At 41.6% G+C, this 66,211-nt stretch overlaps 1 protein-coding gene, 1 long non-coding RNA gene and 1 pseudogene across 2 annotated transcripts; 1 reads left to right on the top strand and 2 right to left on the bottom strand.

The window, feature by feature from the left end:
* Window positions 1-37,433: 37,433 nt before the first annotated feature.
* Window positions 37,434-45,961, bottom strand: LOC134761679 (uncharacterized). Its single transcript, XR_010140733.1, has 3 exons — window positions 45,675-45,961; window positions 41,932-42,028; window positions 37,434-39,827 (listed from the first exon to the last, which is right to left on the bottom strand). It is a non-coding gene; the product is annotated as an uncharacterized LOC134761679 (long non-coding RNA).
* YAE1 (YAE1 maturation factor of ABCE1) lies at window positions 45,836-52,481 on the top strand. Its single transcript, XM_002818031.5, has 3 exons — window positions 45,836-46,157; window positions 50,115-50,236; window positions 51,877-52,481. Exons 1-3 carry the CDS (start codon window positions 46,029-46,031, stop codon window positions 52,304-52,306), a joined length of 681 nt encoding a protein of 226 aa, XP_002818077.1. The 5' UTR covers window positions 45,836-46,028; the 3' UTR covers window positions 52,307-52,481.
* LOC103891122 (thioredoxin-related transmembrane protein 1-like) lies at window positions 48,928-50,101 on the bottom strand (annotated as a pseudogene).
* Window positions 52,482-66,211: the final 13,730 nt, after the last annotated feature.

Below are 66,211 nucleotides of genomic sequence, written 5' to 3'. Positions count from 1 at the left end.
CTCCACATCCTCTCCAGCACCTGTTGTTTCCTGACTTTTTAATGATTGCCATTCTAACTGGTGTGAGATGGTATCTCATTGTGGTTTTGATTTGCATTTCTCTGATGGCCAGTGATGGTGAGCATTTTTTCATGTGTTTTTTGGCTGCATAAATGTCTTCTTTTGAGAAGTGTCTGTTCATGTCCTTCGCCCACTTTTTGATGGGGTTGTTTGTTTTTTTCTTGTAAATTTGTTGGAGTTCATTGTAGATTCTGGATATTAGCCCTTTGTCAGATGAGTAGGTTGCGAAAATTTTCTCCCATTTTGTAGGTTGCCTGTTCACTCTGATGGTGGTTTCTTTTGCTGTGCAGAAGCTCTTGAGTTTAATTAGATCCCATTTGTCAATTTTGGCTTTTGTTGCCATTGCTTTTGGTGTTTTAGACATGAAGTCCTTGCCCATGCCTATGTCCTGAATGGTAATGCCTAGGTTTTCTTCTAGGGTTTTTATGGTTTTAGGTCTAACATTTAAGTCTTTAATCCATCTTGAATTCATTTTTGTATAAGGTGTAAGGAAGGGATCCAGTTTCAGCTTTCTACATATGGCTAGCCAGTTTTCCCAGCACCATTTATTAAATAGGGAATCCTTTCCCCATTTCTTGTTTTTGTCAGGTTTGTCAAAGATCAGATACTTGTAGATATGTGGCATTATTTCTGACGGCTCTGTTCTGTTCCATTGATCTATATCTCTGTTTTGGTACCAGTACCATGCTGTTTTGGTTACTGTAGCCTTGTAGTATAGTTTGAAGTCAGGTAGTGTGATGCCTCCAGCTTTGTTCTTTTGGCTTAGGATTGACTTGGCGATGCGGGCTCTTTTTTGGTTCCATATGAACTTTAAAGTAGTTTTTTCCAATTCTGAGAAGAAAGTCATTGGTAGCTTGATGGGGATGGCATTGAATCTGTAAATTACCTTGGGAAGGATGGCCATTTTCATGATATTGATTCTTCCTACCCATGAGCATGGAATGTTCTTCCATTTGTTTGTATCCTCTTTTATTTCCTTGAGCAGTGGTTTGTAGTTCTCCTTGAAGAGGTCTTTCACATCCCTTGTAAGTTGGATTCCTAGGTATTTTATTCTCTTTGAAGCAATTGTGAATGGGAGTTCACTCATGATTTGGCTCTCTGTTTGTCTGTTATTGATGTATAAGAATGCTTGTGATTTTTGCACGTTGATTTTGTATCCTGAGACTTTGCTGAAGTTGCTTATCAGCTTAAGGAGATTTTGGGCTGAGACAATGGGGTTTTCTAGATATACTATCATGTCATCTGCAAACAGGGACAATTTGATTTCCTCTTTTCCTAATTGAATACCCTTGATTTCCTTCTCCTGCCTAATTGCCCTGGCCAGAACTTCCAACACTATGTTGAATAGAAGTGGTGAGAGAGGGCATCCCTGTCTTGTGCCACTTTTCAAAGGGAATGCTTCCAGTTTTTGCCCATTCAGTATGATATTGGCTGTGGGTTTGTCATAAATAGCTCTTATTATTTTGAGATACGTCCCATCAATTCCTAATTTATTGAGAGTTTTTAGCATGAAGGGTTGTTGAATTTTGTCAAAGGCCTTTTCTGCATCTATTGAGATAATCATGTGGTTTTTGTCTTTCGTTCTGTTTATATGCTGGATTACATTTATTGATTTGCGTATATTGAACCAGCCTTGCATCCCAGGGATGAAGCCCACTTGATCATGGTGGATAAGCTTTTTGATGTGCTGCTGGATTCTGTTTGCCAGTATTTTATTCAGGATTTTTGCATCAATGTTCATCAAGGATATTGGTCTAAAATTCTCTTTTTTTGTTGTGTCTCTGCCAGGCTTTGGTATCAGGATGATGCTGGCCTCATAAAATGAGTTAGGGAGGATTCCCTCTTTTTCTATTGATTGGAATAGTTTCAGAAGGAATGGTACCAGCTCCTCCTTGTACCTCTGGTAGAATTCGGCTGTGAATCCATCTGGACCTGGACTTTTTTTGATTGGTAAGCTATTGATTATTGCCACAATTTCAGCTCCTGTTATTGGTCTATTCAGAGATTCAACTTCTTCCTGGTTTAGTCTTGGGAGGGTGTATGTGTCGAGGAATTTATCCATTTCTTCTAGATTTTCTAGTTTATTTGCATAGAGGTGTTTGTAATATTCTCTGATGGTAGTTTGTATTTCTGTGGGATCGGTGGTGATATCCCCTTTATCATTTTTTATTGCATCTATTTGATTCTTCTCTCTTTTTTTCTTTATTAATCTTGCTAGCGGTCTATCAATTTTGTTGATCCTTTCAAAAAACCAGCTCCTGGATTCATTTATTTTTTGAAGGGTTTTTTGTGTCTCTATTTCCTTCAGTTCTGCTCTGATTTTAGTTATTTCTTGCCTTCTGCTAGCTTTTGAATGTGTTTGCTCTTGCTTTTCTAGTTCTTTTAATTGTGATGTTAGGGTGTCAATTTTGGATCTTTCCTGCTTTCTCTTGTGGGCATTTAGTGCTATAAATTTCCCTCTACACACTGCTTTGAATGCATCCCAGAGATTCTGGTATGTTGTGTCTTGGTTCTCATTGGTTTCAAAGAACATCTTTATTTCTGCCTTCATTTCGTTATGTACCCAGTAGTCATTCAGGAGCAGGTTGTTCAGTTTCCACGTAGTTGAGCGGTTTTGAGTGAGATTCTTAATCCTGAGTTCTAGCTTGATTGCACTGTGATCTGAGAGACAGTTTGTTACAATTTCTGTTCTTTTACATTTATTGAGGAGAGCTTTACTTCCAAGTATATGGTCAATTTTGGAATAGGTGTGGTGTGGTGCTGAAAAAAATGTATAGTCTGTTGATTTGGGGTGGAGAGTTCTGTAGATGTCTATTAGGTCCGCTTGGTGCAGAGCTGAGTTCAATTCCTGGGTATCCTTGTCGACTTTCTATCTCGTTGATCTGTCTAATGTTGATAGTGGGGTGTTAAAGTCTCCCATTATTAATGTGTGGGAGTCTAAGTCTCTTTGTAGGTCACTCAGGACTTGCTTTATGAATCTGGGTGCTCCTGTATTGGGTGCATATATATTTAGGATAGTTAGCTCTTCTTGTTGAATTAATCCCTTTACCATTATGTAATGGCCTTCTTTGTCTCTTTTGATCTTTGTTGGTTTAAAGTCTGTTTTATCAGAGACTAGGATTGCAACCCCTGCCTTTTTTTGTTTTCCATTTGCTTGGTAGATCTTCCTCCATCCTTTTATTTTGAGCCTATGTGTGTCTCTGCACGTGAGATGGGTTTCCTGAATACAGCACACTGATGGGTCTTGAGTCTTTATCCAGTTTGCCAGTCTGTGTCTTTTAATTGGAGCATTTAGTCCATTTACATTTAAAGTTAATATTGTTATGTGTGAATTTGATCCTGTCATTATGATGTTAGCTGGATATTTTGCTCGTTAGTTGATGCAGTCTCTTCCTAGTCTCGATGGTCTTTACATTTCGGTATGATTTTGCAGTGGCTGGTACCGGTTGTGCCTTTCCATGTTTAGCGCTTCCTTCAGGAGCTCTTTTAGGGCAGGCCTGGTGGTGACAAAATCTCTCAGCATTTGCTTGTCTGTAAAGTATTTTATTTCTCCTTCACTTATGAAGCTTAGTTTGGCAGGATATGAAATTCTGGGTTGAAAATTCTTTTCTTTAAGAATGTTGAATATTGGCCCCCACTCTCTTCTGGCTTGTAGGGTTTCTGCCGAGAGATCCACTGTTAGTCTGATGGGCTTCCCTTTGATGGTAACCCGACCTTTCTCTCTGGCTGCCCTTAACATTTTTTCCTTCATTTCAACTTTGGTGAATCTGACAATTATGTGTCTTGGAGTTGCTCTTCTCGAGGAGTATCTTTGTGGCGTTCTCTGTATTTCCTGAATCTGAATGTTGGCCTGCCTTGCTAGATTGGGGAAGTTCTCCTGGATAATATCCTGCAGAGTGTTTTCCAACTTGTTTCCATTCTCCCCGTCACTTTCAGGTACACCAATCAGACGTAGATTTGGTCTTTTCACATAGTCCCACATTTCTTGGAGGCTTTGCTCGTTTCTTTTTATTCTTTTTTCTCTAAACTTCCCTTCTCGCTTCATTTCATTCATTTCATCTTCCAGGGCTGATACCCTTTCTTCCATTTGATCGCATCGGCTCCTGAGGCTTCTGCATTCTTCACGTAGTTCTCGAGCCTTGGTTTTCAGCTCCATCAGCTCCTTTAAGCACTTCTCTGTATTGGTTATTCTAGTTATACATTCTTCTAAATTTTTTTCAAAGTTTTCGACTTCTTTGCCTTTGGTTTGAATATCCTCCCGTAGCTCGGAGTAATTTGATCGTCTGAAGCCTTCTTCTCTCAGCTCGTCAAAGTCATTCTCTGTCCAGCTTTGTTCCGTTGCTGGTGAGGAACTGCGTTCCTTTGGAGGAGGAGAGGTACTCTGGTTTTTAGAGTTTCCAGTTTTTCTGCTCTGTTTTTTCCCCATCTTTGTGGTTTTATCTACTTTTGGTCTTTGATGATGGTGATGTACAGATGGGTTTTTGGTGTGGATGTCCTTTCTGTTAGTTTTCCTTCTAACAGACAGAACTCTCAGCTGCAGGTCTGTTGGAGTACCTGGCCGGCCGTGTGAGGTGTCAGTCTGCCCCTGCTGGGGGGTGCCTCCCAGTTAGGCTGCTCGGGGGTCAGGGGTCAGGGACCCACTTGAGGAGGCAGTCAGCCCGTTCTCAGATCTCCAGCTGCGTGCTGGGAGAACCACTGCTCTCCTCACAGCTGTCAGACAGGGACATTTAAGTCTGCAGAGGTTACTGCTGTCTTTTTGTTTGTCTGCGTCCTGCCCCCAGAGGTGGAGCCTACAGAGGCAGGCAGGCCTCCTTGAGCTGTGGTGGGCTCCACCCAGTTCAAGCTTCCAGGCTGCTTTGTTTACCTAAGCGAGCCCGGGCAATGGCGGGCGCCCCTCCCCCAGCCTCGCTGCCGACTTGCTGTTTGATCTCAGACTGCTGTGCTAGCAATCAGCGAGACTCCGTGGGCGTAGGACCCTCTGAGCCAGGTGCGGGCTATACTCTCCTGGGGCACCGTTTCCTAAGCCCGTCGGAAAAGCACAGTATTCGGGTGGGAGTGGCCCGATTTTCCAGGTGCCGTCTGCCACCCCTGGAAGGGGAACTCCCTGACCCCTTGCGCTTCCCGAGTGAGGCAATGCCTCGCCCCTGCTTCGGCTGGCGCACGGTGCGCTCACCCACTGACCTGCGCCCACTGTCTGGCACTCCCTAGTGAGATGAACACGGTACCTCAGATGGAAATGCAGAAATCACCGGTCTTCTGCGTCGCTCGCGCTGGGAGCTGTAGACCGGAGCTGTTCCTATTCGGCCATCTTGGCTCCTCCCCGATCTGATGGTTTTATGAGGCAGTTTCCCCTGCTCTTGCTAGTACTCTCTTTCCTGCTGCATGTAAAGAAGGTCTCTGCTTTCCCTTCGCCTTCCATCATGATTGTAAGTTTCCTGAGGCCTCCTGGCCATGCAGAATTATGAGTCAATTAAACCTCTTTTCTTTATAAATTACCCAGTCTCTAACAGTTCTTTATAGCAGTGTGAAAATGAACTAATATACCTATTAAGATAGCCATTATTTAAAAAAAGAAAAAGAAAACAGCAAGTGTTGGTGAGGATGTGGAGAAATTGGAACCCTTGTACATTATGGGCAGAATATAAAATAACACAGCTCCTATAAAAAACAGTATGCAGGGTCCTCAAAAAATTGAAAATGGAACTACCATATGATCCAGCGATCCCACTTCTGGGTATTCAGCCAAGAGAACTGAAAACAGGATCTTGAAGAGATATTTGCACTTCCATGCTCACTGCAGCACTATTCACAGTAGCCAAGAGGTAGAAACAACCCAAATGTCCATTGACAGATGAATGGGTAAGCCAGATGTGGTATACACATTCAACAGAATATTATTCAGCCCTTAAAAAGAAGGAAATCCTGCCATTTTTGACAACATGGATGAACCTTGAGGACACGATACTAAGTGAAATAAGCCAGTCACAGAAGGACACATACTGCAAGACCCCACTTAAATGAGGTATCCAAAGCAGTCAAACTCATAGAAGCAGAAAGGAGAATGGTGGTTGCCAGAAGCTGGAAGAAGGGAGAAATAGAGAGTTTCTGTTCAATGGGTACAGAGTTTCAATCACTCAAGATGAAAAAGTTCTAGAGATCAGCTGTACAACAATGCACATGTATTACAGTTAACAATAGTGTACTGTACAACTTAAAAGTTTGTTAACAGGGTAGATTTCCTATTATGTGTTTTGTACTGTAATTTTCTAAAAAAGCAAAAAGAAATAGAGCTTAATCCTCAGTACCCCCCTCGAGTGCACGCCAAATTTAAAAACTCATTCTGACAAGTAGAATAGGTAAGGAGACTGTTCCACAGCTACAATCAAGACAGTGTGGATTGGGCTACATCAAAATTAGAAACATTGTTCCCGCAAACAATAAACTACCAAGAAAGTGTAAAGCCAACACAGAAATGGAATAAAATACTTGTAAATCATATATATGATAAGGAATTTGTATCCAGAATACATGAAGAACTCATACAACTCAGTAATAAAACGACAACCCAATTTTTTAATGGGCAAAGAATTAAATAAACATTTCTCAGAATATCTACAAGTGACCAGTAAGCACATTAAAAGTTGCTCAACATCATTAGTCACTAGGGAAATGCAAATCAAAACTGCAGTGAGATTCCACTTCACTAGGATGGCTATAATCAAAAAAACAGTTAACAAGTGTTGATAAAGATATGGAAAAATTGGAACCCTCATACACTACTGGTGGGAATGTAAAATGGAGCAACTCCTTTGGAAAACAGGCAGTTCCTCGAAATGTTAAACACAGAGTTACCATATGAATCAGAAATTTTACTTCTATGTATATACCCAAGAGAAATGAAAACGAATGTCCCCACAAAAACTTGTACATGAATGTTTATAAGCAGAATTATTCCTATTAGCCAAAAAGTGGAAACAACCCAAATGTCCATCAGCTGATGAATGGATAAGCAAAATGTGGTATATCTATACAATGGAATGCTGTTCAGCAACAAAAAATAAAGTCAATATATGCTACAACATGGATGACCCTTGAAAACTTTAGGCTAAGTGAAAGAAGCCAGATACAAAAGACCACATATGTGATTCCATTTATATGAAATGTCCAAAATAGGCAAATCTATAGGGACAGAAATTAGCCAGGGGGTGGAGGCAGGAGGGAATAAGGAGTGACTGCTTCGCATTTTGGAGTGACAAAAAAAATTCTGGAACTATTAATAGACAGTAGTGATGGTTGTACAACCTATGAATATACTTTTTTAAAAAAAAACACTAGATTGTATACTTTCAATGGGTGAACTACATGTCCTGTGAATCATATCTCAAAACCTGTCTGAAAAAAAACACAATGTGGTGTTTGCCTTGTTCCTCCTTTCTCCTGGATCACTTGCTCTGGGGGAAGCCAGCTGCCATGTTGGAAGAAGTCCACATGGTGAGGAACTGAGGCCTCCAGGCAAAAGCCATGTCAGGGAGCCATCTTGAAAACAGATCTGTCTTTGTCCATTTGTGTTGCTATAAAGAAATACCTGGGGAGGGAGAGCATTAGGACAAATACCTAATGCATGCGGGGTTTAAAACCTAGACAATGGGTTGAGGTGCAGCAAACCACCATGGCACATGTATACCTATGCCATATATATGCATATTCTGCATATGTATTCCAGAATGTAAAGTAAAATTAAAAAAAAAAGAAAGAAAGAAAGAAATACCTGAGACTGGGTAATTCCTAAAGAGAAGAGGCTTATTTGGCTCATGGTTCTGCAGGCTGTCCAAGGACCATGGCATCTGCATCTGCTTCTGGTGAGGACCTTGAGCTGCATCCACTCATGGCAAAAGGTGAAGGGTAGCAGGCATCACGTGGCAAGAGAGGAAGGAAAAAAGGGAAGGGAAGGAGGTGCCAAGTTCTTTTTAACAATCAGTTCTTAAGGGAACTAATAGAGTAGAATACTCACTCATTACTGCAGGCAAGGTACCAAGCCATTCATGAGGTATCCATTCCCATGACTCAAACACCTCCCATCAGGCCCTACCTCCAACAATGGAGATCAAATTTCAACATGAGATTTGGAGGGAACAAATATCGAAACTATATCAAGATCCTTCCATCCCAGCCAACGCTTCAGATGATTGCAGCCCCAGCCAACATCTTGACTATACTGCCATGAGAGACCCTAAGCCAGAACCACCAGCTAAGCTACTCTTGGGTATTCCTGACCTTTAGACTGTGTGAGATAATAAATGTTTGTTTCTCTAAATTGCTAAGATTTAGGGTAATTTGTTATACCACAATAGACATATTCTTAAGTAAAAAAGCAAGTAGCAAAAAATGATGCACACTGATTTCTTTTTTATTTAAAATATATCTGTGCATATGTAGAAAAAATCACAGATATTGCTATCTCTAGGTGGAGTAACTATTTGCTTTTTTTTAATTTTATTTTTCTAATTTTCTACAATGACTCTTTTTTGTTTCTGTATTAAAAAGCAGTTCGAGTTACTTTTAATTTTTTATAGATTAATGGTACAAGGTAGGGAAAGGTTTTGACAATAACTCAGACATGAGATGAAGCCTTGCGCCAGATGCAAGAACAGTGTGAAAAAAGAGAATATATGCTATGTTCTGAAAGAAGAGAAAAGAAGCAGGACTGATGGGTGACCTCATATAGCAGATGAAGAAACAGGAGGAAAAGCCGGGTCTACACAGCTCTCAGTGACTGCAGTTTAGTCACTCCATTCTCTGATTTAAAAGTATGGATTCTTGGGAGGCTGAGGTGAGTGTATCGTGAGGTCCAGGAGTTCAAAACCAGCCTGGCCAAGATGCTGAAACCTCTTCTTTACTAAAAATACAAAAATTAGCCAAGTGTGGTGGCAGTCGCCTGTAATCCCAGCCACTCAGGAGGCTAAGGCAGATAATTGCTTGAACCCAGGAGGCGGAGGTTGAAGTGAGCCGAGATTATACCACTGCACTCTAGCCTGGGCGACAGAGAGAGACTCTGTCTCAAAAAAATAAAATAAATAAAATAAAGCATGGATGCACCAGATGCGGTGGCTCACGCCTGTAACCCCAGCACTTTGGGAGGCCAAGGCAGGTGGATCACTTGAGGTCAGGAGTTTGAGACCAGCCTGGCCAACATAGTGAAACCCCATCTCTACTAAAAATACAAAAGTTACCCAGGTGAGGTGGCGCATGTCTGTAATCCCAGCTATTCAGGAGGCTGAGGCAGAAGAATTGCTTGAACCAGGGAGGCGGAGGTTGCAGTGAGCTGAGATCACACCATTACACTCCAGCCTGGGCAACAGAGCCAGACTCTGTCTCAAAATAAGAAGTGTGGATGCATGTGCCTACTATTCAGGCAAGAATGCCCACTCTCCTCTACTAAGATGTTTATCCAACCACCCTCAGGACCATGAAGAGCCTCTTCAGCCACTAGGCCAAACCTCAAAAGAAAGTTCTCTCATTTCTTAAGAAGGATGAAAGAGTACCATCTTAGGAACACTTGCCTTAACTCCTATTATCATAGCCCAGTGCCAGATGGAGGCTTCAAATATATTCCATCTGTTGCATAGCCACAGTTTATTACACAGTTTCTAGGCACCAGCACTGAGCTCCATACTTAAGTATGTTACCTCAGTTATTCCTTACAACTTTTTGTGTAAGTATTCCTTCTGCATTTTAGAGAAGAGAAAACTGGTCTTTAGAGAGGCTACATTACTGCCCTGAAGTGTCACAACTAGTTAATAGCTAAGCTTGGCCCTGAACCTACTTCTGACAAAAGAAACAGAAGAACCTCTCTAGCAGCTGGCTATATGAGCACCTCTCCCAGGAAAGAGTAGGGATGTAGAAGGCAACATGACACCTGCTCCCTTCCTGAGAAGGTTTGGGGGGCTGGATCCTGCCTTCAGTACTCCAGCTGCTCCTAGTGCCACGACCCTCTGGAAGGCTTTGTCTCACTGGCAGTAGCTATCATGGCATCAAACATTCAAAGCTATGAGCACTGACAGGCTGTAAATAATTTTAAAAGTATAATCCCTGTCTATCCTTACTACCGGAAACTAGCTGGACTCGAATTCCTCCTATATTCATTAAAATGAAGAAATGTGATTATTATAAAGGCTATGACACAGGAAAAAAATACCTCAGGTAAACATTTCTTCAGTTTTAAAACCAAATTTGCACTGTGGCCAGCGAGGTTCGAACCCAGCAGCAGAGGGTGGTGGGTTGGTTGTGGGTTTGTCATTCTGGTTTTTTTTCCCCCACTTTCACTAACGTGAAGGAGGTTGGCAACTGTTTGGTGACAAAAGAGGAGGAAATTGCAGCACCTCCAAACAGCAGGTGCCAAAGTTCTATCTGTGGGAATATCCCAGAGAAGAGGAGCCTCATTAAACCACAGAAAAAAATAAAAACATTAAATAAATAATGATTTCCAGAAAAAGGAAAGCTAGAAACAGATGTTTCTCAGTGCTCGCAGGGATGTTGTACTGGAATATGAGTAAAAGAGAAGTAGAAATGTGTTCTACCAAGCATCCCTCAAATGGATGAAAAGCAAAGAACAAAAGGAAGGAAGGAGAGTAGTGAGGAGGATGGAGAAGGGATGGGCAGGGAGGGAGGGACGTGGCAGGTGGGTGGAGGAGGCTAGAGAAAGCAAGAACAAAGATCAAGGAGAAAGGAAGGAGAAGAGGTGGGGAGGAAAATGCGAGAGAGCCCTTGAGTTCTTGCTGGAACTCCTGGAGAGCCCCTTCACACTGGAAGAAAGAGGGCCTTTCTCAAAGAAGCCTTTACACTTTTTCTCTTATGTCTTCGTTTCCCGCAAGCGATTTCTGAGAGGGAAAAAAGCTTCCAGTCTTCAAAGAGCACCAAAAGTTTGAGAGGGACTCTCTTAATGAGTTTCTTAACCTCTGGAGTGAGCAGTGAGTTTTATGCTATAAGCAGCCCGCTCTCTGATCCTACACACACATATGTGCACACACGTGCCACCACGCATACACAGGTATGCACACCCACACCTGCATACGAACACATGCATACGCACACTCACCCTCTACTTTGGGCAACCCTGGAACCCACCCCTTTAAGCACCCATGGCCCCCTGCTTTCTCTACAGTAGTCCGCCTGGAGCCTTATATTCCTCTGAAACTGCACCCATACATGCCCCAGGAAAATATTTTTGTGCTGTATACTCTCCCTAGAAGAGCAGTTTAAGATTCCTACCAGGAAAAAAAATCAAAATGATCAATCACTTTTCAAAAAATAAAAGGAAAGAAAGCAGTGGGGAGAGAGAGTAAAAAGGAGGGAGGGAGAGAAGCACGCAGCCCTCACAAAGAGCCTGCAACGGGCACCTGCTGTGCTCAGCGTTTCATGCAGACTCTCTCATTTTTCCTCAAAACAATATAAGGAGGTGGATTTTATTATCCTCTTTTGAAAATAAGGAAACTGAGGCCCAGAATTGTTCAATAACTTGTCCCAACGTTCACAGTTACATCAGAACCTGGATTTAAACCAGACCAACCTGCCTCTGAATATGGAGATAAGAGACTCGTGTGAGGGGAGAGGGGGCCCATAGGACCAACTGAGTTAATTTTTTCTGAATGTAGAGATTGCTGCTGAACATGGCGCTCCCTGAAAAAAGTTAGATGGGTCTGGTCTCTCTGGCACCTCGTCAAAGGGTGGCAAATTCCCAAGTCCATCCTTGCTTGTGTTTGCCTCGTTGCTGACTCCGTTTTGATCCCCTCTTTTCTTCTTTCCCATGTTCCTGTGCTGTCCAGCCAAATTCCAAGTGTTCTTTTAAGCCTCCATAAATCTCCAGTTTAAAAAGCCTCCTTAGAAAAGCTACATAGAGGCCAGGCGTGGCTCACGCCTGTAATCCCAACACTTTGGGATGCTGAGGCAGGCAGATCACTTGAAGTCAGGAGTTCGAGACCAGCCTGGCCAACATGGTGAAACCCCCATCTCTATTTTGTACTAAAATGCAAACATTAGCCAGGCGTGGTGGTGCATGCCTATAATCTCAGCTACTCGGGAGGCTGAGGCAGGAGAATCGTTTGAACCCAGGAGGCAGACATTACGGTGAGCTGAGATCATGCCCCTGCACTCCAGCCTGACAGCACAGTGAGACTTCATCCTCCCACCCCCCACCACAAAAGAAAAAAAAAAGCCACATATAAACAAGTTAGTTTTTTTTAAATGTGCCAACACAATATAGATTCCAAATCACCTAGGACCAGGGTGACCCAACTATAATGACAGTTGATTGTAATTTGGGTGTGACCTGCGAGAGGGGTCTTGAGTTCGGCTCCATTTCTTCAAATCAAACTTACTCTGCCATTGATTTTCTGAATAAGTGTGGTCAGTTGTTACTCTGTAAAGTGTGACAATGGGATTTTCCATGAGGTGTTTTAGAAAGGTTTTTGAAGTGCTTGGGTGAAGAGAACCACAATACGATCTTTTTTTTTTTTTAATGTCAATACCTCACACCCACTTTTCAGTAACCTTTTAAGAGCAGCTGAAGCGTGCTATGCTCTGAAGCTGCTGATCGCAGAAAGAGAAATCGGTCACAGCAAGTACTTCAGGCTCTTTAAAATCAGTTAACGGAGCCCATCTAAGAGCTCTCTCCTGAGTCCCAGTGAAGCCCTCAAGGCCCCAAATTTTCCTTTGCAGGATAGATTATCCTCACCCCACAACAGAAGTTTGGCCCTCAGGTCACAAACAGGCCTCCAGCCTGTTTTGAAACCTGTGTTCAAATCCTGACTTCACCACTTACTAGCTACGTGATCTTGAGCAAATTATTTCACCACTCTAATCTCTATTCCCTTGTCTGTGAAATGGAGACAATAACAGTACTCACCCCAAATTTCATCATTGTATTAAACCAGATAATGGATGTAATGTGCCCAGCAAACGTGTGCTGCAACTCTCCACATTATGAGCAGCAGCTGTGCGCTGCCCTTCGGTCATGTGCTCATCTTCTGTCTTCCACAAGCCCCTTCTTAGGGCAGACACAACAGAAGATTTGGATGAAGAGGGGGTTTATTTTGGACCTACAGAATGTGCTGGAAACTCAGTTTTACTGACAGAATAATGAAAGTCACCCCTTTTCACCTTTTCAAGTTACCCCTTTCCCTAGCCTCTACCAGAGATTGGACATTATCTTCCTCAAAGCCACTACCAATTACCCTCAATACTCGTGAGGCATCCTCCATCTTCCTGCCTGTGGGGTTCAAGCAGGTCACTGTCGCACGTGGAAACCAAGAACAAGGCTCCACTCAGCTGGAAAGTCAGGATTGTCCCATCTACGTCAAAGGCAGAGGAATTAAACACCCAGGACCTCCCCCTCTGCCTCTTGGTTCTTGCTCTTTATAGAATGTGAGTCCTTGTTATGGGGTTTGGGAGACCGGAGATTTAGAAGGAATTGTGGGGGAAGCAACTGCCATTTGCACAAGCACTTGACCAGGGCTGCTCCTAGGATGTGTGGGGCCCAGACAAATATTTTTTTGCAAAGCCCTTATCTATATAAACAATTTGAGTCACCAAATCAGCATATCCGCACCACCTGGCAGCCCAATTCCATGTGATCCTACAAAAGAAATACTAGCTGGCCAGCAGGAACTATCTGCTCTCCAGGTTGCCCCCCTGGAACTGGAGTCCTAGTCCTAGTCCAGACATGTCCATGTCAAGACAACGTGATCGACACAAGCCTCAGTGGTCCTGGGCCATCTGGTTAACCCCAGATCCAATGGTAGAGAATGGGAGAATGCCCGAAAAGGGAGAAATGGGCACCAGGAATAACATGGGCCCTGAGACAGAGCCAAGGAATCCCACCTGGTTGGTTCTGCTAACTCCTGCCTGTCCCAGGCATTAAAGGGAAGTTATTTAATAGAAAAGTTCAAGGGAGTCACTCCAAAAAGTAGAGCCCCCTGAAGTGCAGGCCCATGCCAGGAGCCCAATTTATCCAGGTCTCAGGACAGAACTCTGATTCCAAAGCCTCCATGAAATTGTGCCTCTCAGAGTCAGGCTAGAATTCTAAATTCTATGCCAGACAGTCTTTCTCTTCTTTTGTTACCCCAGCATCTCAAGGACTATAGCTACGGACTAGGAGGACAAGTCCTATCACTGTGAATGAACTATTTGCTGTGAACTATTAGTGACTTGGCAGATAGAAGTAAAAGCAATTGGGGCTGAATCTAGCAAAAGGGCAAGCCAGCTCAATCTTATTAGGAACTATTTGCAAATCCAGTGTTTTTGCTTGAAAATTTCTAAGCTTGGACTCCCATTCAGGCCTACCCCTAATATTTACAGGCCTGGGGCAGTAATACAAATGGAGGCCCCTGGCCCACAACCCACCTCTCATGCCTTTCTCTCATGCCTCTTCTAGTTCTGCCCAGAGCATAAAGACCTCTTCCATATACATGTGTATATCTCTGTCTCCCTGCAACCACGGTCCCTGCCAAACAGCCACCTGTCGGCCACCCTCTAGGCACACAGATGGCACTATTAGCCCTCAAAAGGGCAAACCTTAGTGTTTGGGCAGGGAATCCCAATGTCCCTGACACTGAAGGATGGTCTAGAACAGCAGTGTCCAATCTTTTGGCTTCCCTGGGCCACACTGGAAGAAAAAGAATTGTCTTGAGCCACACATAAAATACACTAACACTAAACATAGCTGATGAGCTAAAAAAAAAAAAAAATCAAAAAAATCTCATAATGTTTTTAGAAAGTTTACAAATTTGTATTGGACCACATTAAAAGCCATTCTGGGCCGCCTGCAGCCCACGGGTTGGTCAAGCTTTGTCTAGAAGTAGTGGAGGCATGGGCTCCAGGTGGGCACAATCCTGGTCTCCTGAACTTCTCATCCCATGGGGAAGGCACAGCCAGAAGAAAGCCAGAGCCAGGCTCTGGAAAGCACCGGCCCAGAGCAGAGGCCCCGCCAGCCCGGGTCTAAGGATGCCACGCCTCACCCGATGATTTCCAAAGTCAAGTCCTGCTTTTTGGTTTCTGCTCCCTCAGCCTACTCCCCAGCTGCCCCTTTTCTCTCAAGTATAAGAATTCCTACTTCCTGGTTTTGAGCCATCCTGAATCTGACCTTGAAGCTAGTGTTTTACAAGAAAAGAGATAACATATCTTTTTTAAAAGTCTACAGAACCTGAATATTTATGATGTGACACATCGAGATGTCCTGGTAAAGAAATGTAATTCTTGTCACCTATGGCTACTGAAAAATGACTTTCTGGATACACTGGTGGCACTTTTTATCTTTCACAGGCTGACAGATAATGGGACTGCGGGTTTTAAGCCATAATCTCCTCATCTATTGTGGTTTCTGGAAACAACAATAACAAAAAAATGGCAATGTAGCTAAGCTCTGTAGTGGACAGAACGGACAGGCAAATAAAATAACACTCTATGGCAAGAAGCCTCAGTCCTGTAAGAGTTCTGAGGTACTTTACACTCTTTCCAGGGGAATTGATTTTGCTCCATTTCATGGACTGAGGATACCGATAAAGAAGCAGAAGGGTGACTATGAGATTTGCCCCATGAGTCAAACCCAGTGTTGGCAGAGTCAAAGTTCTTTACCATCACAAGATATTGCAATATGAGGACTTAAAAAATAGATGTGATCTTTCTTCTCTTTGAAGCTATATGACACTTTCATTGCAACTTCCTTATGGTGGTTGGGGTATAATAAAAAAAATAAATATTTGATCTTTACTCCTGGTTCTTGGTACACAGCTCCTACAACCTTTGGAGTCTCCAGAGTGATAAGTGTCTTTTGTGTGCTAATGAGATGACTGGTAGCTGGGCACCCCAGATAGCTTTGGTATGTGGATTGGTTGCCAGAAAGATCAAGTCTTGATTAGAAGCTTAAAGCTTTCAGTCCTACTCCCCAACCTCAAGAAAAGGGAGAGGGTTGGAGATTGAGTTAATCACCAATGGCCAGTGATTTGATCAGTCATGCCTAGATAGTAGAACCTCCAGGGTTCAGAGAACTTCTGGATTGATAAACGCATCCATGTGCCAGGAGGGTGGTGCACTCTAACTCCATGGGACAGAATTGAGTTATTGAACTCCTAGCCAGTATCCAGAGAATTGGTTATTGGTGTTGGAAAACACCCCAGAGTGGTTACCTGGCTTTGGCCTATAGTACGTTCTTTTTCATCCTTGTTTTTTCCCTCCCACCCTCCTATTGGTTGTATTTTCATTGAGGGCAAGAACCAGGTTGTACTAATCTTTGTGTTTCTTATGACACCCAGCACAGGGCCTGGCTTATAATAAATGAGTAGTAAATGTGGCTGAACAAGTTTGTGTCCTGTTTTGACTCCTCCTTGGGTCTTCTTTATGATGGTGCATGTTTAGGAATGCTGGGCTGGGCTGCGCTCGGCTCATAGTCACGAGGCAATTAAGAATCATGGCATTCACCAAGGATATGTCTCCCAAACTTCTCACACAGAACAAGGAAGAAAGAACAAAAAGGGCTTCTGTAAGACGTAGAGGCTAAGCACCAGCTGGTGTGGTCTGGTCACTAGGTAATGGACTCTCAGGCACAACTACTCAGCAATGTTGTGATTCAAATTCATGCCTTGGCAAAGTTATGCATCTTACCTTATAGAATGGACTTCTAGTTCATGTTCAAGTGGCTGAAACTTTAAATGTTACAATCATAAATGGCCAGAGTCTACTATGTGGGAAAATTACAGCACATCCCAATCAACTGAGAAAGTGTGACATACACTCAAGTAATGATGAGAAAACTCCCCAGGAACTCACTTACGAGTTCCCCTCGGCCTCTCGACTTGCCCAGGCCTCTGTGCTTGTCTCAGACCCAGTTCTGTAACTGTATCAACAACTTGTCCCAGCTACAACTTCAGAGACTGTCCCTGAATATATTTTTAGATCAATTGCCATTAATTAGCAGAAGAAAGAAGAATGAGCAGCAGGCCTTCAATAGTTCACTCTGGAGTCTCAGAGCTGAACTTGAATGACAGATTTGGTCTGTCCTTAGGGAATTAAAACCTCCCTCCCCTCTACCACCATCAAATCCTTAACAATAGCTATAAAACAGAGAAGACCCAGAACCCCCAGCACATCTCTGGGCATCCCAGAGCAGGAGCAGGGAGGGGTTCTCCATAGCAACTCAACAGGCTTTGCAGGGCCTGTCCACTTGTGCAATGGTTGGCAGCCCTCAGCAATTCCGTGTCTCATGTTGCCTGGTGGTCTTAAAGCCATATTCTCCTTCAAATGCCAGACCACGGTGCAGTGAGCAGCAGAGAGCAGGCACTGCAACAGGAAGACCAAGGTGACTCGTTCTCTTCCTGAGGATGGGAGAGGAGGGGGAGGGGAGAGGAGGGGGAGGGAAGAGGAGGGGGGAGATTGCACCATAAACCTGTAGAATTCTGTAAGACAGATGCTACATCTGATTAGCCTCTTAGCTGGCCAGGCCACAGGGATGCAGTCCCACCAAGGCTCATACTCTAAAGTACAATTCTTCAGTTCAGCTTGGGGAAATTCATAGTGGTTGTAGCAAAGGATTCAATAAAGCAATACCTGACTGGACTCCCAGAATCATAACCACAAAAGACCGTTTTGTGGTTTTTGTGGCTATTTTAGTTCACTCCCTGGACCAGAGTACATTTGACTCCCTGCAGGATAATCTCCAGTACATCATCCAATCTGTTCTCAAATGCCTCAAGTAGTGGGATTTTCACAGCTTCCCTTGGGAAGTTATTCTTAAAGCTGAATGGCCAGCGTACTTTTCCTGATATTGAACATTCATCTTGCTTTTTCTTAGCTTCATCCCTGTTATCCTGCACAATAAACTCCTGCCCTCAGCATTGTCTTTTTTTCTCAGTGTTTACAGATGCGTTTCCTATGCACACTTACAGTACCACTTCAGCATCCATGCACTGGAGCTGCAGAGATCAAGAAATGTCTAAGAAATACAATGACAAATAAAGGCTCTGCCATCTGGCAGGCATAAACGTAAATGAGATGTGAGCCCAAAATCTCAATAAAGAAGGGATCATCATCAATCCACCCTCCCCACTGAGCCCTACAACAACGGCGGAATTACTGTGCCATGAGTGATGCTCTGCCAATGGGACCCTGTTCTCACGGTGATTCATCTTCACAACCTAATGAGTTTTCCTGCCCCAAAATGATTTTCTGAAACGCCAAATTTATTTTATCATATGTATCTTTAATTTCATTCACCCAACTTGTTGTATTTTGTATCTTATTGTGGTACTGTGCAGAAATGGGTGTCTGGTGTCTAAATTCTCATTGTACAACCTTTTAAGAGTTGAGAGCTTGCCAGCTCCTGACTTTAGGGGGAGGATTCAAATGGGGCTCTGAGAGTGGTGCTGCCCAAAAGGCATATGCTTTGTTTTTATACTGATGAATGTGGCAGATTCAGCTATCTTCTCCCTATACGTAGAACCTTCTTTCATGGCCCAGAAAAAAAAAACTCCAGTAATGAAAAATTGTGGGCCAGGCATGGTGGCTCATGCCTGTAATCTCAACACTTCGAGAGTCCAAGATGGGAGGATCACTTGGTCCTCACAGCTTAAGACCAGCCTGGGCAACATGGCAAAACCCCATCTTTACAAAATTAAAATTAAAAAATCAGCCAGGCGTGGTGGTGCACACCTGTAGTCCCAGCTACTTGGGAAGCTGAAGTGGGAGGATTGCTTGAGCCAGGAAAGTCAAGGCTCCAGTGTGCCATGATCGCACCGCCACACTCAAGCCTGGGTGAAAGAATGAGACCCCATCTCAAAAAAAAAAATTAATAAATAAATAAAAATTGCTATTGAACCAACTAGCTCCAGTCAAGCAATTTTCCCTTTGTCTACTGTCCACACGCCTCCAGCAAGAACACAGTCTGCTCACCCCTCTCTCCTTCAGACCTCCTACTTAGACCTCTAAAATGCTCTTTCTACTCCAACAAACATGGATTACAGAATTTTATAGTCTAGGCCGGGCACAGTGGCTCACATCTGTAATCCCAGCACTTTGGGAGGCCAAGGCAGGCGGATCACCTGAGGTCAGGAGTTCAAGACCAGCCTGACCAACATTGTGAAACCCCGTCTCTACTAAAAATACAAATAAATTAGCAGGGCATTGTGACGGGCGCCTGTAATCCCAGCTACTCAGGAGGCTGAGGCAGGAGAATCACTTGAACCTGGGAGGCAGAGGTTGTGGTGAGCTGAGATCACCCCACTGTACTCCAGCTTGGGTGACAGAGCAAGATTCTGTCTCAAAAAAAAAAAAAAAAAGAATTTTATAGTCTATTTAATGGGGACTTTTTATTTGCCAGATGAGATAACTAGAGACCTAGAGAAAAAAGTTGGATCTGATATTTACTTCAAGGCACGTTTTTTCATTCTTTAAAAAGTACATTTATTGAACACCTATTACATGAAATGGAGATAAAAGATACAATCTCCACTTTGGGAGGCCAAGGTGGGTGGATCACTTGAGGTCAGGAGTTCAAGACCAGCCTGGCCAACATGATGAAACCGCAACTCTACTACAAATACAAAAATTAGCCGGGCGTGGTGGCAGATGCCTGTAATCCCACCTACAGGGGAGGCTAAAGCAGGAGAATCGCTTGAACCCGGGAGGCAGAGGTTTCAGTGAGCCAAGATCATACCACTGCACTCCAGCCTGGGTGACAAAGCGAGGCTCTGTCTCAAAAAAAAAAAAGAAAAGAAAAAAAGAGGCACTATCCCCACCCTCAAGGAGCTCTCAGACTGGTGGAAGCAACAGACAAGTAAACAGAAAATTGCGACCATGATTAAAAGTGCTATGCTTAAATAAGCACTAGGTGCTTCAGGAATGTGTCTGGGGGACTCCCAAGACAGAATGAGGCACCATCATTTCTTTTCACTCTTGGCTTCCCTCCAAGACATTCTCCAAGTTGTAGCCAGAGTGGTCTTTTTAAAATGTGAAGGAAATCAAGTCATTCCTCTCCTCAGAAAGCTTCAGGGACTTCCTATGCATTCAAATAAAATCCAAACTTTGTATTGGGGCATACACAGTCACACAGGAGCTAGCCTTCTGTCCTCTGCAGCTCCACCTCCTGTCACTCTCTCCATAGCCCATCAATTCCAGCTCCACTAACCTGCATTCTGTTCCTACAATGCACCAGTGATTCTTCCCTGCTCAGGCCCTTTCTATGTGCTTAGTCCCTTGGTTCCCTCTGTCCAAAACGCTCTCCCCAGCACCATGCTCTCTGCGACTTCCCACCACATCACCTAGTTTACCTGACTAGCTATTGTCATTCTTCAGATATCTGTTTAATTGTCACCTCCTCAGCCTCCTCCTTACAGTAGACCCCTTTCCCACCCCTATCCCCCATCCCTACCCTTTAGCCGTTTTTGTTGTTCTCTGGTTTTTCCCTTCAAGGCACTTCCCACGATTTTTGCTATATATTTGTTTGGGTATTTTCATATCTAGTGTCTGTCCTTCCAAACATTAGCACTTACTACTAGACATAGGCTCCACAAGGAAAAGGATTTTATATGTTTTATACACAAAACACCTAGCTCACGGCCTGCAAAGTCTAGCTCAGCAAATATTTGTGGAAAGCTGGGCTTCCTGAGGAGGTGACCCTTGAGCTAAGTCCCAAGGGATAGGCAGCAGTTAACTAACAAAAGCAGAGGAGTGGCCATGATGCCATCTAGTGAAGCTTATGCAAACACCTGGAAGCATGACCATACGGGAGCCCTGAGTTCTTCCATATCACTTGGACGTAACACACAAAAGGACGGATGGTGGGTGATGAGGCCAGAAATGCCTGTCGAGGAGCGTGGACACTCTCCTGTACACCAGGGAGAGCTAAGGAATGGTTTTAAGGGAAGCAGCAATGTAGTCCAATTTGTATAGTCCAATTTGTATACTCCAATTCGATTTAGTGATCAATTAGATGTTGTGGGGAGTAGGGGAGAAAGAAGGAAGAATCCATGATAACACCTAGAGAAATTTCTGGCTTGGCCAGGCATGGTAGCTTACGCCTGTAATCCCAGCACTCTGGGAGGTCGAGGCGGGCAGATCACCTTAGGTCAGGAGTTCAAAACCAGCCTGGCCAACATGGTAAAACCCTGTATTCACTAAAAAAAAAAAAAAAAAAAAAAAATATATATATATATATATATATGCAAAAATTAGCCAGGAGTGGTGGCATGCGCCTGTAATCCCAGGTATTTGGGAGGCTGAGGCAGGAGAATCGCTTCAACCTGGGAGGTGAAGGTTGCAGTGAGATCATGCCACTGTACTACAGCCTGGGTGGCAAAAAAAGCCTGTCTAAAAAAAAAAAAAAGAGAGAGAGAGATTTCTGGCTGAAGCCATAGGTGGAAGAGTTACCATTAATCAGAGGCCCAATAAAAGAAATAACTTGGTTCTGTTCTATTTTCTTCAAGGTCAAAACAAAGAATCACATGTTTCCTCTTACAATGATTTTCTCCTGCTCTGAACTCCTTCAGCATTTCTTTATACAAACTACACAACACTCCCAAACAGGATGGAGCTCACTCACATCCATCAGGTCCCTGCAGAAAACAGATGGTACTTTCAAAAGGGTTGAGAAGAGTTTATTGGGGGTACTATTTACAAAGGCGTGCACAGAGTTTAGGGAACTTGACAAGGACAATGAAGCCCCACAGGGCTAGAGCTGGCAGGGAGTTGCTACGACCTACATCCGGTCTCCAACATACCCAGCCCATTCCTGCCTCAGGGTCAGTGCATGTGCTGTTTTCTCTGCTTGAACTGTTCTTTCTCCAAATATCTCTATGGCTTACTCGTTCACCTCCTTCATTATTTAATAAAATATCACCTTGGCCAGACCTTATTTAAAAATTGTTAAAAAGCAAAATGAAACAAGACTTCTCCTTCTCTCCGCTCCTTTGTCTCCTAAGCACTTATCACTGACATATTATGAATTTTACATATTCACCTTACTGTCTGTATTCCCCTCAAGAGTGTAAGTGCCATGAAATTGAGGGGTTTGATCCGTTTTGTGCAGTGCTATATATCCCAGCACCTAGTACATTGCTTCACACATAGTAGGATGCTACTAAAGATTTGCTTAATGAACAGTTTCATTATGCCCATCTCAGAAGTAAGCATGAGGTAGATTATATATTAACCTGATGCAAGGAATATTTTTTCAAAAGTCAAATTATAATACAAGCTGGAGACCAAAAAACAGTCCATATTTGCTATGTATAGCCTCATGAGTCTCTATCTACCTCCCTTGAGTTTCCATTAACTAGGTTAGCACTAGGTTGGCAAAGTTCTTGGTTCTCCAATATAGTTCAAAGACCAGCAGGGGAGCTGGGTAATCCATCAGGCTTCCAGGTTCACATGGAAATGTCATGTGAGCCCTCCAGTGCCTTTACTCTGCCTCTGCACCCGTGGAACAACACTATGACCTGTAATTTCATTTCGCCCATTCATTTAAGGAATACGTATTGGGCATCAACCATGTATCAAACAACCTAATGGCCAGAGACAGATATCCTTGGACAAAAAATATAAAGCTCCTACCCTCAATCCAAAAACAATTAATAAATCCAACGTCTGGAGATAATGAGTACTATGGAGAAAAATAAAGCAGGGTAAAATAATAGAAAGTGATGAGAGTCCTATATTACATATGACAAAAGAAAAAAGCCTTTCTGAGAAGACAGTATTTGGTGGAACCCACATCTGCCTCTCAGCCCATCCTGATGTCATGGGTGAGTTGCAGGAGGTCAGCACAGAGCTGGCCACACACCTAGAGATCCAGCAGGAGCTTCAGGAGCTGCAGGTGTGCCTAGCACAAATAAAGTGAGCTCACAGGACAGAGACAACTTGTACAAGCTGTCACAGCCCTGGTCCCTTGTACCCATCTTCAGAGAGAAAAGAAAAGCACAGCTGCTGCCCCAATTCTACCATCCAAATGCTGGGTAATATGTCCCTTGTGGCCCATATAGACCTAGAATTACATAGAGAAGGGACCCACCTTCAGCCTAGCTAAGTTGACACAATACAAAACTACCAACAACATGTCAAGTATTTAAATGGCACTTACCATGTGCCACACACTATTCTAAGCACTTTATATACATGAAACTCATTTAATTCTAGCATCTGCTTTATGAGGTGCATACTATTATTGGCCCAAGGGAAGCTAACAAACTTGGCAAAGGTCACACAGCCAGTAAGTGACAAAGGTAGAATTTGATCCCAGGCAATCTGACTCCAGAGTCATGTTCTTAACCACCACAAGAGTGTATTACACAGCTCCTGCACTCATGGAGAGACACACAAAACATAACACACATGTCAGTATATGATAAAATATCCAGTAGCAGTAAGTGCTATGAAGAGAGCAGGAGAGGGGCTAGACGATGATGGGGAGGGGCACAGTTATTTGGTAGAGAATGTAAATGAAGCCTTCTCAGGTGAAGCAATCTTGAGCAGAAACCTGAATGAGGTGAGAGGGAAGGGTGCTCTGAGCTTGGGGAACAGCACAAGCAAAGGCCCTGGGGTGGAAGTAGGTATCATATGTGCTAAAAAGCAAGGAGGTCAGCATGGGTGAGTGAGTAAGGGGAAGACTCATAGAAGCTGGGTAGTTGGAGGCCGGGGTAGATCTGGCCAGGCATTGAAAGATGTTGGCTTTTACTCAAAATTATTAGAACTCCTGGAAAGGTTGTGCACATAGGACAATTTTACATCAGGGAACCCAGTTAAGTAAGAAAGATTTGCCAGAATCAGAGCGCACATGGTGAGAGCCAGAGCGCACATGGTGAGAGCTCACACGAGGGGTGTGACAAGAGGTCGGAGATGTTTTGAAGGTAGCATTGACGACGTTTCCTAAGATTGGATGTAAAGACATCTCAGGTTTACGTAAATCACTAAGCAACAGGGGAGAGGTGTGTTGACTGTTGATCTCAGGAAGTGACCATCTATTCTGTGTGTTTTCCCATCACCCACCTCCAGAAGTATTCATGTATCCAGGCGTTCTGTTCTGTACCAGTGCTCTCCAGCAGAACTTTCTGCCATGGTGGAAAAGTTCACATCTGTGCCATTCATTGTGATAGCCACTCACCACGTGTGGCTATCAAGCATTTGCAACATGGCCAGTGCAAATGACGAATTAAATTTCTAATGTCATTTAATTTTAATTAAGTTAAAGTTAAATGTCCACATGTGACTAGTGGTTACTATTTTGGACAGTGTAAATATATATAACATCAAATGTCAAATTGTTCAATAATTGAACTAGTATTTTGAAGGTCTTTTTTGTTCTTACATAAAACCTTAAAAAATATATTTCTTTTTGCTTTCCCAAATGATCTGGGTGCTCAGATAGGATTTTTCTGGGAGACTGTTCCTGCTGAGATCTTTTCCATACTTATGCTATGACACCAACTGAACTAAAGAACTGAGATAAATACCTACCTGGTTCAAAAGGGAGAAGAAAAAACTTTCAACAGAATAATAACACGAAAGTTATGCCATGACCTAATGTATCAGTCAGGGCTCTCTAGAGGGACAGGACTAATAAAATAGATGAATATATGAAGGGGAGTTTATGAGGACTATTGATTCACAAGATCACAAGGTGAAGTCCCACAATAGACCGTCTACAAGCTGAGGGGCAAGGAAGCCAGTCCAAGTCCCAAAACCTCAAAAGTAAGGAAGCCAACAGTGCAACCTTTAGTCTGTGGCCTAAGGCCCAAGAGCCCCTGGCAAACCACTGGTGTAGGTCCAAAAGTCCAAAAGCTAAAGAACATGGAGTCTGATGTTCAAGGGCATGGGAGAAAAATGGAGGCCAGAAGACTCAGCCAGTCTAGTCCTTCCATGTTCCCCTGCCTGCTTTTATCCTAGCTGTGCTGGCAGCTGATTAGATGGTGCCCACCCAAATTAAGGGTGGGTCTGTCTCTCCCAGTCCACTGACTCAGATGTTAATCTCCTTGGCAACACTCTCACAGATACACCCAGGAACAATACTTTGCATCCTTTAATCCAATCGAGTTCACACTCAATATTAACCATCATACCTAAATTATAATCTTTTTCTTTTTCAGGTTCACAGAGCATTTTTACCCTTGCTATCTTGAAAGATCTTCCCAACAACCCTATGACGGAAGCAGATACTTCAGAGCAGAGAAAACTGGGGCAGAACTAAGGTGAGTGGACTGCCCAAAGCAAATGATGATCAGATGAGTACCAAGACCTCAGCTGCTGCCTTCTGCCTCCAGGCCTCACCCTCCCTCCCCGATGACATGTGCTGGCCCTCACTTCTCTTAGCTTGTGCTAAGACCTTTCCAAGTTAGTTCCTGTGTTCTTTCAAACCAACTTACTGGTTCAGTTTGAAAACTACACTTTCCTCAGCCTTTTTATTTGTTTAATTTATCTAAAGGTTATTTTTGATGAAACTTACATTTGGGAAGCTGTCAATTGTATTTTATGGGGTTCTATCCCTAGCTTCAGTGTGCCTTAACTAATAAAAGAGGGAAAATTAAACATTATTCCATAGGAAGCAAAGAATTGAAACATGAACTGGATAATTTTAAATATCGAACTAAATTAAGTTTAAAAATAAATAAATAAAAGTGGTCTCAAAATCAGGAGCTCAATGGAGCACATCCTTTGCTAAAAATAGATTGTTCTGCACTTCCAGGAATTGGTGATATCATTTCCATCTAAGGTTATTGTTCACACTTGGCAATATCTTCTTTAACCTTTCATCAGGATAAATGAACAAATTCATTCTAGATGATGAAAGGAAGGCATCTTTAGATCTTGAATGCATAATCTGGAAGAAAGCATTGGGGGTTAAGGTTAGAGATCCATACCTACACAAGCTCAACATCTAGTGAAGTGGGTCCCCTTCCAGTTCAAACTGGTTATAGCAGGTAGAGACATGGCCCACCTGTCGCCAATATTGGCCCACAGGTCTTCAATATTGTCTTCAATATTGGCCCACAGGTCTTCAATATTGAAATGTAAAGGTGAGGAAGCAAATGCAAAACCAGAAGGGACATTTAATTATTCATCAAAATAGTGAGGCATAATTTTCAAATTCCTTTTGAAAGCAAAATATAGCTATTTAATTTTGAAATTACTTGCCAGAACATTCTAAATAATTTAAAATAAGACCTACTTTTGTTACTTCTAAATTAAAAGTAAGCTTGTCTATCACATTTCCTCCTTCGGCAGACATCAATAATTCTGTGCCGTCAGCCTCCTTTCTTTTTGCTTTGACTCTGAGCCTGACGTTGTCTCTGTTTGAAAGTATTCCTCACCAAAGTCATACATAAATAGGCTTTTTTTTTTTTTTTTTTTTTTTTTTGAGACAAAGTCTCGTACTATCGCCTGGGCTGGAGTGCAATGGTGCAATCTCAGCTCACTGCAACCTCCACCTCCCGGGTTCACACAATTCTCCTGCCTCAGCCTCCTAAGTAGCTGGAATTACAGGTGCACACCACCACACCAGGCTAATTTTTTGTATTTTTAGTAGAGACGGGGTTTCACTATGTTGGCCAGACCAGTCTCAAACTCCTGACCTTGCGATCTGCCCGCCTCGGCCTCCCAAAGTGCTGGGATTACAGGCATGAGCCACAGTGCCCGGCCACAGATAGGCTTTTTAAAAGTACACTGAGGCCAGGCACGGTGGCTCATGCCTGTAATCCCAGCACTTTGGGAGACTGAGGCAGGTAGATCATTTGAGGTCAGGAGTTTGAGACCAGACTGGCCAACATAGCGAAACCCCGTCTCTACTAAAAATACAAAAAAATTAGCTGGGCATGGTGGTGCATCACTGTAGTCCCAGCTGCTTGGGAAGCTGAGGCAGGAGAATCACTTGAACCTGGGGGGCAGAGGTTGCAGTGAGCTGAGATCGTGCCACTATACTCCAGCCTTGGTGACAGAATGAGACTCTGTCTCAAAAAAAAAAAAAAAAATTACATTGAAAGAGTTCCCAGTCACCTAACATTTGGCATCCATATACAACAGTTGAGATGGTGTTCTTACCACACTCCATAAATCAGCAAACTAAGGCAGGAAGAGATTAAATAACTACTGAATGACAAAATCAGAATTTGAGCCACGTCTGTCTGACTCCAACTTATGTGTGTCTGTGTTTTAAATCTCTTTGGGTATAAAAGCTGGTTTCAGCATTATTTTCCCTAACTTTAAAAATATTTTCAATGTCTCAATAATGTACAATTGCCAATAAAAATCCCCCTAAGTCTCTGTTGTTCTTTGTAGGTAATTTGATTTTTCTCTCTGGTGACTTTCAGGATTTTCTCTTCATCCTTAATTCCCTGCCATCTCACCCTGCAGTTTCATTGTGATATGCCCTGTGGATTTTCAAATCCTACTCAGCACCCACAGGCCTTTTAAATACCTTGTTTTTTTTCCTTTCTTGAAAACGCTCAGTTATTATATCTGAACAGTTCTTCTGCCATTCTCTTGACAATCTCACTCTGAAACTCCTATTAGACATACGTTAGAGCTTCTTATTCTGTATGTTTTGCCTGTGAATTCATCTTCCATGAAAATGTTGATCTGCGGAAGCTTTTTTCTTGAGTGCCTTAGACTGTAGAAGCCATGAAAGAGGCAAAAGGATTCTGAGTTTCCTCTGTCTGGGCCCTAGAGAATTTTTCAGACAAGGTCTTGCTCTATTACCTAGGCTGGAGTGCATTGGCATGACCATGGCTCACTTCAGCCTTGACCTCCTAGACTCAATCAGTCCTCCCATCTCAGCCTCCCATGTAGCTGGGACTACAAGCACACACCACCATGCCTGGCTAATTTTTGTATTTTTCGTAGAGACAGGGTTTCACCATGTTGCCCAGGCTGGTCTCAAACTCCTGGGCTCAAGCAACCTACCTGCCTCAGCCTCCCAATGTGCTGGGATTACAGGCATGAACCACTGGGCCTGGCCAGATTTGGTTTTTAATCTATCCTTCAGCTTGGGATTTCCACACTGCACCAGTGAGGACTCAGGGTTCCAATCTTTCAAATGACTTTTTCCATCCGTGTCTCAAGACAGACAGCAATCTTCTGGTCATAACTCAGTGCTGGTGGGCAGGATATTCAGATGCCTTTTCACAAAAGATAACACATTTCTGCCTCCTGGTTCCATTAGGGAAATCCACTTCTGCTCATTTTGTGCAGGCCCTATATCCTCTCTTTTGATCCTCGCCTTTGTGTTGAAACTTCAACCCCTGGGGCCTACATTCAATCCAGGTCCCTGTGCACCTCACGGTTTCTTCTGCCATTTACTACTGTGGACTCCTTACCCACCTCTGAAACCTAAACACTTTCCATATTGCTTTTGCACTTCACCTTTTTTCTAGTATTTTCATTTTTTAAACATAACTCACTAATGTACCTGGAATTTATTTTAGCATATAATAGGGACTCATGATTTGTATTGATTTTTTTCCACATAGCTAGATAAATTTCCCAAAACCATTAATTAATCTTTCTCAATGATATGTGATATTTCGTTTATCATATGTTAAGTTTTAAAGTTTGCTTCTAGGAAATATATTCCTTTCCATTGATCTGTGGATCTATTCTTGAGACTCATTAACTAATTATTGTATTCTAAATATCCCATAGAATTGGCCCTTCTCCTTCCATTAATCTTCTCTTCACACTCTGCCCACTCTCTTTCCCATCTTTCTATTTTTGCAGGCAAGCTTTAGAATCAAAGGAGCAGTTCTCTACTTGCTGCCCCTTTGGGCTCTGCCTTAGTAGTAGTAGTAGTTATTTCCCCTTGACTGGAAATAAAGCCTAAACCAGGTAACCACTTGGTAGGAAGGTGGGAGTGGAGAATCACTAAAAATAATTCTGAAGTTTCCTTCAATACTAGTTGTCTATTGACTCCAAGGTTCCTTCTAACTCTACAATTAGATTCTTGGCCAGGCAAGGTGGCTCACCCCTGTAATCCCTACACTTTGGGAGGCCAAGGCAGGAGGATCACTTGAGCTCAGGAGTTCAAGACCAGCCTGCCAACACGGCAAAACTCTGTCTCTACTAAAAATACAAAAATTAGCTGGGCATGGTGGCTCATGCCTATAATCCCAGCACTTTGGGAGGCCGGGTGCCAGATCACCTGAGGTCAGGAGTTCAAGACCAGCCTGGCCAACATAGTGAAACCCTGTCTTTACTAAAGATACAAAAATTAGCCAGGCATGGTGGCACAAGCCTGTAGTCCCAGCTACTCAGGAGGCTGAGGCAGGAGAATCACTTGAACCCGAGAGGTGGAGATTGCAGTGAACCGAGTTCACACCACTGCACTCCAGCCTGAGCAACAGAGTAAGACTCCATCTCAAAAAAAAAAAAAAAAATACAAAAATTGGCCAGGCATGGTTGCTCATGCCTGTAATCCCAGCTACTCAGGTGGCTGAGGCACCCAGAAAATCACTTGAACTCAGGAGGCAGCGGTTGCAATGAGCTAAGATCGCACTGCTGCACTCCAGCCTGGGCAACAGAGTAAGTGAGACTCTATCTCAAAAAAAAAAAAAAAAAAGTGGCTGCACAGGACGATAACTTGAACCCAGGAGTTTGAGGCTACAGTGGGCTATGATGATGCCATTGCATTCTAGTCTGGGCAACAGAGTGAGACTCTGTCTCAAAATAAAATAAATAAAATCAGAGTTCCTTGAGACATTATTACACACAACTGTTTTGTTCTGTACTAGAGAGAGCAGAGGTTAGTGGTCAGATAGACTAATACACTGACCAATTAGTCAAATGACCTTAAGGAAGTAGTTTGACTTTTATGAACCTTACCTTCCTTATCTATAAAATGGAGAGGGTAAATCCAACCTCACAGGGCTGTCAGGAAAATTCAAAGAAATAATGGAGATAAAGCACCCATAATGGGGCCCATACAGTGTTCTTGTTTTTTGTTTGTTTTCTTGTTTGTTTTTTTCTGAGACAGAATCTCGCTCTGTCACCCAGGCGGGAGTGCAGTTGCGCGATCTCCTCTCACTGCAACACCTACTTGCCAGGTTCAAGTGATTCTCCTGCCTCAGCCTCCCAAGTAGCTGGGATTACAGGCGCCTACCACCACACCCAGCTAATTTTTGTATATTCAGTAGAGACAGGGTTTTACCATGTTTGCCAGACTGGTCTCAAACTCCTGACCTTAGGTGATCTGCCTGCCTCGGCCTCCCAAAGTGCTGGGATTACAGGCTTGAGCAACTGCGCCCGGCTTGTTGTTCTTTAAATGTTATCACCCAAGCCTTTTCCCTTTCAGGCAGCTTTTAGTCCTGAACTGCATCTTTGAAGGCATTAGGGTATCTTTGCAAAATCTAAGGTTAATTCCTTGGGGCTTCAAGGGATGTCTCACTGACTGGCCTCTTAGTCCTCTGTGAGAGGAAAGGAAAAGTTTAACCTTTAGTTTTGTGGAGTCCTGAATTGGCGTCTTTATTTGACTGTTGGGAGCATTCAGCTAAGTTTTTGCCTTCAAAGATTCCTCTGCCAGCAGCAAAGAGAAAAGTGTGAACATTTTAAATGATTCAAGCCAGCTTGTCAGCATATTCTTCAAATCTTCCTACACATATATTTACACTTTGACTGTTAACAAGATGGATCATCCTTGGCCAGGCAGAGAAAGCAATTACTCTAGATGATTATCCCAGAATTGCCACTAGCTTGGACCTAGCATCACTCCAACAATAGAAATTATCTGTTAAAAAGAACAAGATAGATATGTATGGTAAAGTGGTTTTCTCTCCTAACTTGCCTTCAGTTAGAGCCCAGATGCCTCTAAGCAGGGCCAATATTGTGAAGCAGTCTTCAACAAAGTCACATCAACCCTGCCCCACCTCACCATCCCTGGCCTAAGTCCTCATCCTGTTCCAGAACAGCCACCAACACATTCAACCTTGACCCAGTGTGTTATCTGTGACTACCTTACAGCTCCATGCCGCTCCCACCACCATCACCCATGCCTGTGCTCGCTGCTGTCCTCCTTGGCAAAATTGTGAAGTAAATGGTTTCTGCCTCTGTGGTATAGTAAAACATAAATACAATTGACCTTCGAACTACATGGGCCTGACCTGTGCAGGTCCACTGATACACGGATTTTCTTCCACCTCTGCCACCCCTAAGATGCAAGACCAATAAACCCCCAACCCCCGCTTCCTCCTCTTCAGCCTACTCAATGTGAAGGGGATGAGGATGAAAACCTTTATGATGATCCACTTCCACTTAATGAAGAGTAAAGTCATTTCCTCTTCCTTATGATTTTCTTAGTAACATTTTCTTTCTCTAGCTGACTTTATTGTGAGAATGAAGCACATAATACATTTAACATACAAAATATTGGCTGGGCGAGGTGGCTCACACCTGTAATCGCAGCACTTTGGGAGGCTGAGGCGGGTGGATCACCTGAGGTCAGGAGTCCGAGACCAGCCTGGCCAACATGGTGAAACCCTGTCTCTACTGAAAACACAAAAATTATCCAGGCGTGGTGGCGTGTGCCTGTAATTCCAGCTACTCAGGAGGCTGAGGCAGGAGAATCATTTGAACCCAGGAGGCCAAGGTTGCAGTAAGCTGAGATCGCACCACTGTACTCCAGCCTGAGTGACAGAGAGACACTGTGTCTCAAGAAAAGAAAGAAAGAAAGAAAGGAAGGAAGGAAGGAAGGAAGGAAGCAAGGAAGGGAGGGAAAAGAAAAGAAAGAAAGAAAAGAAAAGAAAACACACACAAAAAAACATGTTAATCAGCTATTATGTTATCAGTAAGACTTCAGGTCAATAGTCGGCTACTGATGGTTAAGTTTTGGGGGAGTTAAATGTTATACTCAGATTTTTGACTGCACAAGGGGTCAGTGCTCCTAACCCTCGCATTGTTCAAGGGTAAACTGTATTTGGTCTTTATACCCTGTTCCTGGCATAGAACTCCTAAAATCCCTGAAATTTATTGTCTTTCATATACTCATGAGCTGACTCACTGAAAGCTGGTCACCAGAATGGAGGGTTAGAAATTTCAGTCTCCCTCCCCCACCTCATTCTGGGGAGTGGAGGAAGGCTGGAGATTGAGTTCGATCACCCATGGCAAATGATTTAATCAATCATGCCTATGCATTGGCAATTAAACTTCCACAAAAACCACTAAATGACAAGATTTGAGGAGCTTCCAGGTTGGTGAGCACACGGGTGTGCTGGGAGGGTAGTACCTGGAGAGGATGTGGAAGCTCTGTACCCCCCAGCCCCAAACCTTGACTTAGGGATCTCTTCCACCTGGCCCTAAATTGTATCCTTTATAATAAACTGTAATAGTAAGTAGAGTATTTTCTTGAGTTCATTCTAACAAATTATCTAGTTACCTTGGGCCACGCTAAGGCAAGGGTGAGGGTCATAGGAATCCCCAACTTTGTTGTCAGTTAGACAGAAGTGTGGGTCACTGGGGACCACACTGGTGGCTAGCAGCTGAAGTGGGGGCAGTCTTTTGGGTCTGAGCCCTTTAACTTGTGAGATCTGACACTAACTCCAGGTAGATAGTGTCAGAATTGAACTGAACTATTGGATACCCAGTTGGTGTCAGAGAATTGGTGTGAAAAATATTTGGTGTCAATAAAAGACACACATTTGTTGTCAGAAGTGGTATCAGAAAACACTACACAGCCCCAGACTCCCTCCTCCTCCCCCTACCCACTACGCCCTGCCCCCAAAGTGCCATCTATCCTTATTGTGCTCCTTGGAGCCCCAAAAGTAGTTCATAAATCCCATAAGTCCTGGTTCCAAAATCGGCCTTAAACTACAGAATTGTCCCTTGCTCCTTCTCCCATCTCCTCCACCCACCACCACAAGAAATATAGACCTTCTTTGTCCAGTGCTTTTTCATGTTTATGTCTTTGTCCACCTGGAAAGTGTTTGCCTTCTGTTCCTATAAAGTTAAAGTTAAGCTCAAAGGCCTCCTCAAAGTCTTCTCTAATCTCTCCACCAAACCTCATTTATCCCTGTTTAGAACAGTTCATCTCTACTTCTCTTTATCTGTACGCTTTATGGCAGTTCAGTTTCTATCCATATTTTACTCACGTGTTCATAATGTATTTTCCCTACTAGACTCTAAACTCTTTGCTGGCAAGGAGGTCACAGTCAAATTAGAGAAATATGTTGTGATCCATGTTTGAATTATCTTTGTATTCACAACCTGGCATGGTATTTACAGAATGAATACATGAATGAATCAAGCAGTCCCGCTACAGTGCTATGTGAAACCTACCAGCCTCAAGAGCAAAATTAATCCCTTAAGTGAACATGTGCAGAATCTGCTCAGTAAAGCAGAGCAGCTCCATTCTTTTCTACACATGAGGTCATGGGGGAAATCGAACATATTTGACTGTGCTTACCACCCAATTTCTTGTTTTGCCCAGAATCCTTGTTTCCAGGACCACAGGAACTTTTGAATTGGAATCAACCCACAAAGAATAAAAGAAATAGCTGGGGTCTTTCCTACTAATAAGATGAATATTGTTTAGTACTACTTTCCTGCCATTTGCTCCCAAACCTCAAAAGCCTCAGGCTGCCAGGTGCAGTGGTTCATGCCTGTAATCCCAGTACTTTGGGATTCAGAAGTAGGAGGATTGCTTGAGCCCAGGAGTTCAAGACCAGCCTGGGCAACAAAGTGAGACCCTATTCTCTACAGAAAAAAAAAAATCAAACAATTAGCCGGGCATGGTGGCACATGCCTGTGGTCCCAGCTACACAGGAGGCTGAGGTGGGAAGATCACTTGGGCCTGGGAGGTCAAGGCTGCAGTGAAACGTGTTTGTTCCACTGCACTCCAGCCGGGGTGACAGAGCCAGACCCGGTCTCAAATAAATAAATAAATAAATAAATAAACAAACAAACAAACAAACAAACATAAACAGTTTCAGGCCATTCAGAATTCTGAGAGTAATCATGAAGTGTTTTCTTGTACCTGCAAACCACAAACCAACTTGTGCAATTTAACAACTTCCATTATCCAATATCTAATGATTTGGTAAGAAATAAAAACTTTGCCTTGCCAATATTTTGTGATTTATTCTCTCCAAAAGAAGTTGAAAATAGAAAAATGTAGGTGCTTTCAAACAATAAAACTCTTGACAAGTTCTGCTCACACCTATCATTCTTGAAGATTGAAGGTAACCCCTCCCTTTCCCCACATGGAGAGCTGTTACAGCTCCAGGGAAATACTTTCCCCCAAACTCAACAGCTGATGAGAAACTAGAGATGAGAAACAAGAAAGGAACCAAAAGGAAGAATTGAGCACTGATCTCCATTAAGCTGACTCAACTAAATAAATGGCGAGGCTCCACTGTTATACTTGACTTCGCTATGCAGGCGGACGCTTCCATTTTATTGCCATAGTAAATTCAGACCAGAAAGTGGCAGAACATTGGCATTTCAATCAAGGCAGCTCCAGATAGGCACGAAGCACAGACGCAGGCTCAGGCAATCACACACTCACATACACTTTCCCTGCCCGGCCCACTCAGCTCTGTATGTTGAAAGCTTTATGAAAGAAAGGCTGGAGGATATCCAGAGATCGCTGACAAAATTCAAAGGGACGGAATTTTACAAATCCTTATAAAAGAACCAGGGGCCCTTCCTTGCCAATGGGAATTTGAAATATGTCCCTCTGCTCCTCTGGCTGTATAGAAGGAAAAAAATCACAAACAACTTGCTGAGAATATACATTCCCACAGAATACATCACCCTCAAGCTAAATGCTCACTGTCCTCCCTTCTTCTTTAAGAACTAAGAATCAGTGATGTTACTGGGGTAATAGCAAGCTGTCTGGCACCTTCAATCATTTGGCAAACTATAAAACAGGGCTATGTCACTTCAGCAACTGAAATAAGGAGGCAGACCGACATTATCAAATAAGCATGTGCAGTACAGGGTATAAGAAACAGCAATATTTCAAGAGCTCAGGAAATGACAAATTTTATGTTGAGCCACATCTACTGCAAAGCACCATATGATATTTCTTCGGGTACAGACATTGCACAAGGTAACCTGTTCTGTGCACATTTGTAAAGTATTTATATTCCATCAGCTTTCTTGTCAGTAGAAAAGTAATAGTGGTTCTTTGCACATATGCCAGATGAGTTTCATAATGAAAGCCATAGCTTGCTTCTAAGTAAATTATTCAATCATCAGCTCTTTAATGAAATGGAATTGTCTGCACTCATCTTTCAGATAAAAGATGCTCTTTTGTAGAAAATGACTGTCCCTAGAATAGAAAAAATAATTTAACCACAGGCTTCAGAAGATAGTGGAAAGGGAATGAAAGCAGCATTTATTGAGAAAAGCCCCAGAAACTGAGTAGGCACTTGCTATGTGATTTCACTAAATCCTTGTATTAACTCTACAACAAAAGAACAATTATTCCCACATTAGAGATGAGCGCATTCAAAGAGGCTGGATCACTTGCCCAGCCACAAAATGCTAAGAAATGGTAAAAATAAGATTTGAAAACGTAGAGCTTACTAAAACCTGAGCTTACTCAAATATTGCATGCTAACTCTCAGTCTGGATAAAGTTGGCCTAGATAATCATGCCCTGGCTTTTCAAGCCAGAATTAAATATTCTGTTAATAAGTAAGCCAACTGGTCAATTAATATGTATTAAGATCCATATATGAGTAATTGTATGTCACTCAACTATATTTCATATATATAGACTATGTGTCCTAATATAATTGCTGTTAGCAAAAAGGATTCACTAATCACAAGCATAGTCAGAACAATTTTTTAAAAGAGTTAAGTAGAGTGAAAACTAAGTCATCTAATCCATCCATCCATTAATTCATTCAACAAATATTTATCTGAGTGCCTATGTCCCATGTATTGTTCTAGACATTGGGGATACAGCAATGAACGAAACACATAGCATCTCTCATAGATTTTACATTCTAATGATGAAGACAGACAATAAATAAGCAAATGGATAATACGTCATTAGTGCAATGACAAAAAAATAAGGCAGTATTGAAAAGGGAGAGTGATTGGGGGTTCTACTTTATATTAAAATAGGTAAAGGTCTCTCTGATAAGGCAACATTTGAACAGAGACCTGAAGGATGTGAGGGAGCAAGCCGTGGGAGGAGGGAAAAATTGTTCCACAAAGAGAGAAGTATAAAGACCCTAGGGCAAGAGTGTGCTCAATATGTTCAAAGTCAGCAAGGAGGCAAGTGTAACTGGGGAGAAGGAAGTGAGGAGGAAAGACAATAGAATAAAAGAAACGAAAAAGACACATCAGCTCCACATGTGTGGAGTGTTTAGGTTCTAATTCAGATAGAGGTAACTGAGTCAATTAAGAAATTATTGGGGTGGGCAGAAATGGAGATGTAGGGGAAGGAAAGGGATGACAAATGCTGAGGGTGAAAGGTAAAGCGGTTAAGTTATTCAGGAGTCAAAAATCTTGGAGAGGACTCTGAAAATCCTTGAAGCATCTGATCTCAGCTCAGATAAAAGAAATAAACATAATTGCTAACATTTATTGAGCACTGCTTTTGTGTGGTTATTCTTTTAATCTTCTGATATCTATATGAAGGTAGTATTAGCAATATTCAATGTTACAGATGAGGAAACTGAGGCACAGACAGATCAAGTAACACACCCAAGACTACACAGTCAGTAAGTGGCAAAATAAACGTTCAAATCTATAAATCTGACCCCAGAGCCCTTGTTCCTAACCACTGGGCTCTACTTAGAGCATTCCTTACCAGATAATAATGTTTCCAAATAAATGTGAGATGAAAATAATACTGTCCCTGACCACTAAGAGGCCATAAGTGAGTAGATTACTAGGTAGGTAAAATAGAGTTATGGGAGAATGTTAGTAAGCAGATGCAACCACAGAAGCAGGAACCCGTATGGGGGAGTAGGGAATGGTTCAGTCTCTGCAGAAAGGCAGGCAAAGGAATCCTCCTCCTCCAACAGAGGTGGGGTTTCCTTGAGGTTCCTAAGTAATGAAGAGAAGATCTGGCATGCAGCATCTGTCATGCAAGAAATGTTTATTGAGCCAACAAGTATATTTTTAAATGTTCAACATCACTAACCATCAGAGAAACGCAAAATCAAAGCCACAATGAGATGTCACTTCACCCAGTTAGAATGGCTGTTACCAAAAAGACGCAAAATAACAAATGCTGGTGAGAATTTAGAGAAAAGGGAACTCTTACATACTGTTAGTGGGAATGTAAATTAATACAGCCATTATGGAAAACAAAATAAGGGTTTCTCAAGAAAACCAAAAATAGATCTACCATATGATCCACCAATCCCACTACTGGATATTTATCCAAAGAAAAGAAGTCAGTATAATCAAAGGGATTCTTGCATTCCCATGTTTATCATAGCATTATTCACAATAGCAAAGATAATGGAATCAACCTAAATGTCCCATCAACAGACAAAGAGATAAAGAAAATGTTGTATACACAATGAAATACTATTCAGCCATTTAAAAATAATGAAATCCTTCATTTTGCAGTAACATGAGTGAGCTTGGAGGACATTATGTTAAGCAAAATAAGTCAGGCACCAAAAGATAAGAACCACATGTTTTCACTCATGTGAGAGCTAAGAAAAAAATTTTGAGCTTTTGGAAGTAGAGTGTAGGATTGTGGCTATTAGAGACTGAGAAGGGTAGGGAGGAGGGGAAGATAGGGTAAGATTAGTTAAGAGAGAAAATTACAGCTAGATAAGCAGAATGAATTCTGGTGTTCTACAGCACTGTAGAGTGAATATGGTTAGCCATAATTTATTGTACATTTTCAAAAAGGTAGAAGGGAAGCTTTTGAATGAAAAAGGTAGAAGAGAAGTTTTTGAATGTTCACAACACAAATGATAAATGCTTGAGGTGATGGATATACTAATTAACCTAAACACACATGGAAATATCACTCAATATCCCATAAATGTGTACAATTATTACATGTCAACTAAAAATAAAAGGGGCTGGGCCCAGTGGTTCATGCCTGTAATCCCAGCACTTTGGGAGACTGAGGCAGGAGGATTGCTTGAGTCCAGGAGTTTGATACCAGCCTAGGCAACATACTGAGATCTCATTATCTCATTTCAACAACAACAACAAAAATGTTTTAATTAGCTGGACATTGTGACATGCACCTGCAGTCCCAGCTACTTAGGAGGCTGAAGCAGGAGGATCATTTGAGCCTAGGAGGTCGAGGCTACAGTGAGCTATGATCATGCCACTGCACTCTGGCCTGGGCAACAGAGCGAGACCTTGTCTCAAAAAATAACAATAATAAATATAAATAAAATAAAATAAAGGGAAAAAATCACCAAAAAAAGAAATATTAATTGGGTGTTCACTATGTGGCAGGGACTATGCTGGGAACTGGGGTTACAGAAGTAAGCAAGACAGGGAGGCACACAAGCAATTTTTAAAAATATAAACAAATAGATTAGCAAGATCCTTTTGTTTGTTTGTTTGTTTTTTGAGACAGAGTCTCGCTCTGTTGCCTAGGCTGGAGTGCTGTGGCACGATGTCAGCTCACTGCAACCTCTGCCTCCCAGGTTCAAGCAATTCTCTCCTGCCTCAGCCTCCCCAAATGCTGGGATTACAGGCACCCGCCACCATGCCCAACTAATTTGTGTGTGTGTGTGTATGTGTTTGTGTGTGTGTGTGTGTGTGTGTGTGTGTGTGTGTGTTGAGATGGCATTTCACCATGTTGGCAGGTCTGGTCTCGATCTCCTGACCTCAAGCTATCCGCCTGCCTCGGCTTCCCAAAGTGTTGGGATTACAGGCATGAGCCACCATGCCTGGCCAGCAAAATCCTTTTAAATATTTCTCTAAGTATCATTATACACATAAAAAATAAAGGTACCTATGAATGGAGATGCTCCTTTAGGCTGAGTAGAAAGGGAAGCCCTCTTCAAGGAGATAGGATTTGTATTAAACGTATTAAAATCCACATGATTAAAAGGAGCCAATCACTGGGCACTGTGGCTCACACCTGTAATCCCAGCTACTTGGGAGACTGAGGCAGTAGGATCACTTGAGTCCAAGCATCTGAGGCTGCAGTGAGCTGTGATCACACCACTGTACTTCCGTCTAGGTAACACAGCGAGACAAAAAAAAAAGAGTCAATCATGCTAATATCTGGAACAAAGCATTCTTGGCAGAAGCACTTACTGCTGCAAATTGCTTTTGGGTGGGTACAACACTTATTGACCTTGTAAGGGGACACACCACCATTAACCTTGTAGAAGAAATAGTAGGCAACATACATGTGCTCCCCCAGCTTCTAGTGCAATAGCTAATGTTCAACAAATAATTGTTGAATTATGCAAGTAAAACTCCACCAAAAAAATGTTTGATCTTTGGCAAGAGTATGAAATATTCTTCAGCTAAATCAAACTTAACAATGTCAAGGAAAATTTACAAAGAATAAAAACAATTTCAAATTCTTAAATTGGCTGAGTGCAGTGGCTCACACCTGTAATCCCAACACACTGGGAGGCCAAAGTGAGAGGATCACTTGAACCCAGGAGTTCAAGACCAGCCTGGCCAACACAGTGAGACCCTTGTCTCTACAGAAAAAAAAAAAAGTGTAATTAGCCAGATGTGGTGGTGTGCTAGTTACTCAGTAGGCTAAGGTGGGAGGATCGCTTGAGTCCAGGAGGTCAAGGCTGCAGTGAGCTGTGATTGTGCCACTGTACTCCAGCCTGGGCGACAGAGTGAGACCTGTCTCAAAGAAAAAAAGAGGAAGACAGATCACCTGTCTGATATTTCTACTTCATACTTTGTAATATTCAACAAACATTCTATATTGGATCTGGGGTCATCTACAGACTTTAAAAGAAAGGAGGCAAGTCTGCTCAGAATCGACCTACTATTCTTATTCCAAGTCTGCTCAGAATCGACCTACTATTCTTATTCCAAGGTCCTCTCTTAGAAGCTGTTTTTTGAATAATTTCCCATCTATTTTCACCACCAGCAAGAATTTTATTTTTCTAATACATAGTACATAGTCTTGCAAACCTGATATAAGTAATTAAAAGACAGCAACCAAGGAGTTAGTTGCTGAATGCCACTAAGGATAGAACATACGAAAGTTTAGAAGGGACAAGGAAAAGTGGGAAAACGACTTAACTTGGCATATGGAAATCAGTCCTGCTGGCTGGTTGCCAAAGACAGAATAATTAAAGCCCCAGTGTGCTAGAAACTTTGAAGAGAAGTATAGAAAAGGTCTGTGCCCTCTTAGAGTTTATTATATCAACTACAAAAGAGCAGTTTGCAAAAGTCACAAATAAAGTTTTGAAGACTGAGATAAAGAATAAAACAGCAGGAGATTGGAAATAGAAGGACATAAAAAAGAATTGTTGAAGGCTTTGAAGGAAAAGACAAGGATGAACGCTAAGCAGAAGAATGGAAAGAAAATACAGTGAATCCTAAAGTTTGACCTGATCAGAGTATTTATATAAGAGATACTGAGGTGTAAGATAAGTTTACTAAATACCCTGGAGTGAATTTACGTTGTGACATCAAAATTTACGCAGGGGATGTCATTGTTATTTACAGTTCACTTTTTTAAAAAGGAGGGGAAATGCTGTTTTGGAAACAATAGAATCACACACTTGAAAAGACCTTGAAAGATCATCTGGTCCTTGAAGGCTTGGTTAGCTGTCAGCCTCCAGCTGTAAGCACCTACAGGATCTGCCTTCGATTTCTAGCTAAGGCCACAGTCTTCCAGGGCATCCCCCAGCCAATGATTGAGCATAGCAGGAATATCAAGGTCTGGCTGTGTGTGCCTAATGCAGGAATCCTTTTGTTCTTTGCTCCAGAGTTCCTTTTTATGTTGGCCAAAGCTTTGTTGGATCTACATAGCAATCTGAGGCTCTCTTTGCCCTATCCTGCTTCTTCCTCCCTCCCCTATTACAGGAATCAGATCAACATCACTTTCTGAAGGCTTTCCCTGCCTAATCATGTTTCCTCCTCTTTTTATCTTTCACAGACATTATACTCCCCACCCACCTATAGACCTCATGCACTCCTGACTCTATCTCCAGATCTGTCTCCTGCTGGATATAATAAATGCAAAGAACATAGTCATAAAACATGTATCCAACAAAAGACTTATGTGCAGAATATACAAAGAACCTTTAAATACAATACGAAAACAACCTAATTTTTCATAGACAAAGATTTCATTTAAAAAATATACAAATTGGCCAGGCGCGGTGGCTCATGCCTGTAATCACAGCACATTGAGAGGCCGAGGCGGGTGGATCATCTGAGGTCAGGAGTTCAAGATCAGCCCGGCCAATATGGTGAAACCTCGTCTCTATTAAAAATACAAAAATCAGCCAGGCGTGGTAGCAGGCGCCTGTAATCCCAGCTTCTCGGGAGGCTGAGGCAGGAGAATCGCTTGAACCTGAAAAGCAGGGGTTGCAGTGAGCTGAGATTACGCCACTGCACTCCAGACTGGGAAACAGAGCAAGACTCCATCTCCAAAAAAAAAAGAAATACATATACAAATAACAAATAAGCACATGAAAATGTGTTCAATATCGTAAGTCATCTGGAAAATACAAATTAAAGCCACAGTAATAGATACTACTACACACTCATTAGAATAGCTAATGTTAAAAATACTGTCAATTCCAAGTGAGGTAGAGGATGTGGATCAACTGACACTCATACATTGATGGTGGAAGTGTAAAGTGGTACTATCTCTTTGGAAACACAGCTTAACAGTTTCTTATTGTATTAGTCCATTCTCATGCTGCTACAGAGGACCACTCCAGACTGGCTAATTTATAAAGGAAAAAAAGTTTAATTGACTCACAGTTCCGCAGGGCTGGGGAGGCCTCAGGAAACTTAAAATCATGGTGGAAGGGGAAGCAAACACATCCCTCTTCACATGATGGCAGGAAGGAGAAGTGCTGAGCAAGAGAGGGAAAAGGCCCTTATAAAACCATCAGATCTCATGAGAACTCACTCACTATGACAAGAACAGCAGCATGAGGGTAACCGCCCCTAAGATTCAATTAACTCCCACCAGGTCCCGCTCATGACACGTGGGGATTGTGAACTACAATTCAAGATGAGATGAGATTTCGGTGGGGACACAGCCAAACCATACCACTTTTTTTTTTTGAGACAGAGTCTCGATCTGTCGCCCAGGCTGGAGTGCAGTGGTGCGATCTCAGCTCACTGCAACCTCCGCCTCCCAGGTTCAAGCGATTCTCCTGCCTCAGCCTCCTGAGTAGCTGGGATTACAGGCGAGTGCCACCACGCTCAGCTAATTTTTGTATTTTTAGTAGAGATGGGGTTTCACCATGTTGGTCAGGCTGATCTCAAACTCCTGATCTCATGATCTGCCCGCCTTGGCCTCCCAAAGTGCTGGGATTACAGGTGTGAGCCACCATGCCCGGCCCATACCACTTATAATGTTAAATGTATACTTATTATATGACCAGCAATTCCACTTCTAGATATTTACCCAAGAGAAATGAAAATGTGTACACAAAATGGCAGGTACAAAAATGTCCACAGCAGCTTTATTCATAATAGCCAAAAACTGGAAACAATCCAAATGTCCAAAAATGGACATGGACACATCATGGTATAGCCCTATAATGTAAATAGTACTTAGCAATAAAATAAATCAATCTACTGGTCCATGCAATCTAATAAATGAATCTCAAAAACATGTTGAGTCAAAGAAGCCAAATATATCAAAGGACATATACAATTCCATTTCTATGAAATTCTAAACTAGCAAAACTAATCTAGTGATAAAAATTGGATCAAGGGTTGCCAAGGATGAGAGACTGACCACAAAGGAGCACGAGGAAATTCTCTGGGGTGATGGAAATTTTCTATATCTTCATAGGTGGTGTTTACACGCAAAATGTATGCATGTTACTGCATGATTTTAAAAATGTGTTCCTCACATTTACAAATATAGTACTAAATAAACACTAAATACTAAACAAATATGTCATTACTATATTTAATAATATTTGTTGGTATTGCAAGTGGAACATTTATCTCATTTACATTTCTAGATGATTATTACTAGAAGAGGCTATTGGTATGTTTATTTTTCTTATATTCAGAGACTTTATCAAATTTCTTTATTCTGTTATTTTTTAAGCAAAGTCTTTTGGGTTTTCTAGGTATATAATCATATAATGACCAAAAGAAGTATCTTAGGCTGGGCATGGTGGTTAACGCCTAGAATCACAGCACTTTGAAAGGCTGAGGCAGAAGGATCACTTAAGGCCAGGAGTTCGAAACCAGCCTGGGCAACAAAGCAAGACCCCCGTCTCTACTAAAAATAATTTAAAAAATAGCTGGGCATTGTGGTGCATGCCTGTAGTCCCAACTACTTGGGAGACTGAGGCAGAAGGATTGCTTGAACCCAGGTGTTTGAGGTTGCAATGAGCTATGATTGCACCACTGCATTCCAGCTTTGGTGGCAGAACAAGATCCCGTCTCATTTTTTAAAAAGGAATATCTTCATCTTTTATTATCCAACATTTATACATGTTATTTTGTTTACTTCTCTTATTGCATGTGCTAGTGTGCTAGTCTCTAAAAGAATATTAAGTAATAATAGTGACTACCAGATGCCCTCTCCTTTCTATACATTAAAGGAAACATCTGAACATCTAAATGTTTAAAATACTACTCGTTGGAATTTTTGTAAAGTCTTTATCAATTTGTAGTTTCTATTTCTACTTTATTTTGTTAGAAATGATTTTTAAATTTTTTCAAATGACTTTTTAGCATTTATTAATATAACATGTTTTTTCCCTTTTATATTGTTGATGCAGGCTAGGCACAGTGGCTCATGCCTGTAATCCCAGCACTTTGGGAGGCTGACACAGGAGGATAGCTTGAGCTCAGAAGTTGGAGACCAGCCTAGGCAACATAGTGAGACTCCTGTCTCTACAAAAAAATCAAAAAATTAGCCAGGTGCAGTGGTACATGCCTGTAGTCCTAGCTACTCAAGAGGTTGAGGCAGAAGGATTCCTCAAGCCCAGGAGATCGAGGATGCAGTGAGTTGTGATCTCACCACTGCACTCCAGCCTGGGTGACAGAGCAAGACGCTGTCTTAAAAAAAAAAAAAAATAGTCAATGCAATGAAATATTATTGATGTCCTAATACTGCAAAAGTTTGCTTTCCTGGTACAAAACCTCTTATTCTTTTGATAAAGTACTACTAGTTTGGTGAAAAGTAAACCCCAATTACTTTTACACCAACCTACTAGATTCTCTTTTGGATATATATTCACAAGCTAACTTGAACTTTGGGGTTTTTCTGGTACCATCTTTATGAAGTTACAGTAAGGCTGGCTTCATGAAATGATTTAAGGAGTTTCTTCTTTTTCTCCATCATTCCTCAAAGATTGCAAAGGACTTAATGTGAAACTCGCAAGTCTCCATGACATTTTTAATAGTAGATATTTAATGTCCAACTTTTCTATGGTAATTAGTCTCTTCATGTTTTCTACTTCTTGGGTCAATTTTGTTAGAAAGTCATTCATATCTCTCAGGTTTTCGAATGTGTTGCTTTTGAGTTTTAGTTGGTAATTAATATTTTAATCTCCTTCTGCATCAGTGGTTATCTCATTTCTCATTCTTGTATAATTTTGTTCTCTTTAAAAATCTGGGTCATGACAGGATTATCTATCTTACTGGTGTTTTCAAATAATACAAAAAAGAATTGGGCTTACTTATTCAAGTTTTGAGGTTTTCTATTTTATTGTTATCTTTATTGCTTACTACCATTTTGTTCCTAATAAAGATATATACATATATCTTAATATATTTACATTAATAAAATATACATATTTATAGTTTATATATTTTTTATTTGTGGGATGCCAAATTCTCTCTGGAGATTTAAAATTGTAACATGAACCAACCACCCACTCCCACACACTCATGGTTCTTACTGTGCTTATTTAAAAATTTTTTTCATAGCATTTATTTATGATCTTCTAACAAACCTTATGTTACTTATATATTGCTTATTGTTTATCCTGTCAATTTTACATGACTATAAAGTCGACAAGGGTTGGGAACTTCTGTCTGTTCACTGATGTATCCCAAAGCCTAGAATGGTGCCTGACACAAGGTAGGTGTTCAATAAATTGTTAGATAAATAAATCATTATCACATGACTCATTTCACCCAGGCAAAGGGCAAAATAGAAATACTAGAGGTGTTCATTCATTCACCAAGATCGAGTTCAGCATTTACTATGTGTCAGAACTGTCCTGGTGTTGACACAAGTCCCCACCCTTACCAAACCAACTGTTTACTTTAGGGCCTATGAACAGGAATGGGAGGCAGAAGGATACTGTGAATCAATGAAAAAATATATTGGCTTTACAAATGTACTCTATATTTCTTACTACTCTCAAATTGGCTGCAGTCTCTCACTTTTCGATCCTATTATCCTTTACTCCACAATCCTAACAGTTTAAAATGTCGGCTTGTCAAATCCTTTAAATGCAGAGGAGATTCCAAAAGAGACAAAGTATTTGGGTGGTAATAGCCCACCAACTTTACTACCTTTAATACTTCACCAACGCGCGCGAATGTAAAACCCAGACCATGGTAGGACTACGGTGGAAATGGAAGGTGTCTCACTGACGGTCCCGGTTGCCTTCCGCAAAGGCGAAGGTCGTGACGGCCACGCGAGGAAATCTGCCTCGCTCACAACTAACAGGCGCATATCAACACTGCCAACCGAGAGAACCCAAAATCACCGCCAGCGAAAGGCTCTGGCGGCGGCCACGGTCCACAGCCCGCCTCCGCGCACGCGTAGCCCCTCCCGAGCCTCCACTCGCCGTCTTCGCCCCGCCTTCGGACCGGAAGGAGTTGTTGGCGCTTCCGGTGGCCTGCGACCCCGTAATTGCCTCGGTGATGTCGTGGGTTCAAGCAGCCTCCTTGATCCAGGGGCGTGGAGACAAAGGGGACGTGTTTGACGAGGAAGCAGACGAGTCGCTCCTGGCGCGGCGGGAATGGCAGAGTCACATGCAGAGACGAGTCAAAGTAAACGTGGTGTGGACGGCGCGGGGTGCTGGGTTGTGGGAAGAGGCGCGGAGTTGTGAAGAAGCTGGGTCCAGAGTGGCCCCAGCCTGGCCCGGCGCTGCTCTCTTTATCCCTAGGAACCCGGTCCGACCCGCGTCTTGCTAGGATTTCTCAATGGTTACTTGAAAGTGTGTAAAACAACAAGATGCATTCTTTGAGCGCCTACGGGGTGCGTTAGAAGCTGAGGACCGACCAAAATTAACTATGTGTAGACTTTGAACAGTTTGCAGTTTGTTGAGGATCACAGGGAAAGGAGCTGGGGAGAAACATACACTATGCTAATTATGGCTGTCAAAGGACGTGTACGCAGTTTATATGAGTTGCTTGAATGGGTAGGGAGTCTAAAGTTAAGGAGTGGTGTTAAGACATATTGAAAAGATGAACTTAAGCATGCTGTCAGAGGACAATAAGGGAAAGCTAATGTGGAATACTGGTGTCTAGGTAAGGGAATATTAAAGTTGGTTTCTTTTTTATTTGTTAGATGTAATTTTTTCATCTCTAATTTGTCTCACTATTCATTGAAACTAAGCTTAATTTCTGTGTGCAGCCTACAGAACCTATTTCTGGGTGAGGACCAAATAGTCAGGTCCACATCCACTTAATATATTTGCCAACCATTAAATTGCCGCTAAAGCTGCAGTTGGGAATCCGCCCTGTTTAATATTTCAGTAAAGTGGTATTTGCTTAGCCCAAAAACCATGTTGTCAATTACAAAAATGCTTTATGTGAGATTGGGGCTACACTAATAAGTATTGAGCATCTTTTAAATGCTGTGGCACCGTGAGAGATGCAGAACGAAATCACTACCCACAGAGCTTTTGCAGGTTAGTTGAATTTAGGTATTATGCAAAATTTCTGAAACCAGACTTCTCATCATCCTTTTTTTTTAAAACAATTTCTTCTCTCTGCTTTGCTATGTCTCCTAACCCACCCACACCATTCCAATCAGTTGGCAAGAGCCCAGACATGTAATTTTCCATATGTCCTTTTTGTGAAGACATTGCTAATGCTGGGTTTTGTTTTTTGTTTTTTGTTTTTTTTAATCTTTTGAAGTGATTAGAAAAGTTTATTTTGTGCTTAGGATATTTTTCTAAGGCATCACAAGTTACACATCCAAACTCTTCGATGGTATAATATTTTATATTCTAAAGGAGAGGCCTTTAAAGAAAACTTGTACATTATGCTACTATAAGTCTAGTGGATTCACCTATCCACAGAGCCTAGAAAGAAGGGGACATTATAGAAATTGTCTACTACATAATGGTCAGTTGATTCATTGTATTTATGGTTTTCCCCCTTCTTGTAAGGTGAAAACTATGTATTCTAGCTCTTTAAGGAGTAAAAATACACTAAGCGTACCATCCTGTTGATTTCTACCTGTAAGATACCACACAATATTAGCAGTTAGGAAAGAACAGGAAAATATGAAGTTTGTCTCTTTAAAAATATAAAAATGTATGGTGAAACCCCATCTCTACTAAAAATACAAAAATTATCCGGGTGTGGTGGCGTGCACCTGTAGTCCCAGCTACTTGGGAGGCTGAGGCAGAAGAATCACTTGAATCTGGGAGGCAGAGGTTGCAGTGAGCTGAGATCATGCAACTGCACTCCAGCCTGGGTGACAGAGCGAGACTCCATCTCAAAAAATAATGATAATAATAAATATATATATATAGTTAATGATTTTGAAACATCAAGCATTACAGACTATAAAATTAATTAAGAACTTTCTGTATATGAGGCCAAAGATACATTTAAAACATATACAAGAAGATGCTTTTTCCTGAGTAGAATGCAAACTTTGTTTTATATTAAGCTTCTGTGAATTTTCAAAATGTAAAATACCAGGACTTTTCCACATCAGACAAAAATCAGGAATGTTCACCTTCACATCCAAAAAGAAAAATTTTAAAACACAATTTCAAGTAGTTCAGCAAGAGTGATTTAAAATCTGAAATGAACGACCAAAATTTTAAATTATCAACAGACAGTTCAATTTGATGGATCTTTCAGTAAACTTCAGTTTGAAACAACAACAAAAAATACTGTTTACTAAAGCATAAAAAATACTTCCAGGATATTATCCAATTTGAAAAATAAAAAATGTAACCCGTAATAAATAAGAAAAATACAAAAGAAAATCAGCCTTTATTGGAATCAAGAGAATACCATGGACTTAAAAACTTCCTAAATCAGTAGCTTATCCTATATTACCATGTGTAGAAAACTGCAACTAATTAATGTAAGGTAGTTTTTATTAGCTGCATAACTTAAAAATACGAGGAAATTTTGGAATATATCTCTAAAAAGACCACGGAATTGTCACTTAAATATGTATTTCTTGAGACAGTGGGCAAAGTTCCCATTTATGGGAAATATCTTCCTTTTTTCACACACATGAAACTGAGAAAAATTATATCGAATGAGAAATATTTTTCTCTAAAATAATCTTAAGTACCCCAATAATGCAATACTTGGGAAATGTAAATTTTCAAAACTCAGACTTGAAACAGGTTATTATTAAACAAATATACATAAATCTTACTGTTTGGCACGATTTTTCAAAAATTAGAGAACTAGTTAAACCACCATACTGTCCTTAAATCATATTTCAAAACTTACATACAGTGCTTTTATGTTCTGAATGTAGAGTCTTCAATTTAATGACAATCTAGACTGAACCCTGTAATATACAAGCAAGTCACAGTTCACTTCAAACCAAAAGAAATAATCAGTCTTCTGTTTTTATCAAAATCATGATATTAAGATAACTATACAATTTATCTGTGGCCAGTGATGGACCCAGAGAGTGTTGTCTTATGGCATTCTGTGGAAAGTCTTTGTTCCTTCTTTACTTTTGGCTTCTTCTTCTGAAACATCTTCTTTATCAGCCTCTTGTTCTTCCTCCAGTTTTTTCAAAGGTTGAGCAGATTCTGATAATAATTTTTTTGAAGGGTATGGCTGTGGTCTGTGCCTTTCTGAAGGACAAAGGCAATCTGCCACAAATATCATACAGAGTCCTAGTAACAGTCCACAATGCAGAGTTGCTAAAGGAAAAACAGCATATGATCCCCACACTGGCAATCCAAGGTCTTCAATAAAGTAGTTATGGCAAGTCCTGATCCACATAGATAGCTGAAAGAGTGCTGACGTACTACTCATCTGAACAGAACCTGGACCAAACCATGATGAAACGGGTTCAATACTCTTCCACTCTTTATCACTTATAAAGTTTATGAAGTCCTTCTTAGTCCTTGGACCCTGAGGATGCCTAAATTCACCATCTTTACAATGATAAATAGTAGGAAGAGCAGTTATTGTAAACTGTCCAGTCAGTCCTGGCTGCTCTGTGACATCTACTTTCACAACATTAACCTCAGATCTTCTCCCCATTCAGCAAAACTTTCCCATTCCGGTTGATGGCTTTGACAAGCAGGGCACCACGGGGCATAAAATTCTATCATCCAGCCTCCTTCCAGCAGCTCTCTCCAGTTCTCGTCCGTGATGATGTGTACATTGCTCTGCCGCCAGTGGGTCCAGGGAGCACCCCAAAGCAACAGTACCAGGACTGCCAGGGGAACTGCAAGACTCCTGGAGGGCGCTATGTCTGCCGCTTGCCCACCTCACAGCAAGCGTGGCAGCCCAACACTAGGTTTTTTAAAAACTGTGACTATCAGTGTTTTAAAAATTGCCCAGTAACTCTAGACTTCAAAAGTGGGATAAGTAATGATAAACCCATAATAAACTTACGAGAAGCATAGTCTGCTTTAGTTATATTGTTATGCCATCTTATGGTCAGTAACACAGGAAAGGCCTAATTCATCTGCTTTCTAAATTGGTTCTGTACTTTTCTAGAAAAGCCTACATGTATATACTTAGTGTTAGTTACAGCTGCACTTCTCCATTACTTATTTTTAGGAAGGTTATAGAGATGGAATAGATGCTGGCAAAGCAGTTACTCTTCAACAGGGCTTCAATCAAGGTTATAAGGAAGGTGCAGAAGTCATTTTAAACTATGGACGACTCCGAGGAACATTGAGGTAATTTTTAAAGTCTAAATGCTGAATCATTTTAACCTCAATACTACTGGAGGATGTTTCTGTATAAATAAAGTGTTTAAACTGAAATGCTTTTCCTGGTGCTAAATACGCTAAAGCATGTCACAGATCATAGAATTATATTGCCTTCAAAAAGTCAAAATCTTTATCAGCTCATCTACTTTAATGTGTGAACTACATATTGTCTTTTCGTGCAAAGAAATGGTAAGAAGATATATACTTCTGCTACCTGAACAATTATCTATCTCATTGAAAGGTTTTCAGATTTTGAATAAAAGTTTTAGTACTTCCACACAATATGACAGACCTCTAGACTAGAAGTACATGATGAAAATAGTTAGTAATTAAGAGAAAATTGATTTAATTTACTTTAGTCCTGAACATTGAATACTTGTCAGGATGCCATTGCAATAATGGCATATATCGGAGCCAAATGGCCAAATGATACACAGAGCCAGGAGCCTAGCAGCCTTGTCCTCTTTGATGCTTTATACCAAGCTTGTCCAACCAGTGGCCTGCATATCACACGGGGCCCAGGACGGCTTTGAATATGGCCCAACACAAATTCATAAACTTTCTTAAAACAATATGAGCATTATGAGATTTTTTTCATGATTTTTTTTCCTTTTTTTTTTTTTAACTCATCAGCTATCATTAGTGTTAATGTATTTTATGTGTGGCCCAAGACAGTTCTTCCAGTGTGGCCCAGGAAAGCCAAAAGATTGGACACCCCTGCTTTATACCCTTTACACTGTCCTTGGTAGAGAACAAAAAAATGCTTCAAAGAATCGCTAATTTTAAAGAAGAGTAGATCATAAAAGTTACCAAAACAAACCGAAAAATTTATTGTATTTGGGATTTTAGAAATCCAACTATTAGGAACCAGAATTTAGTCTGCTACAGTAGGAAAACAGTCAATGTGAATATTCACATCAAGTTGATGTTATATAACCTTAGAAAGCTACTGCTGAATCTTTTCTATCAATGGATTCTATTTTAAAATACTTTTCATAATAATCATTATTTTATGACATGACTATAATGTTAAATGTTAGGACTAGAAGAATTTTTACCTTTTTCAAGGAAATTGTTAGTAGTTCAGCAAAACAATTTCTACTCTGTGACATAAGCCCAGGAAAGTGAAGTCTCTTGAAAACTTTTCTCTAACCTTCATTCTTGATGGCAAGCAACTATGTGCTTAGAACGATGGTTTTCAACTTTGGTTGCACCTTGAAATCAACTCTGAAACTTTTAAAAAAGATACCCCGGAGATTCTGATTTAATTGGTGTGGAATATAATCTGGGCTTTTATAGGGTTCAGAGTTCTTCAGGTGATTCTAATGTGCATCCGTGATTGAGAATTGCTAGTTTAGAAGCTGTTTAATGTCCTTAAAGAAGAAACTAATTTTTCTTTCTCCAAGTTGTATTCATCTTCAACAGATATTACATAGTCATAAGAGAAAAATATAAAATCAGGAAAAGTGTATTAGAGTTTTGAAAGAGGGGTTATGAATTATAAACAGTTTTATGATTAAGTCCAATTGTTTAATTGTTATTGAAAGATAGTCTTATATTTTTAAGTCCTATTTTGCTATTTAACCCTTGTTTATATTTTTGTTCAGTGCTTTGCTGTCCTGGTGTCACCTTCATAATAATAATTCAACTTTGATCAATAAAATAAACAATCTTCTGGATGCAGTTGGCCAGTGTGAAGAGTATGTGCTCAAACATCTGAAATCAATCACTCCACCGTCCCACATTGTAGATTTATTGGACTCCATTGAGGATATGGACCTTTGTCATGTAGTTCCAGCTGAGAAAAAGATTGATGAAGCTAAAGATGAAAGACTCTGTGAAAATAATGCTGAGTTTAACAAAAACTGTAGCAAGAGCCATAGTGGGATAGATTGTTCATATGTAGAATGTTGTAGAACACAGGAGCATGCACATTCAGAAAACCCAAGCCCCACATGGATTTTGGAACAGACAGCCGGTTTAGTTAAACAGCTGGGCCTATCAGTAGATGTATTAAAACACCTCAAACAACTATAAAATTACCTTCCCTTTTCTAATGAAAATAATGTTCAGAACATTTAGTTTCCTAACAATCAAAACTTGTACTGGTTTCTGCATCAAACACCTCAACTGTAGGGTTATCCTTTATGGAAGTTTGAAATTAACACTATTGTCTTCAAAGTTAACACTATTAAATGTAATATAAGCCTTTTTTCTTTGTCACTGGTAATTTTTATGTATTTTTAAGATATGGTCAGAAATTTCTATTGTCATTGACATTTCCAAACTTGTGGTCAAAATGAAGTGTTTTCAGACTTATTAGGAAAAGTGAACAAGAATTAAACATATTTTGTAAGGACGTACCCCTGCTTCTACCTCCTGTCACTATCAGGTGGTCAGGACCTCATCAAACCAAAGTTATAAAAATAACCTAGTAGTTAACGTAAATACAGACACACAGACAGATATATAGATATAGATATGTAGATATATATTGAAATTAAGAGACTGAGAAACTGAAGCAATGTTTATGCTGTTGATTAAATGATTAACAGCAAAATACTAAAATGTGTTTTAGTTTTGTGTTAATTAAAAGTAAGGACATTCAGTTTTATGAAAAACATAGAAAATATATTTTATGCTAAAGTCTAAGGAAAATACCTACTTAGTTTTTCTGAGTAGTAAGGAGTTAGTAATATTGCCTAACACTGTGCCAGATTATTTTAAACTGCAGTATTTTTCATATTCACATAGGAGTAAAACACTGAAACCACTGACTTCTATATTACCTTGAGTTGATATTCTTAGTCTAGCATGGACAAAATTAGATTCAAATTTTTGCTCCAGGACCTAAACATATCAGAATCAGGAGAGGATTTCTCAGCACTTTTATTCACCTGAAACACAGTTTATATGAGATACCTGACTTCAAAGGCACTGAAATAATTGTCCCTCATTGGTAGCCTTAATTGCTCTTTCACCCCTATTTATACCTACCATCTAAGCTGAAAGGCAAGCATATTGAGATGAAGAATCTGACAAAGTATATCTTTTCAAGAGATTAAAAATGTATTACTGTATTATGACCCTCAACGTTCACAGAAGAACATTAAGAAATTGAAGCAACAGATTTAAAATCAGAAAGCCATATTAAGTTTCAGGATTTATTAAAACCTGCTGAAGATATCAGTGCCATTTGACAGCTGGCTAAAAAAAGCTCTTCGATCTCTCCAGATGTAAAGACTGTTTTTCAAAGATTTACTAGTTTGTCTTGTTAATATATCTTTCCATGTTTATGGACACAGCCAAAATCTCAACTCCACATGGAATATGGGTTTATAAGCAGCCTCTAAAGTCTTTTTAATGTTGCTGTGCCATGCATATACATATGAAATACTTACCTCTAATGATGCATCTCAAGGCCACCCTAAGTAAAAATGTCATGAGTGTGGTAAACCTTGAGATTTTTATCTAGACTTTTCCTGATAAGATTCCCTGAAGATAACACCCATTGCCACCATTGGCTACATATGATGTGTTTGTACAGATTTTTACAGAAAATGAAATCAGGAGAATTAGCTAGTTGAAGACTATTGGATTGAAAACATTTCTTGAACTTGTTTTGCCTTTTAAAAAGTACAGAAGGGGCCAGGCACAGTGGCTCACACCTGTAATCTCAACACTTTGGGAGGTGAAGACAGGAGGATCACTTGAGTCCAAGAGTTCAAGACCAGGCTGGGCAACATAGTGAGACCTTGTCTCTAGTAAAATGAAAAAAATCCGCTGGGCGCAGTGGCTCATTCCTGTAATCCTAACACTCTGGGAGGCCAAGGCAGGTGGATTGCCTGAGCTCAGGAGTTCGAGACCAGCCTGGGCAACATGGTGAAACCCTGTCTCTGCTAAAATACAAAAAATGAGCCAGGCACGGTGGTGCATGCCTGTAATCCCAGCTACTGGGGAGGCTGAGGCACAAGGATTGCTTGAGCCTAGGACGTGGAGGTTGCAGTGAGCCGAGATCGTGCCACTACTCTCCAGCCTGGGTGACAGAGCAAGACTGTCTCCAAAAAAAAAAAAAAAAAAAGAAAAAAATCCGACAGGCATGGTGTTAAGTCCCTGTAGTCTTAGCTACTTGGGAAGCTGAGCTGGGAGGATCACTTGAGTGCAGGAGGTTGAGGCTGCAGTGAGATAAGATCGCCCCACTCTACTTCAGCCTGGGTAACAGAGCAATACCCTGTCTCTAAAAACATGAAATACAGAAGTTCCTGGACTGCAGAGGAATGTTAATGGCATGCTAATTTCTACCTGTTTTCCATAAACATGAGCCTCTGTACTAGAACCAAGAATGAAGGGAAAGAGCTTACTTGCCTTGGGTCTCTTGCCTTGCCTCACATGTTGCAGGTCTGCCAGGTCTTCCCATGAGAATACCCTGCATGAGCATAAATGAAAAATGGTGAAGCAAGATTGCCCCAGAGCTGGCACAGCCAGAGTTTCAAGGCCCAGAACCCAGACATTAGACTGAGTGGTGTGGCTTCCTTAGAAACAAATTTCATCTAAAATAAGTTACTTCTGGGTGCTAATATATCTGAGGTTTTTAAAAAGGGTGGTAAGGAAGCCCACAGAACCACACTTTTCTGACATTTTAGTTACTAAAACTGCTGAGGCCACCAAAAATTTTGTGATATGTAGAGGGAGTGGGCAGCTGAATGCACATACCTGCGTCCTTACCTAATATATATCCTTTACACTACTTATTAACTGCTTTGTGGGAAACCAAAATAAAAGCGTTCAGCCAAGTCTAAGTTGTGATTCTACCCTCTTCCAACTAAGGTTAGAGCTTTGTTCTTAGAACTAAGGTTCCAGTCTAAGATACAGGAGAAAGAGAGAGTGTATGTATCTGTGTGTGTGTATAGAAAGTGATCCACCAATCAGGCTTCTTGTTCTACAGAAATTCTCAAATCTTTATCATGAAGATATTTTACCGCAATAGTTGCCTTTCTTGATTTTGCCCCTACTTAATGCCTTTTCTGAACAAACATGCTGGAGCACGAGTCTGCCATCACTGTCTCAAATTCTTAATTTCTCATGCACTCTCCACCTTTAAACTACTTTTTGCCAAAAGTTATACAATCCCTTCTCCTTGCCTTCTCCAGCAACACTTTTTCTTGTCCGCTCATTACTATTCCCTATCATTTTGCCAACTCTCCCCGACTCTGACTGCCGCTTAGATGTAGGGATTCCCCAGAGTTTCACTGTTGGACCTCTTTGCTTTTATATTCTGACCGGATGATCTCACCTATTAATGTTATCCCTGTTCATCCATAGCTGGAAACATTTAAGTCTTCCTCTGCCTTTCCTGTGCCATCATACCCTACTTCTAATTGAGTTGCTTTACATCTTTCAAACAGTTTGAGTCTGGCCTCCTTTCATTCTGATCACCCAGATTGTAATTAATTTATGTACCAGCCTCATCACTAATGTCAGTACCTACAATCTAGCTGTCTTCCTGTCTATTCTGTCTCTTACCGATGTTATCTTTCCAAAACAGTTTACTTCCCTGACTTAAAACCTAGATTTATTCCCTTTTGTTTTTGTTTTTGTTTTTCAGGTCTGGGCCCAAACCTGTTGAAGTGTTGGGCCCAAAAGAAGTGTCAGTCTTCTTTTCCCACCTGCCTCTTTCCACTCACCATGCACACTACACTTCTTTACAGGCATTACTACAATGCTTTATGGACACACTAGGCTTACTCCCAACTTAGATTTTTACTCATTGCTGACTCTTCTGCCTAGAATACTTTATTCCACATCCTTTCCCAGCAAATTCCTGTCACCCTCCAATACCAGCTTAAATTTCAGCTTCATCAGGCAGAGCTGATTGCTCTTCCCAATGTTTCCCCTGCATCACTTTGAGTGCCTCTTCACATTTCTCCAGGAAAATCCCTTATTTAGTGTTATATTCCCAGCATTCAGCATCACACCCTGTACATAGATGCATAGGTGGTGCTTGATGAGAGAAAAAAAAAAATGAATCTACTAGCCAACATGGAAATATAACCAGAACAGGAGAACAGGATTCCAAAATACATCCTGTTACATTCTTTTGTAAATCTTTATGTTTGCTTTTTTTTTTTTTTTTTTGAGATGGAGTTTTACTCCTGTTGTCCAAGCTGGAGTAAATCTCGGCTCACTACAATGGCGCAATCTTGGCTCACTACAACCTCCACCTCCTGGGTTCAAGCGATTCTCCTGCTTCAGCCTCCTGAGTAGCTGGGATTACAGGGGCCCGCCACCACACCCAGCTAATTTTTTGTATTTTTAGTAGAGATGGGGTTTCATCATGTTGGCCAGGCTGGTCTCAAACTCGTGACCTCAGGTGATCCACCCGCTTTGGTCTCCCAAAGTGCTGGGATTACAGGCGTGAGCCACCACGCCTGCCTTATGTTTGCCTTTTTAAAAAATGTTTATCTTCATTTTGCATGTTAATAAAAATCCACATATCCAAACTGTGTCATTGAGAGTTGACGGAGTGCTGGCAGCCCTCACAGCCCTCACTCACTCTAGGCGCCTCCTTGGCCTCCGCGCCCACTCTGGCTGCGCTTGAGGAGCCCTTCAGCCCGCCACTGCGCTGTGGGAGCCCCTCTCTGGGCTGGCCGAGGCCAGAACCAGCTCCCTCCCCTTGCAGGGAGGTGTGGAGGGAGAGTGGCGAGCCAGCAGGAGTTCCGGGTGGGCGTGGGCTCGGCACGCCCTGCACTCAGACCGGCCTGCTGGCGGGGAGGGAGGGGTTTAGCACCCGGGCCAGCAGCTGCAGAGGGTGCACCAGGTCCCCCAGCAGTGCCAGCCTGCCGGCACTGCGCTCGAATTCTCGCCAGGCCTCAGCTGCCTCCCTGGGGGGCAGGGCTGGGAACCTGCAGCCCGCCATGCCCTAGCCTCACCCCTGCTGTGGGCTCCTGCACAGCCTAAGCCTCCCCAACGAGCACCACGCCCTGCTCTGCTGCACCTGGTCCCATGGACCACCCAAGGGCTGAGGAGTGTGGGTGCATGGCGCTGGACTCTGGGGCAGCTCCGCCGGTGGCCCAGTGCAGGATCCACTAGGTGAAGCCAGCTGGGCTAGTGAGTCTAGTGGCGACTTGGAGAACCTTTATGTCTAGCTAAGGGATTGTGAATACACCAGTCAGCACTCTGTGTCTAGCTCAAGGTTTGTGAACACACCAATCAGTGCTCTGTGTTTAGCTAATCTGGTGGGGACTTGGAGAACTTTTATGTCTAGCTGGAGGATTGTAAATGCACCAATCAGCACTCCGTGTCTAGTTCAAGCAGCACTCTGTGTCTAGCTAATCTGGTGGGGAGTTGGAGAACCTTTATGTCTAGCTAAGGGATTGTAAATACACCAATCAGCACTCTGTCAAAATGGACCAATCAGCTCTCTGTAAAACAGACCAATAAGCTCTCTGTAAAATGGACCAATCAGCAAGATGTGGGTGGGGCCAGATAAGGGAATAAAAGCAGGCTGCCCAAGCATCTAGTTCCACCCTGCAGAAGCTTTGTTCTTTTGCTGTTTGCAGTAACTGTTTCTGCTGCTCACTCTTTGGGTTTGTGCTGTCTTTATGAGCTGTAACACTCACTGCCAAGGTCTGCAGCTTCACTGCTGAGGCCAGCGAGACCACGAATCCATTGGAAGAAAGAACAACTCCAGATACCCCGCCTTACGAGCTGCAACACTCACCGCCAAGGTCTGTAGCTTCACTCCTGAAGCCAGAGAGACCGCGAGACCACGAACCTGCCAGAAGTAAGAAACTCCGAACACGTCTGAACATCAGAAGGAACAACCTCTGGACACACCACCTTTAAGAACTGTAATACTCACCACGAGGGTCCGCAGCTTCATTCTTGAAGTCAGTGAGACCGAGAACCCACCAATTCTGGACACATCATCATCATACACCAGGCTAAACAGTTACATTAATATAACAGCATTTACCCATCATTACAAATTTTACAATGAATAAATTAATATTACAATATAGCAAAACTTTAAAAGATTAAAAATTATGTTTTAGTATAGTTTCTGCTATTAAGAAAGGACAGAGAGAAACTACACAAAGGCAAAAACTAGGTGAAAACAAACCAAGATCCTAGTTTCTAGCAGGATCCCTAGTGCATAGTTCTAATAACAGTAAGGAGCTGGAAGAAGAAGGGAGGGGAAGTAATAGATAACGCAGGCAGTGTTTACTATATATAGGCACTATATTCTAAAAGCTTTACATATATTAATTTATTTAATCTTCATAATAGCCGTCTCCTGCAGAGCTGCTATTATGCCCATCTTAGAGATGAGGAAATCGAGGCACCAAGAAGGCTAAGTAATGTGTCCAGTTCATAGCTACTAAATGGCCCACTTGAGATTTAAACCAAGGCAAGCTTGGTTCCAGAGGGTGTACTCACGGTAGATGCTTACTAAATAATAACATGGTAGTAGTGACTGTGTTTAGTAGGGGGACTGTGAGCTATGTGTTTGCTGTTAATTTCTATTTTTCTATGAGAGGCTGAGGTGGACGGGTCACTTGAGGTCAGGAGTTCGAGACCAGCCTGGCCAACATGGCAAAAACCCATTTCTACTAAAAATACAAAAATTAGTCTTGTGTGATGGCAGGCGCCTGTAATCCCAGCTACTCAGGAGGCCGAGGCAGGAGAATTGCTTGAACCCGGGAGGTGGGGGTGCAGTGAGCTGAGATCACGCCACTGCACTCCAGCCTGGACAACAGAGTGAGACTCTTGTCTCAAAAAAAAAAAAAAAAAAAAATCCTACTTTTCTGCATTTTTCAAGTCTTCCACAGTCAGCAAGTATTATTTTTATTTTAAAAATGTATATAATAGCCGAGTTATGTGTATCTAGCTCACACCTACAATCCCAGCACTTTGGGAGGCTGAGGTGGAAGGATCACTTGAGCCCAGGAGTTTTGAGACCAGACCAGCCTAGGCAAGTGGCAAAAGCCTATTGCTACCAAAATAATAATAGCCAGGCATGGTGGCGTGCACCTGTAGTCCCAGCCACCTAGGAAGCTGAAGTGGGAGGATCACCTGAGCCCCGGAGGTTGAGGCTGCAGTGAGCTGTGATCGCACCACTGCACTCTAGCCCAGACAACAGAGTGAGAGCCTGTGTCTAAAAAAACAAAAAAAGTATAATAACCAACAGTTACAAGGAATGAAAAATTTACCAGATTTGTTTGCTATACATGTAGAAAAAGAGATGGTCACTTGCCTACTGGGAGGGGAGAATATTATGTAGAAAGTTGTTTAGCACATATACTAAAGGAGAAACTAAATTCTCCTCGGAGTTCTTAGACTTTCTATCTTCCAAACAGGAAGATAGTTTATGTCACTCATTTTGTGATGATGTGTCCAGCTTTTACATATTCCTATTCAACTGATAGGAAGGGTGTTAGCTCACCACTCACATATGTGCATACTGCTACAGATCTGCCAGAAAGAGCCAAGAGTCCTCAGTGTGTAACACTCCGTTTTCTTGCCCTATAAATAGTCTGCTCTTTCCAAAAAGATGATCAAAGTACTAATCAGAACTACCTACAGATTGAGTTCTGCGGAAGTTGAATCCTGGTGCTTTCATGCATATGTATGCAACTCACCACGGAGAGAGGCCTTGGACCTTTGGATCCTCTTTCTTTCGAGGAAGCTGTTGAGTTAGTTCAAGACCACTAGGTGGTGCTGGTGCACCCTGATAAGTTAGCACGTGTTTCGTTCCTTGGTAATGTGCCGTTTGCTTAGACATCATGGTCACAAGTACAAGAAGCTGGTGATTATCCCTAAAGCTATGCCAGACAGATTGAGCCATTTGTGAAATTGGGTGGATGAGGAGGGCTTTTGGGGTATGTCAACAAATAAGAAATTAGGATCCTCCTGTTGTTTAAATTCTAGGCTGAGAATTTTTCTAAATCAAAATAACTGATCATAAGAAAACCTGTTCAAAAGAAAAAAGCACCTTTTTTCCAAAGCTCTGAGGCCTAAAAGTAAACACCTAGAACCCAAAGCATGCAGCCTTCAGTCAGAAGCGGTGTAAAATTCTAACCTCACCTGCAGGAAGCATCTCTGCTTGCCAAGCAGGACTGCACCTAAACTGTTTCAAACAACACTTGCAGTTCATCTCTTGACCTCACTCTCTAGCTCTCTTTCTCTCATACACACAAACACAACTTTTCAGGATGTAAACATAGGGAGAGACAACAACTTTGTTAACCTACTCAAATATATCACAACTCTTCTCTTTTTAGTCAACAAATCGACAACCAACTAGGTTTTCCTCTCATCAAATACAGCTCTAGAATAGTTAAGCCTGTTTCCTTACTAATGACTTGGTCATCGTTATCTATGTAACATGGCTTTGTTATTTATAAAAGAAGTATGTGGTTCTAGATAGATTTTTAAACACAAAACAAATGAGTTGTCAAATTGCTTGTAGTAATGAAATATGAGTGATTTGACAATAGTATAATGATAGCGTTTGCCAATAAAGCAAAATGACTGAAATTGGGATATAATGTAAATAATCTGAAAATAAAATATCTTCTTTTTCTTATTTGGAGGCATTGCAAAACACCTTTCTTCCAAAATCAGATTCTGAACCAAAAACTCTCTAACTTGTAATTAAAAATTATACCATGGAACAGCAAATTATTTGCTTATTAACAACTAACCACCCTGGCACGGTGGCTCGTGCCTATAATCCCAGCACTTTGGGAGGCTGAGACAGGTGGATCACTTGAACCCAAGAGTTCAATACCAGCCTGGGAAACATAGGGAGACCCCCATCTCTACAAAAAATACAAAATTAACCGGGCATGGTAGTGCACACCTGTGGTCCCAACTGCTTGGAAGGCTGAGGCAGAAGGATGGCTTGAGCCCAGGAGTTCAAGGCTGCAGTGAGCCGTGATCCTGCCACTGTACTTCAGCCTAGGTAACAGAGTGAGACCCAGTCTCAAAAAAAATAAAAAACAAGAAAATAACCATAAAAATGCTTTTTAAAAAGTAAAAGTTAATTTTCTTTTTCTTTTTTTTTTTAAAGAGATGGAGCCTCACTCTGTCACTCAGGCTGGAGTGCAATGGTACAATTACAGCTCATGGCAGCCTCAATCTCCTGGGCTCAAGCAATCCTCCTGCCTCAGCCTCCCAAGTAGCTGGGACTACAGGCACTACACCAGCTTCTGAGAACTGTATCTGTAGGTAGTTCTGATTAGTACTTTGGTGATATTCTTTCTGGAAAGATCAGACTATTGATAGGTCTATACCATGCCTGGCTAATTTTGTTGTTGTTGTTGTTGTTGAGATAGGGCCTCACTATGTTGCCTAGGCTAGTCTAGAACTCCTGGGCTCAAGCGATCCTTCTCCCTCGGCCTCCCAGAGTGCCTGCATTCTTGGCATGAGTCACCATGCCCAGCCAAAAATAAAATTAACTAAAAATAGTTATTTTAACTAACCATATAATTTTAATCTATCAGCTGTTTAGGAATTACTGCAATAGAATTGATTGTAGAAGGAAAACTCATTTAATTCATTTGTAGGAGCCAATTAAAAGTATTTTCATTTAAAATCACATTGTTTTGTCATTCAAGCTGCCAAACGATTTATTATTAGTCTGTGATTTTTATCTTATAGGCCAATATGAGGTCTATATGATGTCTGAAATCTGTTACAATGTTCACTTACAACCCACCCCATTCGTCAGCTTAGAGAGCATTTTTATTTCTGTCAGTGTGCTGGAACAAAGGATGGCCTTCATGAAAGGTAGCAGAAGCACTGACGTCAGAGATGGGATTTCACTCAGCTACTCATCAGAGGCTTTGCCTCTTTAGTGTGAACATGATACTTCTGACCTCATCAAGGGTTGCTTTTGTCTCCAAGGAAGTAACCAGGGACAACTTGAGAAAGTCAGGCAAAGTAAGTTGCCATTGACAGATGGTGTTCAGCTGATAGAAAGAATGAATGGAGGAGCTGACAGAGAAAGATGCCGAAGATCGGTATAGCTTTTGATTTGGTATAGCAGAAGATGTATCAAATCAAAGCCATTTATATACATTTACCTAAAAATCCCACTTCTAGGAATTTAGTTAAAGGAATTATAAAGGTGATTTTAAAAACTTGCAGCGCAAAGCTATTTGTTGCTGCATTCAGAGTAGAGAAAAATTATAATAACCCAAATGATCAACAATTTAAACAGTTAAGTAAATTATTATAACATCCACTCAAAGAAATGTTATGCACCCATTAAACGTTATCATTATGAGAACTATAGAAACAACGAATATGTTATTTTTTTAAGTGAAAGTCTTATAAAATGTTATGTATACATGTGGACATATTATACAAAAATGTATATTTTGCAGATAAAACTCTGGGAGTGCCTGCTCTTAACAAAATAAAGTTCTTTATTGCATTTGTCACAATATTGCTTCTGTTTTAAAAGAGAAAGACCAGTTTATAAAACAGGGGCAACTCTTAGCCCAATTGAGTTATTTTTCATTAACTCCAGGGGAAAATCAAAATCATACTCATAAGTCACTTCTCCACAATATCCAGTAAGATACTCAGGCAGAACCTCAGAAAATTCTATGAGAAGTGACTGATCTTTAACTTAACATAGATTTGAAAGAGAATATGATATTTACAGAATTTATTTGGTTCTCCACATTGATTTGATTGTGGCAATAACTTTGGCCTTGTTTGCCATTATTTTGTACATGTTAATAACAGTGTGCATATAAGCCATGTATTTCCCAGGAGATTTGAGCCTCCTACTTTCCAAACGTGTAAGATCTATAAAATGGAGGTAATGGTAGTGATGTCATTGTTTCTGTGGGGATTACATGCAATAATGTATGTAAAGCACTTGCTTGGTGATTGCTTTGAAGCACAGCTTCATCATGTACAGGTCAGTTCACTTTCCTGTGCCTGTTTCTTCATCTGTCAGAGCCTACCTCCTAGGGTTATTGTAAAGAATCTGCATATGTGGAGCACTTAGGACAGTGCCTGCTACATGTTCAGAACTCACTAGACATTAGCTATTATTATCATATTTTCTCCTGAACATCATACCTGCAATTTGAATAAATAGCAAGAATTTGAATAAGCTGCAAGAGGTTTAACTGTCTTTACACAACAGCTATCATGAAACTGCCATGACTCAGACACAGCCAAGCTTCCCGCTGGCAGAACTAAAGGTAATTAGCATGATTTCTCCTCACCACCCCCCACCCCATTATTATTTTAAAAGAAAACTAAGGAAGGAGGAAAAATAAGAAAACCTTTTAAACATTTGCAAAGTTCATATAAAATTATACTTTAAAGTGGTGGTGATCAATAAGAAAGTTTTTGGAAACTCTCAGGGCATATTTTTTGTTTGTTTGCTAGAGTGATTGAAAGGGGATACTACTAGCAATAGTTATGGGGAGGAGATGCTGTATGTCCTGCAATGTCCAGGTCAATAGTGCACAAAAAAGAATTGCCCTGCATCCTTCATGACTTTCAAATGCCCCAGGAGATGTTCATATAAATGAAAAATCTGTTTATAAGTATCAAAGCCTATAATTAACTATATTTTAAATATAAACACAGTATTTTTTGCCTTATTCTAATTTATTGCCTTTCCATATTATAAAATAATTAGGGTCTATTGTGCTGACCCCTATTGACTCCTGTAGGGATGGCACTGTGTCCAAGAGGCCAAAGAAGAGACCTGGTGCCAGCAAACGAGATGTAGAGTTTATTGAGGACTTTTATACAGGGGTGGTCTAGTGGCAGTGGGCTGGACAGGAAGACTGCTATCATTTGTAAAAAGCATGTAGTATGGCCAGGCATGGTGACTCTGGCCAGTAATCCTAGCACTATGGGAGGCCAGGTTGGGAGGATCGTTTGAGGCCAGGAGTTTGAGACCAGCATGGGCAACAAAGTAAGACCCCATCTCAACAACAACAACAAAAATCATGCAATTTGTATAGCATTTTCACTTAGCACCCTCCACTTCGTAACCTCCACTTAGCAACCTCCACCTAGCAACCTCCATTTAACCCAAAACAAAGTGCCTCAGTTCCTTGCACACCCTACATTACAGGGAATGGCCCAGAGGTTCAAATGTCCTTCATAGATAAGGAGCAAGTCTCCAGGTTGGCCACTCGCAATTTCTTATGTGGAGATTCTGTCCAACACATTATTCTTAGACCACAGAGTCACACTCTCAGGCTATGCTTCAGTTATTACTATCAGGTACGTCTGCCATATGGGCTCCTAGTAAAATATTTAGATATTCAGAAACATTGTAGAAAATATTATTTAGGAAAAATGAATATTTCATAATCCCACATTTTATGGACTGAATTGTGTCCTCTCAAAATCCATGTTGAAGCCCCTGTCCTCAGTACCTCAGAAGGTGACTGTATTTGGAGATAGAAGTGTGCCCTAACCCAGTCTGACCAGTATCCTTATAAGAAGAGGATATTTGGACACACAAAGAAATACCAGGGATGCTCATATACGGAGGAAAAAACCTCGTGAGAACACAGGGAAAGTGGCCACCTGCAGGCCAAGGAGAGGGGCCTCAGAAAAAACAAACCAGCTGACACCTTGATCTTGGACTTCTTGCCTCCAGAACTGTGAGAAAATAAATGTCTGTTCAACCCACCCGGTCTGTGGTACCTTGTTATTGCAGCCCTGGCAAGCTCATACACTACTCCTCCAGATTCTTCCAGATTTTTTCTATGTGCAGACTAGCAAATGGCACAACTTCCTTTTATAGAAATGTATTTCTTCAACAGATATTTATTAAATACCTACTATCTTCAGGGAATAGATACATTGGTGAACAAAAAGTTGCTACTGAAATGAAATCATACCAAATGTACAAAAACTGCTTGCTCTTTTCACTTAAAAAATATATCTTGATGGGAGCGGTAGCTCATGCCTGTAATCCCAACACTTTGGGAGGCCAAGGCAGGTGGATCACTTGAGCTCAGAAGTTCAAGACCAGCCCGGGCAAGATGGAAAAACCTCATCTCTACAAAAAAAATACAAAAATTAGGTGTGGTGATGTGCACCTGTGGTCCCAGCCACTTGGGAAGCCGAGGTGGAAGGATCACTGTAACCTTGGAGGTCAAGGCTGCTGTAAGCCGTGATCGCACCACCGCACTCCAGCCTGGGTGACAGAGCAAGACCCTATCTCAAAGAAATATATATATCCTAGGTATCCGTCTATGTCGGTAATGATAACTACCATCTCTTTTTCTTTTTTTTTTTTTTAGAGATGGAGTCTCGCTTTGTCGCCCAGGCTGGAGTGCAGTGGTGCGATCTCTGCTCACTGCAACCTCCGCCTCCTGGGTTCACGCCATTCTCCTGCCACAGCCTCCCGAGTAGCTGGGACTACAGGCGCCCGCCACCATGCCCGGCTAATTTTTTGTGTTTTTAGTAGAGACGGGGTTTCACCGTGTTAGCCAGGATGGTCTCGATCTCCTGACCTCGTGATCCAGCCGCCTCGGCCTCCCAAAGTGCTCGGATTACAGGCGTGAGCCACCGCGCCCGGCCAGTAATGATAACTATCATTTCTCTCTTTCTTTCTTTCTTTTTTTTTTAGAAGTCTTCCTCTGTCGCCCAGGCTGGAGTGCAGCGGCGCATTCTCCGCTCACTGCAAGCTCCGCCTCCCAGGTTGATGTCATTCTCCTGCCTCAGCCTCCCAAGTAGCTGGGACTACAGGCGCCAGCCACCATGCCCAGCTTTTTTTTTTTTTGTATTTTTAGTAGAGACGGGGTTTCACTGTGTTAGCCAGGATGATCTTCATCTCCTGACCTCGTGATCCGCTCGCCTCGGCCTCCCAAAGTGCTGGGATTACAGGCGTGAGCCACTGCGCTCCGCCAATGATAACTATGATTTCTTGAGGGCTTTGTATGC

This window comes from Pongo abelii, chromosome 6 (genome assembly GCF_028885655.2).
Source record: "Pongo abelii isolate AG06213 chromosome 6, NHGRI_mPonAbe1-v2.0_pri, whole genome shotgun sequence".
Classification (NCBI taxonomy): Eukaryota; Metazoa; Chordata; class Mammalia; order Primates; family Hominidae; genus Pongo; species Pongo abelii.
This window is presented reverse-complemented; position numbering and strand designations above follow the sequence as displayed.

Excerpts from the sequence above, each read along its gene's own strand:
- YAE1 (XM_002818031.5), top strand. The coding sequence starts at position 46,029 with ATGTCGTGGGTTCAAGCAGCCTCCTTGATCCAGGGGCGTGGAGACAAA. Across the intron at positions 46,158-50,114 it reads ACATGCAGAGACGAGTCAAA|GAAGGTTATAGAGATGGAAT; the intron begins GTAAACGTGGTG and ends ACTTATTTTTAG. Across the intron at positions 50,237-51,876 it reads CGACTCCGAGGAACATTGAG|TGCTTTGCTGTCCTGGTGTC; the intron begins GTAATTTTTAAA and ends ATTTTTGTTCAG.